Source organism: Hippoglossus hippoglossus, chromosome 21 (genome assembly GCF_009819705.1).
Source record: "Hippoglossus hippoglossus isolate fHipHip1 chromosome 21, fHipHip1.pri, whole genome shotgun sequence".
Classification (NCBI taxonomy): domain Eukaryota; kingdom Metazoa; phylum Chordata; class Actinopteri; order Pleuronectiformes; family Pleuronectidae; genus Hippoglossus; species Hippoglossus hippoglossus.
This window is the reverse complement of record NC_047171.1, coordinates 4377016-4444155: the sequence shown is the minus strand read 5'-3', so window position 1 is coordinate 4444155 and position 67140 is coordinate 4377016. Positions and strand designations below refer to the sequence as shown.

Here is a 67140-nt window from a genome sequence, read left to right as displayed (position 1 = left end):
GGTTGTTGTTCCTTGTAGTGAAGGGGATTTTGAAAACAGTGGAGGAGAACGGTGGATGAGACATGCAGCTAATGGCAGATTTCACACAGTCTACATTTGGTGAGCCAGATTAAGGCTGGATGAGCCGCAACTGCCATAAAACAGCCAAACCTCTGAATTGTTGATGGTCACGTTGCATTGTGGGTAATGTTGGTATTTTTTTAGCTGTCCATTTATACTCTGAATGTGTTTAAGTTACTTCCAGCTCCAATAGTCTCTGCTGATGAAGAACAACTCTCCTGAACACGTCAACATGGACATCTGTGAGCTTCAAGGCCAGTGATTAGGTCAAAATACACAAAATACCTACTTTTGTTAAATTCTTGTAAAATCTTTATACACATATTTGGCCATAACTTGAGCTTTCAAACACCCATTATGACAACATACATCTTTGACGGACATACATGTAAACTGCAACTTGACTGGTTGGAGGAGGCATTCAACCGTGTGGCTGTAATTCTTGTTCAAAATGAAATTACCAGCTAATCATAAATCCTTCGGCTGTAGGTTTAAAGTAAAGTGGATTTCAAAAGAGAACTGAATTGGGTCACCAGTCGTTGGCGATGGCTTCTGAAATCCCCTTAAATCTCTTCTTTAAAGTTAGGAGGCATTTTCAAGATAATACTTGATTAAGAAGATTAATCTGAATTATTCAAAGTTGCCCTAATTTGCTGGTTATTCTAAAAGTATATGCCCACCATAAGAGAGTGGTGGGCGTATCTTACCTTGAGCTCGTCATAGCGGATTTAAGCTCAAACATTCCTGTAGCTGCAGAGCATGCTGGGAAGCTGTCGTCACGTCACACCAGCGAAGTAACACAATGGGGATTTAATAATAATAATAATAAACTAAATTACAGCATTGAGCAGAATAATATGGTTGATTGGTGGAGCCAGCCCAACACAAGGTATAGTATTTAACACTGATTCAATTCAAATGTATTAGTTAAGATCAACTATTGTGAAGTAGACATTCACAGGTAGAGACGATGACTTTAAAAAGACAAGAACACATTTTGCAGCAATCAAATGCGTCCCCACACGCTCCAGGTTTGTCCACTCATCTCTGCAGGATCGCTTTCTGAAATTTGTAAAAATGTCATGGGCAACTAACAAGGTTTTTCCTGGCTCAGAAAACTGAGGTCCTGAGGCACAGCAACGTTTTCAGTGACAGGTGGAGGTTTGATTTTTCTCAAACTTCAGGGTTTTGGCCTCCGTGCACATACTTTGTGCTCGTTTGCAGTTCAACCAGAGTTCAACACGTTGGGACACGTTGCTTTCTTGACCACTTGGGTGAAGTAGAACCACGTTGTGAAAACATGTAGGTTTAGCTGATGTGACTAACTAACGATATATATAGATATTTGTATATTTAATTGGTTTTACTGCTTTATTGATTTGTTTGTTTAACAAGTTCTCATTTGTAATTTCAAAACAATGTCAAACTATGTTCATTCCTTTATTCGTGTATGTTTTAAAGTTAGAGTATTTTTCATAGAGGAAATGAAAACAGCTGTTAACAATGAAAGGAAGAGTTTTTTTTCTGTATCAAGTCTTTTGCCTTAAAGCAAGTGTAGCATGGGGAATATAAAGCAGGTGGATCAGTCTGGGAGACAATTTATAGATAATATTTTCTGCCAAAACATTCCCATGTACCTCAGGAATGTCTCCTCTGGCTGTTTGCCTGTCAGGTCACGATGAGGGTGAAGAAAACCCACAGGTAGATGGTCACATGTCATCGCTCATGAGCAAAATGGCGCCTGGTTTGAGGAAGGAGGAGGAAGGAGGAACAATTAGAGCTGGAAACACGAAGCTGAAGCAGGAGTCACACGGTCAAATGCTGTAGGATGAAGGTTAAACTCTTCAGTGGAGTTGATGAGACCAACAAGCAGCTTTAAGATGCAGAGACAATGTCCCACAGGTAAGTTTGTGGTGAGTGAACTGATTGAACAGAACCTGAGGACAGAGACAAATCATGTCTTTAACAATTTAGTTTGGCCTGCAAATTATTTCATGAAGATTGAAATGGCAGGTCAATCTACACAAGTAGATAAATGAACAGTGTAAATAGACAATTAAGAACAATGGAATGGAAATATATAGGACTTGGCATCAACCATACTAACCAAGCCTGACCAGCAGGGGTCACACTTTGTCAGAGCTCTTCATCAATACCTCCATTCAGGGCTGTGGCATCAAGGTATAATTGAAACAAGTTGACCATCTGGTAGTTTTATGCCTCTGACAACCCGTCAGTTTTCAGGAAATCTGGTCAAAGTGACCGATGGACTGATGTAATGATTCCTGGAGTTAACAGCTAGCATAGTGAGAAATGTACGCAATACCAATATTTGATATTTTCTTCTCTTACAAATATTCCGACAGATGAAGTGGAGGCAAGATACGAGACGAAAAGTCGTATTGCGTTGCCTCTGCTTGAGTTGTATTCTGTCGTACAACACCTCAGAGAGCAGCATCGATTTGAATTACCTCTAAACCAACTATGTGATTTAAAAAAAGATAATCTGCACCTAATCAGAATAAGCAGTTCCTCTTTTGAACTACTGCTGGTATCAATAAGTCTTGGTATCTTTAGATCCAGAGGCAAGTGATTGAGGTCACTAATCTTTACGCCTGCTCTAGATCTCCAGAGATCTAGGGTTCTCACTGTAGTCATCATTTTAGTATCCAATGTCGATGTTGACCATATTTTTTATTATTTACACATTAGTTTGTGTTGTGTGATCTACAAAACTTTATTTTTAAGATGCTTAGAGACTGTGAATATGCATCTAAATCTCTTATTGGTTTGCTTGTGAGCCCGTTCATGTTGATATCATTTATAATTTCATGGATTTGTGTGATAGACAAGCCTGTAATTGAATCCTATAGGACACTGTAGAAACTTTGCAGGGGTCAGTTTCTCTCCAGTTTGACATTTCAGTAAATTTATGCTCAAGTCTGTATTAAATACGTGACGCCTGAAGGCATCATCCTCTGTGGCACGTCAGCTGAGACGACGTGTCGCTGATAGGACGGCGGCCCAAAATTTATCCAGTCGCCAACCCCATAATAACAAAAATCAGCATTCCTAAAAGTAATCAGTACATACAGTCACTCCCCCCCCCCACTCAATTTCATCAAATCTGCCGCTTAAGCATCTCAACCCACTGAGCGCCCCTACGAGAGCTATAAGGCTTATAATAATTCCCCCGTTTGAAAGAAAATAAACTAGCATAATAACTCCTGTCCAATTCTTCACTGTCCCTGCTCGGGTAAATCTTCAGGAGAAAAAAAAAAAAAAAAACATAACTCACTGAGTGGCATATCATCCATTAAGTCTTGACTGACTGAGGTTAGAGTGGGTGGGGGGTTGTTGGGATGTAACAACCCACAGCTGGCTTTTGCTGCAAAGTGCTATCACACGGGCTGCCGGGGGGAAAGCTATATTTAGTGGGTGCTAAGTAATAACTAAGTACGATGGAACGATCCAGCGACAGTAATTATACAACAAGGTGACAAGCAGATATCTGGTGGGAGCAAAAAAGCTGCAGTTACCAGATCTCTGGACTGTGTTTATCCGGCGCCCGTGACTCATCGTCACATTAACCTCAATCTACAACTGCACTCGTGCTGCTGTTCCAGAGGAGGCTGCACAGTTTGTGACCTTCTCAAGGGTTTTTATCCGAGAGAGCAGATGCATTCATTTTACTGTGATATCAAACGTAAGCATTGGGTATCATAGGTTTGTTTTTTACAGACTTTATTTGAAAATAAAGTCTGTTCCACATTTACATAACTAAATCACACAATGCATAAAACCTAATCCAACTACAATAATTACGAAAACTAAATTTATAAAAAATATTATTTAAGTTTCAGTGCTTAATTCAGCAAAATACTCCAGCTTCAAAATCATCATCATGTTTCTACCCACCGCGTCGTAAGGTGCTTCATTAAGTTTGTCACCTTCCTCCTTTCCTCCTCCTCTTCCTCCTCAGACTTAACTGGCAGATGGAAAATAACAACATCTTACCACCACCAGCTCAACAAGCTGGAGCTCCAGGGACCCAGCAGCAGCAGCAGCAGCAGCAGCAAGGTCCAGGCACTCTGCTCCCTATCGGCTATTGCTCGGACATTTGCTGCACGTCCTGGTGTCGGAAACCTTCTGTGTGATGTGCAGCCACAGTTTCGACCCTTTAGTTCCAGACAACTCTAGTTTGAAAAGGCGATAACGTTACGTGCAGCCAGAGCCACGTAGAGATTGTGTTGTCACCAGCGTGTAATGTTATCTATGCACCTGTGGTGATAATTAAATTGCCTGTAAACAGGGAAATTATTTCCGTACACAGCTCACAGCCCCTGAAATGAGGAACTGAAATCAGCCTTGTGCTCCAGTCTGGTAGGTAACAGCAGTGTAGGATTTCCGTGCACAGCCACAGTGGATAAAGACCGCTGCCATTAATCATTACGAAACGTCTGCAAGTATCACCACATTAATGGATTCTGCCTCCGACTGGTCCAACGTGTTTCCCCCGTCAAGTGAACGGGTAATGAGGAGGCCTAAAGCAACATTTGTGTAGTGACTGAAGTGCTTAAGTCCTTCTGCAAGGCTTTCACTTTCCTCTGACATTTAGATAGATAATGAGTAACAATCCCCCAGTCTTTAAATCCCCCCGTGAATCTTCTGGCATTTAAGTCTATTTTTTTTTTTCCCTCCTGACTTTAAATATTTGATGAGGGAGGATGATGTTATCCAGAGTGGATATTCCTGGCATTGTGAAGATGGGCTTTGACCACACTGTCATACATCATCCTCTCTTTTCCTCTCATGCAGGTGGGTTCCATATACCTTTTGTCATTTGAAAAGAAGCTTCAAAGAATTCAAGTTAAAACTTAAAGCCAGTTTCTGTCACACTGCGAGGACAGGATGTTGTCTGAGGAAGTGAAAAGATCCTGATTTACTGTTCTGCCCAATCCTGACTTTCTCTGACTGATTGCGTTTGTAGTAATTGCTCAAATCAATTAATGCAATCTGTGCCCGTGCATTTACGTTAATGCATATTTTATGAATTTTCTTTTTCCCCCCTGCATGAAAATGTCACTTAGCACTGGGGGGATAAATAATTCTTCAGCTCCTGCCAAAAGTCTCAGCCAAGCCAAAGCAGCTCCTTGGCAACATGGTTAGTCTTTGTAACTGATCATCAAGGAGTGAATCAAACCAGAGCAAGTATTTCTAATTTCCTTTAACGATAAACCACAAAGTAACCACTTATATATTTTGTTTCCCACGAGACCTCTGCGACGGTGATATTTAGAATTCACCCAGGTCAGGTCCACAGCGCCACACGGCTACGTACCTCGCCAGCCTCTCACAGCTCAGTAGCCGCGGCCGTCAGTGCAGCTGGCTACATATTCGATATGACATCTCCTTCCATCTTCTAATGAATTTTTTATGTCCCTGCCTCTCCCACTCACACGCAGACGGGGCCTGTATCAGCCCCGTTGTGTAAAACTATGCTAGCGTAAATGACAGTGTTGCCTTCGCAGTCTGCGACCTTATGGCTATGGATTGCTCCACTGCAGCCTCCATACTGATTGGCTTTTTTTTTTTTTTGTTGCATGTTGTAATGCACAGTGTCTGCACATTCACAAATTGATTTACAGCCGTTGTGTTGTTAAGATGCAAACTCGTCTGTGGAGGGAAGTCACGTCAACAGTAAATATCCGTGTAATGATTTGTCTGATCTCAGATACCATTAAACAGGCAAAGACCCCGGTGTGGACCATTAGCTGGATATTTGCTCTGCAGCCTCTCCGGTGTAGAGGCACATTTCTGGATTTGACTCGATGCTAAACTGACGGTTTGTTGTGCATACCTGACCATGTTACAATGCAGTGAGGTATTGACGAGCTCATTGATTTGCAGAGCCCCTGCAAACCATCACTCAAAGCAGAGTCCTGCAGGCCCCACGAATGCAACAGTGCTGCCTGAGTGGAGGAAGAATATATTCCATCTGGTCGTCTTATCTCCAATCTCCTCTAAACTCCTCTAAGAGCTTTTAATAATTAAGTAGCATTATCAATATGATGCAGAATAGTCCGCAACAAACAGGACAAAGCACAGAATTAAGTGCTGTGTGGAGCTTTGTAATTCAATTAGAGCCAGAACACTCAGTCGATTGGTGGAAAAGTAGTTTTCAGTTGTTGTGATTGATTAATTGTGAATCGTTCAGTCCTTTCCCATGAAAGTACACGGCTTCTCGTACATGGAAGTGCACCAGGTTCACTTATATGATGTGTTTCAACCTCAAACAAAAACCATGTTAAAACCAGACCAGAGGAAATATTCTGGACATTTTAAAATGAAGACTCTTTAAAACCACATTCCAATTGTGGAAGGATGCGCCCCCCCCCCCCCCCCCCCCCCCCCCCCCCCCAACCCAACCCAACCCCTCACCATCCTGAACAGTTGTTGAGAAAATGGATGGATCCTTTTCTTTGGGGGACACTTTCCTTTCAAAGGGAAACAGAGTTGTCGTTAAACCAATGAACATTGTGAAGAAACCCTGAGTTTTCTCAGCAGTATTATTAAAACCCTGCATCCCCAACAGCTGGCGGCCCCTGAGATTTCCCTCAAGAAAAACCTGGCGTTCAGCAAGTGGCAGCTGAGAGACCGACTACAGAGCTCCTGCTTCTCCACTCTGTTCTTAATGTAACATTACAGGAGGGGGGGATTTCCTTCACTTTCCCCGAGCGGAGTCATGATGTGCTTTTCATTCCTCAACCTGACAGTTCACCATTGATCATGCGTTAAGCTGGGCGCATGCCAGAGCCATCGATTGTGTGTTTCTGTGTGTGTGTGTGTGTAGGACTTGCGGAAGTGAAGTGTGCTTCTTGGTGAACATGTGAGAAATAGCACCTGATGAAACTTCACACTTTGCTCCTATTATCCAGCTCCGAGTCGTTGATGAGGGCTGCAGGAGGTCGCTGAGTGTAAATCTGTTGCACGTGGCACGAGGGAATTGATAATGTGGGAGTTGATCTGAGTTCACGTGTGCATCTGTCATGTCTTTGCTTGTTTTGACCGTACAGGAGGAATCCTCTGTTTCCAGCTGACTGAGGGCTCCTCCTCTGTTTGGCTGCAGGTCTTTTACCAGGTCTGCAGAGAAGCATGCTGGGATATTGTGCTGGGTTAAGTGGCCCAGAATCTAATCACTCTAATGTCTGTGGCAGCACTGAATCACGCTCGCTGGCTGGAGAGCGACGCTTGGCCTGTCCTTCAACAAAAAAAAAAAAAGGGGGAAGCTTTTCCTTCCATGCTGTAATTATTCCAACTGGATATGAGCTATTGCACTTATTGGCTGGGGTAAGGCACCGGCTGCCTCCGCTGTCATTGGCTCATTGCCGTCCTCTCTGCAGCCTCCCATTGGCCGCCCCGGAGGAGAGTGGGAGGAGAGCTCACCCCATCCTCTCCCTGTGGCAGAGTGTGTAAATGTAAAGACTCTTTCTCTGCCTATTATCTGAGTGACTCCGGGTTTTGGTGTCTGCCTGCGAGCGCGTGTCAGAGTGTGTGTGTGTGTGTGTGGATGTCGGAGGGAGACCAGAGATAAAGAGAGAGAGAGAAAGGGAGGGAGAGGCGAGCGGCGTTTCTTCTCCCCCCCTCTAGCCTCCCCGTCTCCCTGCTCCCTGTCACTCCATCCTTCCTCCCCTTCTCCCGGACCACCCTCCAGCCCTGCTCCGAGCCGGACCGAGACCCCCCCCCCCCCCACCCCCCCCTCCTACCTACCACCCAGACCACCCCGGGACCCTTTGACTCTCCTCACTTCTCCGTCCCACCAACCACAACCTCTGAGCAGGTAAGACTCTGCTTATTTCAGCACATGCTGACTGCTTTAAAAGTAGTTCCTGCCTTCTCCTCCTCTCCTCCTCTCCTCCTCCTCCTCCCCCCCCCCCACCCCCTCACTCTGAAACTGCTGCTCTTGTTTGATCATGTCTTTCCTCTCACTTGTTTCGCTGCTCTATGGCCTCTCTGCTTTTCCTGTTTGCATATTTTATAAGTTTCCCCCCCCCCTGCAGCACTTCTGACCCTCTCCCTTAAAGATGCTATCAGCGAGGTCACTTGTATTTCTCCTTCTCCTCTGATATTCGACACTGATATCAACTTCCTCCTCCCTCCCTCCACAATCTCTTCATCTTCTCTCTGCAATCTCATCCCCTGTGGTGCAAATTCAGCCAGAAAGTGAAAGAAGTGTTTTTATTTCTAGTTGTGCCACGGGGCACAAGTTCGACACGGACACGGTGCTGTGTTTTGCCTGTGGAAAATGCATGTCTAATTGATTTTTTTTTTTTAGAAAGAAGTGTTTACGATTGTTGGTGACGGCTATTTATAGGCTCTGACGTGACAGGCACACGTGCTTCCGCTGTATCTGCTTCCCCGACGCCGGGACAGAACGCAGCACTGTCCACTGGCTCCAGAACGCATGACATTGCACAAAGTGTAATGACTTCACCAGGCAGTGACTGGCTTGACTGAACCGAGCCGTCTTTCCTGCAGGAGAACTTCAGTATTAACATGGCACATAAAGCATTCCTGGCAGTGGAGACAAAAAGAAAAAAAAAAACTGCTTAGTTCTCCATCCTGACATCCTGTACTTTACCAGGAAGGGGGAAGTGGATTGTGTGTGTGTGGTTGTGTGTGTGTTCATGCATGCGTGTATGTGTGAGGGAGACAGATACAACTTAAGTGCTTTAGACATCAATACTGCCAGCCTGCAGTTTTTTAAGCTGCTCTGTCATATCTGAAGAATTGGATCTTACAACACAATGTCAACAACTGAGGAAAATGCTTCTGGAGATGCTGTGTTTTGTTTTGCTAGAAGATAAAAGATGGATCAACATCCAAGTTTCTAGTCTCGTATATTGTTATGTGATCGTCATGTTTATATTTATGGAAGCCACCACAATCCCTTACATTGTGGATTTTAATGATCAAGTCTTATACCATCACATCGCAGGCGAGATCTCCTTCATTTTGTCAGTTTATATTTCTGCCCACATAGTTATTTTTTATTAAGTTTATCCTGTGACTTTAATCTTTATAAAAACTGTCTTTCTCCAGCAGGTACTTTGACCTTTCTGTCCGTTAACAACATTTTCTTAACTGTGAAAGAAAAAGCCTTTTGGGAATTGGGGGGGGGGGGGTCTTCCCGACAGGGTCACCTCGAGGGAGCTCTGCTTTCACTGAAAGGCTTTTATTCTGATAGTTTGTGCTGAAACACTGAATGAAGAAAACTGAAATCCCTGACTTCAGAATTTGACTGTGACCGTTTTGTCTTTTTTTTTTTATGAGCTTTTAGACCATAAACACGTCCAGGAGGCGGATATTTACGATGCTGTTGCCCTGCGTCACATATCATCACTCAGCTGTGGAGCAGTGGGTTTATTAGGAAGCGTACATTGAGTGTCTTTACTTCTGGAAGAAAAACATGCAGGTGTTTGTCTGCATTGTCCCTCAGATATCATCTGGCTTTGGGCTAAATGCAGACTCTGCTTTGCATTCTAATTTAAAATCTACAAAAGCTTGTTGATAAATTACATTTAAACTGTAGTAGACCCCAGAATGGATGGAATGATATCGCTCATTATAAAATAACCCAAATTAAAATGAAGGTGAAAAACACTCAGCATCGTTGTTGCATTTTGTGGAATTTGTTGCAATTGCAATTTTGTTGCTCTTTCACACTAATGCTTAAAAATGTATCCATAGTATCTTCATGTCACAAAACTGAACCCAACACAGACCAGGTGTATTTATGATTATTAATGTTTAAACCTCACTGAAACATCCATAGAGCTGTGAAATACAAAACTGTGAAATACAAAACTGTCCCCCCAGCCCCCCAGCCCCCCCCCCCCCCCCCCCCCCCCCTCCACATTAGCCTGGCAGCTCAGTTTGCAGCTATATTTAATGCACTTACCGCACACCAACTTTTCCGGTGTAAGCTCTCATAAGAATGCATACGTGAAATCCCTTGTAGAATGAGATATTTATGAGCCTCTGTGATGTGTTGGTGCACTCGCGTGCCTTCAAAAGCCGCTGCCTCCAGCCTGCGCTGAGCTGCAACGCGGCTAATGCAGACAATGAGTGTGGCTCAGCGTGTCACAGCGGTTTTTACACTTTCACGTCACATACAATGCCACAGATGTCAGTTCAGGGCTCGAGGTGTTGTGCCGGTGCAGAGAATTGATTTGACCAAACCACACAAACGAAGAGATGAAGTGGCAGCAAAAATGAAATGTGAGTCGACAGGGTTTTTGTCTTTTTTTTTACTTCTTAACAATGTCACTGAGAAACGATGGATTAAAGCTGGGGATGCATACGACTCACTGGTTGATCATGGGATAATTGCTCATAATTATTCCGGGTGAATCGTGAGTAATTACACACGTAAATAAATAAATAGTTAGTTTTCAATGTGTGCTTGTCTCACCCAGTAATCTTCCATTTGGAATAACCGCACTATAAAAGGAGGGATTGCATGTATCCAGTATATTCAGTAAGCCCCACTTCCTTCCATGTAAAGCCAGTGCTCTGCAAGCAGCTGGTCCCTTTGTGCCTTGGCTTGTTCGAGCCGTTCCGGATCTCCTGCTGGCCTGGCTCAGTCCCGGGTAGGGACTGGCACAGTGTGGAAAAGGCCACTGACACTGACTGGCTGCCGTCTTGGTAGCGGTCACACAGAGACCGAGGGCAAATGGTCACAAACAAAAGGGCTGTGGAGGAATTGCTGAGTTTGCTCGGTTGGTTGCTGCCTTTAGACTTAATATGGGAAATGAACTGTACTCTGGAGTCTGCACATTGTAGCATCAATTTATGATATTTAAATTAACGAAGGATTAATCTCCCCTGTCACATCTTTGTCACGATCATTTAATTGTTGTGATCAGGTTGTGATGCTGCAAAACAAGGACAATTACAAAGTAGTACTATAACGTATTGAACAAAGTCTGATGATACTATCAAGAATAATCTCTAATTACTTTTCTTTTAATCTTTGAAAATGCATACGTATAGAGAAAAAAAAAGCATAATTTATATCTTTAAGTTACCTTTTATATATAAAATGATTTCAAACATTGGGATTTGTTGTTTAAATGTTGAACCTCATTGTCTTTTTAACGATATTAAGGAACTTAACTAGACTCAGACTGAATTATTAATATATTGATATATTTTACGGGATTTATTTTTGTTTTAATCATCATCTAATCCTTCAATTTGCTCCTTTCTCCACATTTCTTTGACCCGTCCTCACTCATCTCATAAAGTCACATCAAAGCTCTGAAAGCCCAGAATCTGTGGGATCTGAACACTTATGCACATTTCTGTATCATCTAAAATACACCAGGTTATCCAGTAATGTTTGCCCCTTGGCTTGAAAATGAAAGAATTACCACTTACACAAAATCAGCGTATCTATTATTCCTTTTTTTTCTCCACCCACTTAATGTTTTGGACGTGGTACGATATTCTTTGAGCCTATGAAATGTAATGATCTGATTGATTCTATGAACCACAGCATATACAGACTGTCTAGTTTGTGGAACAGAAAGTAAGTTAAAGGGGTTTCACCATCTGGGGCCGTGGCTGGTTGAAGACCTCCATCGGGCCCCCTGGGGTTTTTAAGATAAAAGACATACCCACTTCAGACACACACACACACACACACACACACACACACACACACACACACACACACACACAAGCACACACACATAAATAAACATCCTGGGGCAGTAGCTTCACAAAATTAAACATAACGACAACAAGGCATCTCGAGGTCACCAATTACACAATAGCACCAATGGAGCAAATTATTTAATCAGAGAATCCATCAATTAGGCCAGAGGATAAAAATGTTATTACATTGGTATTTAATTGCATTTTGTTCTTGTCTTTAATCCACCACCATGACCTTTTTTTGCAGACGCTCCCAGCATATTCCTCTGGCTAACCTGTGTTTTACTATCCCGCTGCTTGTACTTGATGAAACTGTGCCGGTACGCTCCCACTGTCACTGTCCGTTAACTCCGTTCTTTTTGCCTCATGAAGTAGTTATTGCTGGAATGATAAATATACCAATTTGCTGTTGTCGCTTTACCCCCGTGTTTCACTTAACTTGTGAAATAGCGTTTAGGCCAGTCGTACACCTGTTCTTGGTCCTCGCTTGCACTCTTTAAAAGCTTGGATATGTGTGAGACACTTTCCCCCTGGGACGTAATGGTTCATTCCATCTTCTCCAGGGTTATTATTTGGACCCCACAGACAGTGAGTGGCCACATTACTCAGGGGATTGGTCCAAACTGTAGGCACCAGATCTTCAGTTGTCCAGTGTTGATGAAGTTCCCCTGAATGTTGACGATATTCTGTCTTGGCTGCGCTTGCTCTTTGTCATTGAGGCTTGCATTGTATCACCTGCTCAGGCTTTTGATAGGCTGCTCAAACACTGTTGGTATCGGGTCGACTCCGCTGCAAACATGTGAAACTCGAAACCTCCCATAACTATAGCCAAGCCTCCATGTTTACGTGTTCAAGTCAGTGACTGCATCTATGTTTGCGATTGGGTTTTAAGCAACTGTACATGTGTGTAATTGACAGAAAACTGTAGAAGCAATGCACTGGACATCCCTGCAGTCACTGTCCGTTTTCTCCTGCTTGCCTCCTCCTTCACACTCATTTGATTGGTAGGCAGCGTTCTGTCACTGAGCTGGGCTGTAAACTTAAAAAACAATCCATCCTGAGTCATAATTCCTATCAGAATGCGATGGGTGGGGGGGGGGGGTGAGGCATTTGCCAGAATCTGAAATTGAACATGGCACCTTTTTAGAAGTTGAAGCTATTAGAGAGAATTATGATCAGTGAAAACTGAGGGACCCTTTTTTTTGTGTCTCTGTGCAAAGCCATTGGCTGATGTAATTTAAGCTAGTGAAGGGTTGCAAGATCAATCAGAGAGGATGAAGTCTTTGGATGGGGGGGGGGGGATGGAAGAGGCTGAGCATTAAGGAGGGGAGAGGTGGAGCAGGAGCAGAGCGTTGGCCTTCCCCGCCGCTTTCCTAGCATCACTCTGGGGGGTCAAGGGTGGTCATAAATAGGCCCCTGTGCCGGTGCTATTTTTAAACCTGCTAATACAGGGGGGTTTGGTGAACCAGCTCCGGAGGTGGAGTGACAAGAACATGTTATTGTTGGCTTTGAATTAAGAGAGCTGCAGTGATCAAAGGACTATGCACATACCCGTGGAGGAGCTGCTGTGGCAGAATTAGCCTTGTGTTGTTGTTTTTTTATTAGACCAGAGCTTTAATGGGCTCATTTTGTGATTCCGGCTGAGGTCCCATCTGACACGTGTTGAAGCCCTGCGTTGTATCGGGTCCTTTTTTCAGATTGTGATGGTGTTTTGGATTAAGATTAAGCCAGAGGTCAAAAGTTCAACGACCTGTCTACAGAATGATGCAACGTTTAACTGCTTCCACGTTGTTTTGCTGCTAATACATATTCTATTTTTATATTATAAAGACTGTTTACTTGTTTGTGCTCATGGAAACAGACTGAAATTAACTGAGGTTGTCACATGCGAAGGATGCATCACAAAACCCAGACGGCAGTTTGATGTAGTACAGTGGATAGAACGGTTATTAAGAGTTCAGGTGATCAGCATTGACCACTGACAAAACGATCAACATTCAACCCACGAGATGAACTGCTCCTTACTGAGTTTATATGTTTTTTAAGTTTTAATGCTCAGAACCAGTGTTTATATTTGTTGCTGAGTGAGGATCTTTATTTTAGAATCTTCTCAAGTGATAAATTTAGACCAGGGTGTGATGCAGAATCATTATGTGCACCATATTTGGGTCTCGAACATGTGATTTGATTAAATATTTAGAGGGTTTTTTGTACATCCTGCACCCACCCACTGAGTCAGAATTTTCAACCACTCCCACCTTTCCCTGCAGAGGTTCCATCCTGTCGGACATATTGTCCTGCAGGCAAAACTAAGTGTGTCCCCAACCTCTAAATCCTTCCTCATATTTTCTCATTCATCTATCCATTAACTGCCATTGTTTTGTGGTCATAATGGTCTGAGGCAAATGATGAATGGGAATATTTTTGGCAACGTAATGTTGGCACGTTTTTAGCAAAGCACTTTTCAACTTTCTCTATGCTCAGACGTCCGTTTCTTCCTGCTGCAACACAGCGACGACTCTTCTGTTTCCATTGGTGCACATTGACAACATAGTATGAGGCAGCTCTGCACGGCTTCCCTCATGTGTTCGTGTTTTTAATAAGTTTGATTTAATCAGTTATTTTATGCCATAAAAATGGGGTGAAAGCCCAGACTCTGGCTACAAGGGGACAATATGGAAGCGTTTGTATCAGGGATATTTGTGTCTTAATTTCTGGATATTGGGAGGAAGTGGAGTTTTGTTGTCCATCTTTACAGTATATGATCTTTGTTTAGTATGTGAGCTTGTAAACGCCAATTAGTTCTACAAAGTATATAGGAGGATGATAAAATTCATTTTGCATGATCATTATCTGGTCAAAGTATTTGATTTAAACAAATGTGTCCTCCTTGTATCAGTAGATGAAGAGTCAGGGGAAGCTAACAGGATTTGTTTTACAAACACCGTGGATGTCTGTGCATTTCAACGCAATCTGGAGCTATTTCAGTTCAAATCGTGATGGAGACAGACCGAGAGTTCTGTCCCCAGAGAACTGCTACTGTGGCTAAGAATATTAGAGATTAAGTACTTGTTTCTCTAACAGTTTAAATCTCATCACACTTACAGAATAGAATAGAGTAGAACGTCCGACACGTTTAACAGCACTGAATTCATTCACAAGCTCTTTTTGTGATTAGAAAGTGATTTTGACAAACTATGACTGCACATGAACCATTTGGACAGACTCATAAACTCACTTATAATAGTTTCAATAGCACTTTCAAACAGACGTGTGAAAGGAGGACACGGTGGTAACAAAGATGTTAAAGGTTTAATCTAAGAACATTCTGCAAATGGAGAGAAGTCATTTTCCTTTTTATTCATCAAGCTAAGAAAAGCATAAACATCTCTGATCTTTGTTGTTCACATTGTGTCACAGCTAATTGTGTTTGTCACCTGACACCGTCTGTACAAATGTTAGTTCTGTGCAACTTCCCCTTTAACATTTACTCCTGCTACAACGTTTAATATTGTCACACAGACATTAACAACTCAAGGGTTACAATTTATTGAATAAATCTAATATACTATACAATATATACTATTATGTTTATTCTCTGGTCTACAAAAATGTAGACTTGTTCATTTGATTGTATATTTATAGTTGTAGAAACTAAGCAGCTAATGAACATCAACGGTTAAGAAGTAGATGTTTAGAAAAAAGTGTCAGCTGTCAATCAAGACGTTTCACTCTATAAAAATAAGTAGTTAAAACAAAACTTTGAAGTCTACGCTAACTTTTTATTTTTGATCCATGTCCCATACACCAACGTGGAGGGGCTTATGACCTATACTGAAGCCATTAGACTTTGGCTTCACCTTTTGAGAGCAGTCCTGTCGTCCATCTTTATATTCAGTCTATGCTAAGTACTCACAGGTAGTAGGTACAATAAGGGCAGAACAATGGGATTATGACAGTAGCAAATAATCTGAGAATTGACCTGGGGAACAGATGTGTTGGTGGGCTGGGTAAGATGAAATGAGCCGGTGGATACTGAGAAAGAAGGAAAGTCCTGGGACATGTGCTGGGCGGGTGGAGGCTCAGAGGGAACATGCAGGTTATGATGAGGGAACAAACGAGCCCAGAGACGAATTATGACATGTTCATACTAAACAATCCGACTGACAGCAGGGTCTCACATTGTGCAGTGGGTCACTAAGGACAGTGGTTTTACAAAACAACACATTTGTTCACACTGAACGTGGAAACATCAGAAAAGAATCGTGGAACTCTGAGGTGGTTTCATTCAACGTGGTGATTCACATGTAATAAAGATGTGAAGAAAACTCATTGTGTCCTTTTTAGAGTAAAAAAACACACATTTCTGCAGCTTACAGTCAAAATGCACGTCAGGTGATGTCAGGAGAAAGTGTAACAGATATTGTAAAGCTCATCTCTCAGCCTGGACTCTTGGCACTCACCACTGCCTCTCAGCGGTTTTCCTTGATTAAAAAGCACCCAGGAGTTTGTAAGCGCGTGGTAGGTGCGAGCGCACACCCCGGCAGCTTAACATACTGATTATTCAAGCCTCTTAGGCTAAGCCACGGCGCCCGAATGATGAACGTCAACTCCCCTCTCTCCCTCACACAGTCTCGATTTCTCCCCACTCTTTATTCTTCATTTGAAAGAGTGGAAAGCCAGTGACAGCTTGCAAACCTGTTGTCTGGGAGGCAGAGGGGATCAGAGACACAGTGATTCATACACCGCTTTATTTAGACATAATCCAGCCAGCATAGGGTCCTCGCTTGCAACGCTCACTACGGAACTGGGTAGCAGTAGCCAGGGTGTTGTCCTTCACTGTGGTTCATGGCAAAAGTCCCTCCAACCAGGTTTAATGCTTCAGTGGTTACATTTGCATCCTCCTTGGAAACTCTAGGAGAGCAGTGATATACACCAACACAGCAAATTACACCATCTGTATTGCTAGCATTTTGTACGAAATCCTCATGCTCAAGTCAACATGTCAACAAAAAGAAGAGGGAAGGGGGGAACACGACAAACTTAGGAAACATGGGAGACATTTGATAAGCAGAGGGCCCACACATGAGCCAGCAGTGTGAGCGTCCCTGACCACGGTGGTGGGGCGACCGTTGATGGAGAGTTTGGAGCTCGAGTATTTTGCTGAAATAAGCATTGAAACTGTTATTGTGTATTTTTGTATTTATTATGTGATTTTTATCATGTAAAGAGTTATTTATTTATTTATTTACTTATTTATATTTGTATATTTCAATTAAGTATAACTATATATCGATGAAGCACTGGTATTGGAAACAAAACCAAACGACACCCAACCATAGTATTGGCTGGTGACTGCAGGGTGTAGGATTCTACAACGTTATGCTCTGTGGAGGTGTTAGTGGCCACGTCGCTCTCTGCAATGAGGAAGCTTTGTTCTGACTTCACTTCATTCAGAACTGCAGAATATTCGTGTTTCCATTCAAATAACGTTCTAGACTGAGAAACATTTCGAATTTGTTACCAGTGAACGGCCACAGGGATATTTTGTGTCCGTGTTGCACTGCAGACTGAGCTGTCCTTGTATCTGGGCTGTGCCTGGAAGTCCTCTCAGCTCGCTGGTGAGAGCGTGGCTGCTACCGCCGAGCCACACCTGACCAACAGATTGGCCCCAGCTGGAGGCTGAGGCAGGAACTCAGACTCAGCGGACGCTCGCCCTCGTGATTCAGCTGATACCGTGGACATGTACAGTGAAAGAGCGCAGGTCGTTTACCAGATAGGATCTGATTTCCGGAAAACGGGAGTGAAAATACTGGTGCTTGTGGGAAACTATATTCAGCCTCAGACTCTGTGTACTAATGAGTACTTGTGTCTGCAGGAAGGTGTATGTGGGACTGACTGAATCTGCGAATCCCAACACGGAGGACAACAGCTAAACTTAGCAGCAAATGATTCAACCAGCTGTGGCATTGCAGGGACTCGGCTCGCTGCTGAATACAGACGTGGATTCTTCTAATTCTCTTTTTATAGAAGACTATGACTTCAATTGTACTGCAATGGACAGCAATGTTACAATATTAAGCATTCTACATGAAACTATGTCAGGGTGTTTTTTTTAAACTGGCAGAATAACGTTGGATGTAATGGCGTAGTGGACGTGTCAGGACGACGAGTCATAACCAGACTTTGCTCTGTAACATGTCAACTGGAATATGAATGGGATATTCAATTGTAAACACCATAATCTAAATAATGTCTTATTCTGAATCAGGTCAGCAGTGGTAACATCGGTGTCCATGTGAACGCAGTCTTTGACTTTTCAACACGGTCAAAGTCTGTTGAACCTGCTGTGAACTTTAAAGCCTGTGATTTCATCTCTTTCGTCTCATTCACCTATTTAAGGGGAGGAAGAATTCCGTGGCAGTGCGTTATTATATATATATATATATAAATATATATATAAATACATATATATATACACACACACATCTGCAGAAGAGGCTGCTAAGTCAGCGAGGACGCAGCCGACTGAGCTTAAGCAGATGTAGAAAATGAGACGTGCGCTTCAGGAGCTTGAGGAAATACTTCCCCTGGTTGCTGCTGCTGGCGTGTGCTCGACGTCTTAGGTCGGGGGTTTGACGGGGGGGAGGAGCGGGCGTGATGAAATGGGGGCAGGTCTGAAAAACCCAGGCTGTGATTTTGGGGGGAGGTTTTTTTTTTTTCTACCTCCCCATATGGACAGTCTAATTTATTAATCAGTGAAATTTTCAGACACCCCACCCAGGGGACATGTTTAAGAATTCCATTATGTACTATTAGGAGAAACATTCAGACGACTGGATATTATTTTCGTGTGTGCGAGGACTCCTGGTAAACTCCCTGCCACAGGAACGTCACCTTACACACATGCCTTGTCGCACGCTCTTATCTGTCTTCCCACATTAGGAGAAGCACTTACACCAGCCCTTCGTTCTCTATTATTCATTTTAGTGAGTACTGAAACTGTGTCAGTGCAAATACTCACAAACTGTAGCAGGCCCCGTGTTCAACCCTCGTTTTTTTTGCCTTGTAATTGTTCGCACGTTGTTTTGCACCGTGTCCTCTTATCTCTCTTCACGTCCTGTCTTGTCACCTGATGACATTAGAGAAGTGATGGGAGACACACACTGTCTGATTCAGATAAACAACGCTAAACAATAACAGCTAAAACTGAGCGTCGTCGTCTTGTCGGGTGCAAAGATTTGCTTTTTGGTGGTAAAAACATTGCTCCTCTGTTACATGTCTTCTATGACACAGTAAGAGTAAGATCACACTCTTGATTTTTTATTTTTTTGTTGTTGACATTTTGCACTTGCTCCTCATGAGCCGCAATCTGTTTCCCTGCAGGCGAGTGAAAAGTGGAAGCAGATTATTTAACCAGCATGGTGTGATCTCCGCACACACACACACACACACACACATTTGATGGAACTTGATCCATCGGCTAATTCGCTTTCGTCGTTCTGCAAGAGGGAGCTGTATGACATCATGATTACCCCCCACCCACCCATCCCCACCCCTCTCCCAAACTCTAGCAATCATTTTACCACACACGAGCAGATCGCTCCTGTCACATGCAAACCGTGTAACTCCAAACGTCTGGGGAATTTCATTGTGTTTATGGGTTAAAAGGATCTGTACATTCTTAGAGAAGCCCTTTGAATTATCAACAGGACAAATATAATATGCATGGATGTCAAGCTGGAAAAGCCCTATATACCCTATACATGTATATAGTGTGTTTGTGAGTGTGTGTTACAAAAATGATATTCAAATGTAGGAGGTTCTTCATTTTTTCCCTCCTCTTTGGGATTAAGTGGTTAAGGACTGCCACATCAAAGAGTTCCTGTGTTGTCTCCACGTTCAAGGAAAGGCTCCATACTGAAGGTGTGAAGTGGGGATTAATATTTTTTCCTGAAAATTGAACCTTTTTCTCTCGTGAGAATACCAGGAACATTCAAGTTGTTCGAGGTTATAACTTCAGATTCTGTCGAAAACAATAAATGCAAATCAGAAGAAATGTGCGTAACCTTTATAGACTCTAAAGGCACCAACCTGAGGATGAGGTGGAACAAATTCATTTTACAAATATGTGCAGCAGCTCAGTCGTGTTGTTATGGTCCAGCCAAAGGTAATAAAATGCAAACCAGAATTTAACGTCTACTGGAGCCTGGAGGACAATCAGTCCTACCTTGAATGTTATGGTTGTCTTCAGGGTTGTCCCTGGGAGAACTAATGGGAAAGTGTTTCCCACCTTTGACAAACTCGCCTGCTGGCAACAGAAAAGGAGTCAGTTGCCTTGTTTTAGTGGGGTTACCTCCATATAAAACACATTTTTGGCGTAAAAAGGTTTGAATTAGTCAAATTGTGTCCACTTGGTTGGATGAAGGTCAAGACCTAGGTTACGGAAATATGTATTTTAGTAGGGATAGGGATAAAATATATATTTTGTACGTGTCCACCTATTTGGTTTTTACTCTTAGAATGTAAACATTTTTAACTGACTAGTCTTCCATTGATATTAACCAAGAAATTAGAAATAGTTTGAAAGTGGATCCTGGGATTAAACACTAGTGTGAAGATGTCAAACCAATGCAGGATATTAAGCTTCTCCTGACAAGTACACAAAGGATTCAGACACACACATAATTGACATCTGGTCCACACTGACTTGTAAAGAAGTGCACATTAAGCAAGTGGACTATCACACAATGAGGTTTTCACAAACTGGGTGACTCCAGTATTTGTATCGGCACATTAACACTTTTAATATCTGGTCATTGGTTCAATTAGCAGCTTCTAAGCTTCTAGGGATTTGGACAATTTTACCTTTGATGTGAAGCTCCATTCATCTGCGTGTACATCCGAGTACCACTGCTGTCCAAAGGTCGTCTGAGCCACTGACCTCATTAATGTGGTTGGATCAAACAACTTCTGTTATCAGATGCTATCCACCAATCGGCTACGAGGGTCTCAACCACACGGTCAGAACCCCACAGTGGGTTGAAAGACACTTAAGTGTGCTTGGCATTTTTGGGGTGGAACCAAATTTGAAATGATTCCAATCAGATTTTTCTAATCTGTTTATTAATTAGTCTTATTTTTTACATTTTTAGAGGCAGTTCATTATCTGGATATTTATATAACCTGTTAACCTTTAACCCTGCAGATATATGGGTATGCAAAGCTGTGTCTGTGCATTAAAAGTAATTTTTTTAGTAGATCAACAGAGTAACACGTCAATACACCATCAAAGAATTTAAGAATTATTCTCTATTACACAATTTGTCCACTAGAGAGCACTAACAGGAACTGTTCAATGTACATAGGTTGGTCTTAATTCTTCAAAAACTACAATTTCTTCAGGATGTCTGCAAAAAATGTGGTCACAGTTTCTGTTCTGACCCTGCAAAATCAATTATAGAAGAATATTTATAGAATTTGCTATATACAAGGGAAAGTCCCTGTATCTTTGGATCTCAGTTACTGGGTTTTGAAACCTGCAATCATAGATATTAAAGTACGATCATGTGCATCTGCCATGATTTAGGGAAAGCAAGTGGAAAAACTGTGTCTAACATGAGAAAGAGTGAGAAGCTGAATTAGTTAAACATCATGAATTCTGCAGCTCTCCACCTCGGGGAGCAATCAAGCTCCATTTGCAATACGTCTTCATAGAAAAGGAGAAAATCAGGTAATGCACCCTATTAGAAAAAAAATTGACTGGTCAACAGTTTGCATCTGGTAATTTATCAGGTTTATTAGAGCTGGCACTTTTTGTCTGCAGAAAAATTGTATCAGTAAGGGGAAAACCAGCTGTGCAATTTCCACGCACATAAGGGTCCATGTCTCATGATGCATGGAAAGTATTTTTGGCTGACTGTGGTATTTATATAGAATTGGGGCACACTGGACAGATTAATAAGGCACATTGTAGAAATTCACTTTTCAATTTAATCAGAGATATATAAAACTGTATTATTTCTTAAGCTAGCAGTTGGGGGATGTCATCAACCAATTAATCAAACTTTATTTATATAGCACCTTTCAAACAATTGCAGTTTGTCAAAATGTTAAAGAAGAATTAACAAAAAATATCTATATTTACGCTCCTCTCAGATCAGTAAGGCTGTTCCACCGACTCTGAGCGTAAAGGCTGATTACGCAGAATCACCAAATCTTTTCGTTCAGATTTGCCGAACAGCTGAAAGAGAAGAACCAGAGGATCTGAGTGGCCTCACTGGTTTAGAAACCAAGAAGCATCTCTGACAGGTAGTCTGGTGCAGGGCCACGTTAGTGCTTTATAAACCAATAAAAGGATTTTCAAAATCAATATGAAAAAGAAGAGGCAACCAGAGTAGGGACTTTAGAATACTCTAATGCATTCTCTCTCTTTTCGGTCCTAGTCAGCGTTCGTACACTTGAGTGTTGCTGATTTATTGTGTTTTTTGGGTTGAACAGAAAAGGAGAGCATTGCACTAGTCTAGTCTGCTGGTTATGAAACGCAAAAGCATGAGGAAATATGAAAATTACCTTACTAACCATAAAATGTTATGTCCATGGCATTTCTTTGTTTCTTAAAACGTCAACAGACATTTTGTGGCATGAGGTTGTGAGCATTGCAACCCCGGTGCACTTAAGGAGAGATCTTGATATGAGAGGACGTGTTGTTGAATGTCTGGTGTAACTCATAAACACTGTGTGGTCAGTCGCTTCATATCTTTCTGGGTTTTCTTGACTAGTTTCTGCGGATTGATGTCCAGTGGTTAATATCTTTCTCTGGCGCAGCCTGTGCGAGGCTGATTCTGTGAGAGGAGCTGAGCCTCCCAACCAGCTTTTCTTCTTCTTCATCATCTTCTCCTCTTGGCAACACGGAGCCATTAAACACTCTGAGCCGGGCTCACTGATTTAAGATTTCACAAGAATTGTATTTCCCCTTATGTGACCCTATTTAAAAAGTAGAATTCAGCAACACATCCTTGGGCTATGGGAATGTTTCAGTGGATTTTTTTCAAGCCTTGCCCACTTTGGTGATTGTGGCTTCCATAGACTGTGTGTATATATATATATATATATATATATATATATATATATATATATATACAAGTTTAGCTTGGTATAGTCAGGTCTGCAGACTGACATTTGTACCGTGCATTACACTGGATAGTTGTAGTATCATAATGGTGGAATCTCATTTATATTCTGGATTTGTAAACTTTGTTGACCATGTTTTTGCAACACATAATGCTCAATGATAGTAATGTTATATTTTGTATTAATGATCCATTTGTCGTGCACTATAGCTCAGTGACTGAATTGCATGTGCAGGACTCACAGTGCATGCAGTTTACAGAGGGCACATGCACATGGGTCTGGTCTTATCAACACATGCACAGAGCCCCAGCAGATCCTACACACACTTCACTGCCTGACAGTGGCTGTGATGAGCAGGCAGGAAGCCGAGCCTCTCTGGGCATAAATATGTCCTGCATCAAGATATACAACCGGCAATTCCATTTAGCTGAAGCCTCCGCGATTGCCTTTTTGCCCCCACCCTGCAACCCGTGCAGTGCACACAGACAAATGCGTGGCCTCGCACACGTGCGTGCACATCATGCACACACAGTAAAGGGGTCAAAGAAAGGATATCTAACAAAATGAAAATAACCTCTCAGGTTATATGAGGATCGTGCAAACGCCATCAATCATACACGGAGGCTTTGTGCAGTGGAGCAGGAGACAACAACCGAGGAAGCAGTTTGCCTCATAACCCTCAGTGTGTGTGTGTGGGGGGGCATTTACACTTTGAACAGACATACTGTGCATGAGAAAGTTTGTCAATCAAAGTAACCATGGAAATGATTGTTTCCTTTTTTAACCTTTCTGTTACTAGGTAGGTTTTACTAAATCATCTTTCACGATAGACCAAAACAGATGTGAAGCATAACGGACATATTTGATTACCTCTCTATTTGTTAGGATGTGGTACCATTTATTTACTTATCAAGATTACGTCCACAATAACCAAGAATTGTTATAATGGCAAAAATGCTTGATATCAGCTGAGACACACACAAGCCCACAGTGTCCCTGAAGACATGTTCATGGTTATAGATAATGAATAAGAGGTCAACATGTCCAGCACTGTTTTCAGGTTTTATTAAGTAAATTTGAAAAAAGGACAGGATAGAAAGTTTTAGCTTTGAATCCTGAACTGCGTCAGAACTAACAGCGCTCCTCATATCAAAAACAAAAAAACCTATACAACAACAAAATGCATAAAAGAACAAACTTAATCAACTTAACAACCTTGAAACCTAAAATGTAAATCATCCAATCAAATTCATCCAGATTTCAATGAGCTGATTGACATCTCAAAATCTAAAATACTCAATACTTGCATTACTCAATCCATTCACCAAAACTGTAAAACAGCATCACACCCAAATATACAATACAATACCACAGCTACCTAATAAAAAATGTTTCACACTTTAAATAAAGATTAATATTGTTAGAAGTTCACAGCTGACGAGACTCTGAATGTCTCTTTTTGCTTTAAAGTCTCCAAACGCACGATAATGCTGCACAGCCGGCGCACATCAAAGTTCCAGAGGCTCCAACTATCTATTGTGGAATAGATGTGGACTCTGCTGGATGTGGAAGTCGTTCACATGTTGTTCTCTCGCAGTGTCAGTATTCGGCAAAAAAAAAAAAAAAACACCTCTGAAGCAAACAAAATCCCTTAAAACGCGGCAGTGGAGAAGGCAGATGCTCACTCCGCAATAAACATAGCATGACTAATCCCTCCTCACAAATGACAAGGCCTAGTCGTCTTACACACAAAGACTTCAAAGGGAACCGTTTGCCACAACTTTGGACTTGAGTGATGGAGCTACGTTTCTCTCAGCGGCGCACAGGGTTAACTAAGCGAGCAATTTCAGCACGCAGGCATTTGCTAAAAAAGCTTGATGGGGCCAAGCTAAGCTCCTGTGATTGGCCTTTGTGTGTGAGAGTGACCACTTAAGTGCAGCGCAGCTCCTCCTGAGCGCGTTTAGAGGCATAAGCATTTCCTCCGACTTCTTTTCGCCTGCTCCCACTCTGCGTGTTAGTGTGTGTGTGTGCGTTTGTGTTGCCTTTGAGAATGCATTGGTGTGTGCTTATATGCTCACTGGTGCGTTTGTGTTTGTTTTGCTGTGTGTGCATGTGTGTGACAGAGTGTGTCTGTGTTTTCCATCTATATATGATGGTGCTATATGTTTGCATCATCATTAAAGCAGCTTTCAAGAGCATATTGATAGATTCACTAAAAGTATTGTGACTAAAATATGTCCATTGGCAAAATATTAGTCATCTCAACTTAAAGTGATGTGTTGTCTCAATTTTTAAGATTTATTTTTAGGTAACGAACCCAAACAACATCACTTGTATCTACCTTTTAATTCTAGAAGCATCTGTATGTCTGTCGGAATGTGGAACGCATATCTCGCAAACTGTTTAACTAGTCGACTTCTTGATTTGGACACACGGTACGTTCAGTAATAATAATAATAGAAAGAAATATGAAAAACATTGACTGCAGATGAACCAGGTAGGATGAACACAGAGTTTTCTAACTTCACTTTGCACCATTTATAAAAAGCTCTGCACACAGCGTCCAGCACACAACCAAATAAAGAGTGACAGTACATTGTAGAGCAGTTTGAGGACGACTCACTAATGACAAGAAGGAATTCTGAAGTCGCTCCAGAGCATCAACACAGGAGAACAGAACATGCCACACAGGCAGGTTTAGAACGGACACTGCACTAGTCCAAGATTCAGGTGGAAAAAATAATATCTTCCAAAGTTTTTGTTCTACTCCAGCATATTTCTGATTGGTTATGAGACTTTCAGCTGTAAAGGTATTTCTGTATGTTTACATCCATACGAGCTGAACAGTGTCGGACTGGTTGCCGACTGGTTTATAACGTTTTATAAAACACAGCGGCACATTCTCCACAAATAAACACGGCACAGCAGGAGTTTTTTACAGCCCCATAGGGGGAGTGTTTCCACCTGCTCTGCACTCATGTGACCTCACTCTGACTAGTTATGTGTTTAACTTTAACCTGTTTAATTTTTCATAAGAAGGGGGGGTAATGGCTGTAGGACTGACCTGACAGAGCGATACCAGAGATGACACCAAGGATTAGCTGCTGCCTTCGGGTCAGAGACCTTTACCAGTAATTGACTGAAAAGCACAATGATGTGTTTACCTCTCTGCACAGAAAGAGCCAGATTCCTGCAGTGTTCAGAAGTCTGCTAGAGACTTTTCATCTGGCACCATCATCAGGCCAGAGTTTGAATTTGTCCGAGACTTAGTTTTATGACACGCAAACACAGGATGGTCACCATGGTGATAATAAAACCTGCTCATCATCTGCTTTTCAGCATTTGAGCTTTATTTACAGTCAAAATTACAGCCATTACCAGTCTCCATGTGGAGGAGCATTCTGGTAAATTACAACCCAGGTCATGTATTTGTAACTGTGGTCATTGTTATATCTGTTGTGATAAAAAGGTAATTGCAGGAGTTTGCGGCTTCTAGACCCTATGATGTCACCCTGTTCTAAACTCAGAACAGGGTGACATCGTGCATTGCTGAGCTGCATTGTGGCTCCATTGCGTTGTGTTTCCTTTGCTGATCTCTGTGTCAACACGACTATAATGATGAGCCAAAGTTGAACTGTGATATAAGCCTGTAAGTTTCTAGAGTGGACCTTTCTATAACCTTGTAACTTGTTCAGTTGTGTACGTGGCAAATGTGTGTGTATGACAAAGTGAGTCTCCTGTCGACAAACAACTTTTTAATCGATTCCATGACAACACAAGTTATAGTAATCAGCAAAAATGACTGAAACACAGAAAAGCCTGCATTTGATACGCAATGACTAACCATGGGAATGGTCCATTGATATTTAATATAAGGAGTTTGTTCCTTTTATAATGGAAAAATAATTTAAACAAAAAGGCCTCATTTTGCTGTTTTACTCTGGAGTCACACACAGATCAGAGTCACATGTTAAATGCTGTTTATTTTCAATGCAAAACTGTGTGTCGTGTAAAATATGACATAATCTTTCCCAAGTTTTTAATGTATCCTATTTTACATAGTTTCTATAACAGAACTTCCACATGCTGACTCGATTTAGATTTTTGTAAATTTTGAATCGACATGGAATCATAAAAATCTGATTGATTGTTCATAACCCTAACCCTCACAATCATTTCTCCCAAACTGTCTGAATGCTTCATTTTCTGTTTCTTATGCCGGTCCACATTTTTTTCTTTCGTCAATCTAAATCTGTTCTGTGATGAACCAAGTCGACTTTTGATATCACCTCTATATATATAATCATATGCATATTGTGACATGGGACATTAGCTTCCTGCAGCAAATGACTGTGGCCTTCAGGAACGACCTTAGACTGACATGAAGAAGGCCTTGTTAGGCACTGGGTATCACTGGGAATTGCCTCCACACCCTTCACTGTGTCCATCTCCTTTCCATAGTGTCCTTGTGGGTTCTGCCTGCACACATGCATCACACATGTTCTGTGGCTGACCTTGTATCTCCAGACTATGTGAATGTTCATCATTGCCGGTCTATATATATATATTCATGTCTCCCCCCTGTTGTTGTATTGAAAGTCTGTCAGGTAGTTCTTCACCTGCAGTTACACCTGAACAGGCCTCGTTCACATATTTGAGGATTTGAAAATATATACGTCGCTGCTTTTACTTTGATCAAATGTACGTTTACGAGCTGCCTCCGACAAACGTGTGTGTGTGTGTGTGTGTGTGTGTGTGTGTGTGTGTGTGTGTGTGTGTGTGTGTGTGTGTGTGTGTGTGTGTGTGTGTGTGTGTGTGTGTGTGTGTGTAAGTGTGTAAGTGTGTAAGAGAGAGAGAGAGAGAGAGAGAGCTGCTTTTACCATCGGTGAAAGGCGAGTCCTTCAGCAGATGGGGTCAGTGCTCTAATCTGAGGAGGTGACGATATTGTGAGGATATTTAATGAGAGTATAAGAGCTAAAGCGAACCGGGGGGGGGGGGAGTATTAGCCTTTTTAGATATCATTAAACATTAATACCATCGGGGGACTGGAACACACTGGGGTCCTTTTTCATTGACTTTCATGCTGCTCGCTAATCGAGTTTCACCTCCGGGGACCTCCACACCCCCACCCACCACCCGGTGCAGCACTAAAGCTGGGGAAAGATCAGATTGCCACCCCGCTTCTGAGGATGAGATTAGTGTGTGTGTGTGTGTGTGTGTGTGTGTGTGTGTGTGTGTGTGTGTGTGTGTGTGTGTGTGTGTGTGTGTGTGTGTGTGTGTGTGTGTGTGTGTGTGTGTGTGTGTGTGTGTGTTAATTGTAGATTATGTGAGGTTATGCACTCTCTGCTGCTCCCTCTCTGTCCTTGGCTCATGGTGTATGATTCATGCAAAATATAACTGTTCTAAAACTATTAAAATCCCTTTGGGGTTTCGCATATATTAACCCAACACTTAATCCTGAGAAGCTTCTTTCAAATATCTTCCTGCATGATGTTATTTTTGTGTGTTTTTTACATTATAATTCTTTTGAGCGTCTGTAAATTTCTTTTACAGTTTTAAACTAAAAATTATGAACTTTTCAGACACAGTCTTTCTCATGCTAGTTGTGTAATAGTTAATCGTTTGCTAATTTGTCTGATTTGTGTTGATTGGTCAAAGCTTGTAGTCATTAGTTTGAAGCCAAGAAATACATAAAACACACAAATATATATTAAACGTATATAAAATATATCATATGTCAGTTATATAGAACTATTTGATGCTCTTGATTTTGTGTTCATTATATGTTAAGTGATGATTAAAAAAATTGGATAGTAATGCTGTTAGGGTTACACATACATACACGTATAACCTTATTTTATCAATATAATAGTATTTTATAGTCAGTCAACTAATCAATTTAATCTTTACAGGCTGATAATTTGCAGTTGCACATCTAATATAGGACATTTGTTGTCCAAACTTGTCCACATTACCATACTTTGCTATATATAAATATACACTACCTATTTCCTAAATTAACTGTAAAGACAAAGCACGACAGCAGCAACTTACTCAGTCAGATGTGCTTCGAAGTTGAGCACCAATAGAGGGCAGCACTCCCCTTCTAAAGAAATCAGCTGTGTGTGTTTAATGTGCGTGCTCTGCAGGGAATGAATGAGCTACTGTACAAAGCTTGTGTTACAATGAATGACACCAACATTAATGAGTTCATGTCATTCACAGGGATTCCTCACCTGCCTCCCCCCCCCCCTTCATCCCCAGGAGTGCTGCCTGTGAAAACATCTGCACAGTGTAAGAAACATCAGCTCAACACTGATGAGTCAATTAGGTCCAATTCAAAACAACATAACAATTCACTCGCATGGGTGTTTTTAAATATTCAATCCTGCATTAAAGCAGCATTTTCCTTTTCTCTGACAGATCCACGAAATACACGTTCCACAATTGATTTGATCCAAGTTCCCCTCTGCTGGTGAGGCGCAGCCAAGTAAGTGGTCGTTTTGAATTGAATTCTTATGAACACATACAGTAGATGGTTCAGCTGCATCATCAGTTAGAAGTTTTCCTTTCACAAAGATACAAGTATATTCATTTAGTATACAGAGGTTAAGTAAACTTCAGCCACAGATTTCCACCAGCTAATTATACACTACAGTTATAGTCATGTAGAGTCTATAAACTGTTATGAGTTATCTATCATCTTGTGCTAAATATTAATATCAAAAACGTTGGGTTCAAAATATATATTTTTCTTGCAGTAAAAGGGGAATACAAAATTATTGTTTTCAGTTTGGAAAACGTCTCTAAAATGTGCTGACTGAGTAAAGTCGAGCACATGTAACTTTAATGAACGCATTACGATCGTTTTCATGATTATTACAGTGGCAGCAGAAGTGTAGTAGTAAAAGTTCTGGCATGAAAAGCGAAAGCAGTGAATCAGCGTTATTAATCATTAATGGATTCATACATAGAGGTTTTTGCTAAGGTTCCCATCAGGATATAAAGTAGTGAAAGTCAGCAGCCACACTAAACACATGTGTAAACCTATATGCACTTTTCTACTTTCGTACTTTTATTCCACCTGTACTATTAAATATTCATATTTTATCTATCCCTGAATGAAGAACAATGTCAATCATGTTGCTGATATTCCTGACAGCCACTTCTCAGTTAACTTTTTGGGTTTTATAACCCGTACATTCTCTTATATGTTGAGCCTGCAACTCTTTTCAAAAAAGTTCTGATCCTTCCAATACCAAGCAGATGGCCAACAAAATAAGAGACCAGTAAATCAAGAAAGGCACCAGGATAAACCATGACATTTATCTATGTATTGATTTATTGACAGATTTGTCAGATGAGCAGGAACACCACTATAACTCAATGTTCATGCAGCACTCACTGGGTTTGCTGGATGTGCAAGTAGGTCACTGGGCATCGTGAATCAGCCAGTGGACGATCAGAATATCTCTTACACAACCATCTAGGCTCCTGTGACTCAGCCTCCAAACACCAAACTGTGAAATGACGTTTGACCCTGATTTCCTGTCCTGACCCCGGGATGTGTTCAGGTGCATCGGCCGGACATCCCCCCCCCCCCGTTCTGCTGGAAGGCTGCCCGCCACAGGTCACATGACCTGGAAGAAAAAACCTAGGAGACTTTTGGGATCCCTCTTCGGTCAGAACCACTTTCCTGTTGATGAATGATGAGTTGCTCTGTTCAGATTGAACCCTGGTGGAGGGGGTTTGATTCAAAACGTATTGATGCAGCTCAGAAACACAGTCTATACAAATAACAGTCCATGTATTAATAAGTTTTGAAGAAGATTGCTGATACAAAGTAGATGACGTGAAAACTGTCCTGCAGACAAAACTAAATGTAAACATGCATTCAAACACAGTAAAATGTCAATTTTCTCTTATAAATAAATACATATATATATATATATCAGAAGTATTTTTAACTCAACACATACAGTAATTCAATCATAACATATGACAACTTTGATAATATAACTGTTATTACCGGGAGAAGATGCTACATCAGTCATTTTGTTTTATATGAAATTGTTTTTTATGCATACGATTAATGTTATTTAAAATTTGAGATGTTACCTTCACTTTAACTACAATATAAAAGATGTATAACACACACAGAAATGACTGTTGAATGAAAATTGGCTCCATCTAGTGGTGTGGAGGGGAAATATAGGGCATCAAAGCTGATGGGAGTATTTCTTATTCTCTGTTTTAACTTCTCTCTTTGTGTCGTCTGTTATTTCTCTGGGCGTTAGCATGGGCCGGCTCTCTACCTGAGGGGAAGTCCAAAGGCTGATGAACTGACCTGTGTCTGTGTGAGACCACACTGCTCTGCTGCCCTTTATGCCCTGGGCACACAACATCCAGCACAGATCTGGTGAGTACCAGCGCTGATGTGATGGAAGGCACCTCTTTACATTACAGAGGAGGCGATGCCAGCAGGCGTCCGAGCTTTGAAGCTTTCATGATGGTGAGGATGATGGCCGGTGACGGTTGTGCCGCCGGCAATGAATCTAATCATCTAATTTAGTTTGGTTGCAACACTTCCCTCTGTTTGCTTCAGTCCATCTCCGGACCTTTTGGATAAAGTAACACACCACTGTCAGTCCACCTTTCTTTTATACTTCCCTCTCTGCTGTTTGACTGTGCCATTATTCAGCTTTAGAGCTACACTCACAAACGATTATTACAAATTATGGTCTAAAAGTATTCTCACAGGGCTCTCGGATGTTTACCTCCCCGACACTGAAACAACACTTTCAGAGACCTGGTGGGTGAACCCTGGGCACCACCCACTAATCATTGTTATGCTCCTACAGTTTGTATCTTTAGCTCGTTAACTTGTCAGGTCCTGACGATTTGTTGGGTCATGCTTTATTTCTTCGTCTTTTGTTAAAGACACTGAGCATTATTAGTAGTTGTACAGAACCAACCAGGTACTAAACTGAATCCCAACACTGATTTCTGTAGTGAAATAGCTCTCCTGCTTACAGGCAACATAAACATCTCTGCGTGTGTCTAGTTAACATAACACTAACTACATATCTCTGGCATCATGCAACACTAAATGTAAATAGTCTGTTTTGTAGAGAGTGTTTCTAGTCTTGATGACCTGGCTCTGCTTCCATCTCTGTTAGTTTAGTGGTTCAGTCATTTCAAGACACGTTTCAGTCTGTTGAGTTCACATCCTTCCACATTGTTGCTCTGTGCACTGAGCGGCAGGTGCCAAAAAAAACTAGAATAGCAATAAGTAGAGACGCTCTGCCAAAGCCCGACAGTCGCAACTTAAAATTCAATCAAGCTGCACCAAACTTCACACACTCATAGATATCGGTCCCCTTAATTTAAAAAAAATCAAGATCCATGAATAACTGTCAGGGAAATTAATTAAAAATGTTGAAAAAAAACCTTAATTTTAGATAAAGTAATAACATTTTTGGGATCTACCCAATTGTCCAGGTCCGCATCAAAGTGTAGATGTTTCTGTCTCGGCCCATGTTCCTTCAATCATGTTTGGTGGAAATCCGTGTATCCGTGAGCAAGTGGGGGGGGGGGGGGTAGATGACTTTTCTAACAAGCGAAAACCCAAAATAATACAAATATCTCCGTGGTGCCATACATGTAGAAGACGCAGGCGAAGATATCGAGAGAGTTTGCTGTGATAAGAGCAACCCCCGGTATCAATGTGCTGTAAAACAAAAAAGCACGTGATCTCTGCAGCAGAGTGAATACTGTACTTTCTGCCTCTGCCTGCTTGTGTATGTGTGAAAGTCAAACTCTGGAGAAATCCACGTCCAAATTCTGCCGAGCTCCTCCAGAGGTCTTATCTGCGAACAGCTTTAGTTATCCCGTCATTTTTACATAATCTTGCTGACGCACAAACAGACAGGGGGGAAACATCACCTGCCTGGAGGAGGTAAAAATACACTAAGTCGACTATGGGGGACTTTTTGACTGATGCATCTACTTGTCGACTTTGCACTCTCTCTATCAACAAGGGCGGAGGAGAACAACTTCCTCCGGGCAGAGTTTCCCCTTTGTCAGTGTGACAAGCTTCTGCCTTCTTTGCAGTTACCAAGAAAAGGCAAGACAGACAAAAATATCACATCAATGTCAAGTTTTAATAAACACATAAACCTTAAGGGAACAAGTTACATATAATAGCTTGTGTAAGTTAATAGATAAACTGTTGTCCTGCCTGCTCTTTAGGAAAATGTTCGGAAAGTATCAGGGATATCTCAGGATGAAAAGACGTAGAAGACAAGAATGTCAACTTTCGGTGATAAGGGCAGACGCCAGTGTTGATGTGCTGTAAACCAGGGACATTTCCTGAAGGCCGGATGTGAAAATGGCTGTTGTGTCATCGTTCTTGCACAGTCTTTTGCATCACTGCCACCTGGTGGATTGGAGTGGAACCACTTGCTATAGCCATATTTTGTCCATACGTCAGCAGGAAAGTTTTAGTTGCTTGACAAAGGTTCCTGGGACTGAAAGTTCCAAGGACTTCCAGGTTAATACCACGTCATTCCCCTTCGGTCTTATCCTACTGTCCCCTACTATTTCCCCCCCACTTTCTCTACTGTCCCCCGCTGTCTTCACCAGCCATATCCATTAGAGGCACGAACACACCCACAAAGCAACTTGAAAGAGATCAAAACGAAAATGTCCCAGCTGACATTGGGCTCCCACGGTCCAAAGACATGCAGGTTATGTTAATTAGAGACTCTGAATTGCCCGTAGGTGGGAATGTGAGTGTGAATGTCTACGTGTCAGTCCTTTGATGGACGGCCCGACATGTCCAGGGTGAACACTGCCTTTCATCCAATGTCAGCTGGGATTGTCTCCACCCCCAAAGGTTAAGTGGTAAAGATAATGAAAGGATGGATGAAAACTAAACATGCATTTGTGCTGCTCTTGTCTTTTTTCAATTCAAACTTTTGAAATCAAACCAGTGTTAGAAATATTAACCCTGAGGCTTTGTTACTTATTTGTTGGTTGGTTTGTTTGTAAGAAACTTTTCGGCAAAAGCAACTGGACAGATTACGACAAAACTCAGCAAAGAACTCAGGGGGTAAATCCAGGAGTATGTTTTTAACCACTTTCTTGCCAGATATGGTGTTTTTTGATAGTTTCACTAACTCCCCAGGAAATATATATTTAATAGATCTAGATAAAAAAAAAGTCAGGCATGTTTACGGGAGTGGAATTTGTCGCAGCGTGATTGAATTGGAGGTGAATGTTTGGCCCTGGCGCAGGTCTGTGCTCTACTGAGTGAGATTCTGGTTTTCAACATGCGATGGATAAATATTGTACCAATGAAACAGTGGAATGGGGAAAAGGAAAACTGGAGAAAGAACACCTGACTCCAACGTTCAGTGTGGACTGAGAGATTCTGTTAGAACAGTGTCGGACATATTTGAGCACAACAAGGCAGAGGAGGCATTTGGAGCAGCCTTCGGGACACGACAGCCTGTAATGACGTATTGAGCCTTGAAATGTGCACTTTCACAAAAGTCAGCCCCTGAACCGGAAAACAGTTTGACCACTTGTCAAAGACTCAAATGTCAAAGAACTCTGCAGGGACATGAGAGAAATCATCATCAGTATGTGGAGAGACCTCCTCAGATACATTTATAACAATGTACAGATCCGAGAGTGTCGAGTCCACGGAGCAGAAAACGTGTTATTCCCTCGGCTCTCACTGCGCTTAGACATCTGACTCATACTTCAGAATAAAAGCTGCTCTGCTGTGTTGTAGACGCATGCACTTTATTTCATTCAAGCTTGGTATAGTGTGTGTGTGTGTGTGTGTGTGTGTGTGTGTGTGTGTGTGTGTGTGTGTGTGTGTGTGTGTGTGTGTGTGTGTGTGTGTGTGTGTGTGTGTGTGTGTGTGTGTGTGTGTGTGTGTGTGTGTGTGTGTCTTCTGTAGTCTATTTGACTTCAGTGCATCTCCACAGAGCCTTAGTGCTCCTAGTGCTGAACTTAATAGGAAAATATAGGAAGTAATTTAGGTTATATTTAGGTTTTTAGTCGTTAAAAAAGTTGTGCAAGAACATTATCTGCTAACACAGTGGATTCATTTGGCCTTGAGATCTCCCTGTGTGTGTGTGTGTGTGTGTGTGTGTGTGTGTGTGTGTGTGTGTGTGTGTGTGTGTGTGTGTGTGTGTGTGTGTGTGTGTGTGTGTGTGTGTGTGTGTGTGTGTGTGTGTGTGTGTGTGGAATAACTTGTCAAAACATTAAAAGATTTAAAGGTCAATTTAAAAATAACACATTTTCCACAAATAGCTGGAGAGATCCAAAGCCTGATTAAATCACAAAATGATTTTCCATTAGAATTCATGATTAGTAACATCATGATCTTAAAAAAGCCATGATATACACAGCTCAATTAAATGTGGCTCAGGAGACAGAGAGGGTTGTCCACTAACCAGAAGGTCGGTTGTTTGATCCCCGGCTCCTCCAGTCTGGTCACAACTCTGTCTTCCAGTAGAATAATCGTTGAATGTCGTTGTTACTCATGAGCAAAGCGAAGTTCTCTGCTGTTTCCACCAATATTCAGCCAATCGGCAAAATAACAAATGGAATTTTGTGCAGCAGATATGAAATATTCTCGGCCACCAGCTAAACACAGCAGGCTACAATGTCCCGGTCAGATTACAGCGGAGCCCCGTGTGTTACGTGTTTTTCTGCATTTGGCTGATATCACCTACAGTAGCTTCAGCTCTTTTTTCAGTCCACTGTCAATGCTTCGATTTATAGAGAAAAGAAAATCCCATCATGACAGTGAGGGAGAGGGAAATAAATAAATGTGCACAAGTCTCCTGTTGAGTTTTTCTGCATGAATATATTGGTCTGTCCATATCTGCCTGTTTGCTTCAAATCTTTTAACCGGATGCTTTGAGCATGTTTGTACGTGCCTGCGCATACATGCATGTGTGTATTGACTGTTAATACATGCAGCAAAGCTTCATAGATTGATCCTGTGGGGGAAACAGACACTGCTCTCTACTGATCCGACTGAGTCAGCAGATACTGGCTTCCTTTCACAGTCTTATTGGCAAAAAAACACTGTGGCTCCACTTACCTCTGGTCCTAATATTGAGTCTGTAGCATATGGCATCCAGGCAAATTAGCTGGACACAAAAAACATCCTATATTTCACACACACATGCACAAATGCCTCAGTTAACTTCCTTCGCAAAGCACTGTGTTAAATTCTAATGGCTGAATAATAACATAAAATCCTAAGTAATTGAACGGCGGAATAAAACTAGATTCATTATTCATTCGTTAATCACCGCACCATCTGGAGTGATTAGGTTAACTCCACATATTAAAGCTTTATTTACATCGATCGAAAGGCGCTCTTGAGTTTTCATGGATTCACTAACATCAGCTGATGCAGAGAGCAGCTTGTTTCTCTAATCGACCACCGAGCAGTGTAATCACCACTTATTTTATCTTTGTCTTGCTATTTGTTCCTTTAATATTCTGACACGGTTTGCTAATAAAACATCCCAGGCAGGGAGGGGGGAGGGAGGGAGGCAGGGGGGGAGGGAGGGAGGGAGGGAGCCAGATGCAGGCAGAGTCAGTGGAGATACCTCTAATGGAAGATAAACACGCTCACGGGCAGGCGGGTGGATAATCAGGCAGGAAAAGAGATTCGACACACAAACACAGGTATCAGATTCACTAGAGAGCATAAACAGATGAACCGACAAGGAGCTGGTGACGACGGCGGGTTTAGAGAAGAGACTTATGTGATGAGGGAACTGGGATCGGGTGTGTGAGTGATACCTGTGACCAAGGACCATGGACTGTAAATAAAGATGGATGACATGACACCTCCTAAAAGGGAAGATTCATGGTGATGGCCCCCTGGTGGCTGGCTGCAGTACCGGTTATAAACCCTGCCTCCTCCAAGTGAGTGGATAAGACATGGGCCCAAACTAAAAAGTGAAATTTCATGTTACAGCTGCAGTTAATAGGCCTGAAACAGATAACATGCATCAAAGCTACACCCCAGAAACACAGGAACGTGCACTGAGTGACAACTGCTAGAAGATTGTTTCAACTTAGGTTTGTGATGCTATAAAAAACGGGCTAGAACGTCGTGATACTGACACGCGATTGGTCGAGAGAGTGTATCAGTGGGACCTTGATACCGCACAGTGTTATATTTATATAATAGTAATATGACAGACAGTACCACCACATTGAGCACACAGCCATCTCTGCTGAGACTGAAAAATAAATAAGAAGGTTTTCAATGAGTGCAGTAAAAGTTCAGAACAGTTTGTCCAACTTAAACGTGGAGGTGTGTGCTGAGTCTTACATAACAACTAAAACCCCTCGCCCACCTTTATTCTCAAGTGGTTCCACTGGGAATATGAGCTCATTCTCAGCAATTTCACACCTCACTTTGATATCCTGCAGTTGCTGATATTATAACTTAACCGTGGTCACCAAGCAGCTCCGAGGGAACCACTGGGGAATAGATGGCGTAGACAGTGGTATAGAGGAAGACAGATCCTGTTGATGGAAGGGAGGTTTGTCTTTTCCTTTATAGACTTTTTCTACCTGATATGCACAGGATACACACACACGCACACACACACACACACACACACACACACACACGCACACACACACACACAACTAAAAGCTCAAACTTCAGCTCGTTAAGTTCAGCACTCTCTAGCACACTGTCCCTTAACTAAAGCACTTGAGCTCTGTAGAAATGCACTGAAGTCTAATAATAATTGAGCTGGTCCAAATCTACTTTTGTCACCTGATCCTGGAGACTCGGCACACGACGGAAACCACAGGTCAGTTATGTCACAAATTAGTTTTGCTTCTGCTTTGGAAAGTTGAACATTGGCATTAAACCACTGATTCACTGTTAATCAAGTGGAGAAAACTTAATACACTTCCGTGATATTTTAAAATGACGATTTAGCTTTTTTTTTATTGAAAATCTCTTCATTTTGAATATTATAGAGATTTGATTCTTTCTGCTAATGTCTCTCATCAGCAGCGTGCGTCACTTGACTCAACTATAGAAGCTGGGATGAACCCATTCTGAGGGTGAATGGATAGAATTGCAGCTTTTCTACCCAGTTGACAGACGTGATTGCAGGTTGACAGGCGTCAGGATGCAGCCTGTGTGGGCGTCCATTGAAAAGCAAGGGATGTTTTGACTGATGTCATACACTGGTGTGTGTCGTCAGTCCACGCTGTGCAGGTTTTGTGTGTAGTTGCATCTCAGCTCAAGAATTTAACTACATCTTATGACTCATTGCTGAAGCAGCAACCTTTAGATTAACTTTGTTACAACAACGACCCAAAGGATTCCTTCTATTACAGCACAGACAGATAAACAATGCTCAGCGTCACATACAAATACTTTTAAAGACTTCCCTGTTCTTCAGGCTCTGAGCTCCAGCACATTTAATTTGAAATAAAATAACAAATACTGCATTACGACAAATGTATGCACACCTGCTGCAAAGTGGAACCAAGACTTTGCCAGTTTCACACCGACACACTCGTCATCGTCCCGACCCGGCGCCCCCACATTGTTTTAAAAAAGAGTGACTCATACTTTCTCCAAGGTCCAACAGTCTCCCTGAGTTCAAACAAGCTGCAACAACTTCCACACACTCAGAAGAAGCCCTCCCTTACGTGTGACTGATTATTTTCATCAAAATCCACGAATTGTTCCCTGTCAAACAAATGATGTGTCAACGCAACGTTAAATCAAGTGAAAGAATATCCTGGATCTGCTCCCTGATCTGTGTCTGAACCTAAATGTAATGGTTTCCTTCCCGGACGTACACCACATCCATCCATCAGGTTTTTGTGGAAGTCTGTTCAGTTGTTTTTGTGTAATCTTGCTCACTAACAAACAAACTGACAGGGGTGAAAGCGTATCCTCCTTGGCAGAGGAAATAAAACAATCCCATAGAGCACCCATGGGTGTAGGTCTTAGAATGAGTTGTTTTTGGGGGCATTGTTATTGCTATCTAAACAAAATGGTCTGAAGTCAGTGATGCAGTATTACGCTGTTACTTTACGTGCACATTAACCACCTTCACAAACTCCATAAGACGTGTGGGTGACCAGGTCATTTGCTCTTTTCTAATCTTCCTGTACACACTTTCTTTTTTTTTGATATTTAGAAAAGCACCTTGGAACTCCCCCTCTGATCCACATCTGAGCTCTTCTGTGCATGAAGTCATTATACAAGATTCATTGAGCAGCAAAGTGAGCCCTTACTTAATATCACTTGCAGTTTGAGCACTTTGTGTTAAAAGGTCCACATCTCACACACACAGTTCTTTCAAAGGTTATGCTAAGTTATTCAAATAAATCTGAGACACGGCAAAGTATCATCGATTGTAGCATTTCAATTTGAATGTGTGGAAGCTGCTTCTTTTGTTCTGACAAATTATATTTTCAAGCTCGACTGACAAAAATAGTGCAGCTGTCACTCTGAGCAGAATAAATGTTGCCGATTTGTCCGCGAGCTGTTTCTTTATCGTCGCTTGTTTGTTTCCGCCCCCTTTCTGTCTTAAACTGTGACTGTCAGAGCTCAGCTGACACACAGAGAGACACTGAATGAATGTTTCCACACAACATCCAACAATAGCTGATGACAGTTCAAGTACAGGCTGCTGCTCACAGGCTTCAGTCAGATAAACAGCTGTGGACTACAACACAGTGTCTGTCTCTCTGCCTGCCTGTCTGCCTGTCTGCCTGTCCGCCTGTCTGCCTGTCCGCCTGTCTGCCTGTCTGCCTGTCCGCCTGTCCGCCTGTCCGCCTGTCCGCCTGTCCGCCTGTCCGCCTGTCTGCCTGTGGAACGCATATCTGGCGAACCGTTCACTTCACTTTTCTCCATTCACAGTTTTGCAGCTACGTGACACATGTTTGACTCACTGATACTTAATAGTTTTCAATAGAAAGGATTACGCAATAACTACACAATCACTGCAATTAAAACCTGGCAGCGGGTATGTACAAAAGCCAGAAGTGATGGATTTAAAAATTAATTATTTAAATACAAAGTGTTTTCTCCTGCCAGGAAATGCAGCATCCAGACAAGGCTACACCTTTTTTTTCTACTTCCTCCTTTCATGTGAAGCATCAGAGACCAGCGGGGATGACAAACACGATTTGGAACGACTCTGGGGTTTGAAGTGAAAAATATATCTACCTGATACCAGGAGCCGCCAGGACAACTTCAAATGCTGTCATTTACTTTACTATTTAAATACCCTTATCAGCAAAAGCAGCATTTTTTTGTGTATTATTAGAAAGGAAAAAAACATGACGGCAGCAACTACAGAAAGAAAACACTAATACATTTCCCCTGCAAATACACCACCACACATTTCCTTGTAGTAACTGTCATTAGAGTTTACTCAGGTGATGTGAGTTAATACTGAAAACAGCTACAGAATGAGATGTTGCGAATCAGCATTCCCTTCAATATCCACATGTAGACATAACGATGATGGTGATGTGAATATTATATCTATGTTTAAGACCAGTGGTTGTGAAAATTGATGGTTATCCTGCCGTGTTGTCCAATAAACTAGTTAATGAATCAGTCAATAGGGAAAGGTTGTGATTATCAATTCAATATATTTGAAAGGCACACGGCCGGCATTGAGAAACGTGCCTTTAAATGTGCAGTTACCACTTTTCCACCAAGGCAGGTCCATAGTAGTGTGTGTGTGTGTGTGTGTGTGTGTGTGTGTGTGTGTGTGTGTGTGTGTGTGTGTGTGTGTGTGTGTGTGTGTGTGTGTGTGTGTGTGTGTGTGTGTGTGTGTGTGTGTGTGTGTGTGTGTGTGTGTGTGTGTGAGAGAGAGAGAGAGTGTGTGTGTCTTATGTCAGCGGTTGTGAGAGAGAGAGAGTGAACAGAGTCAGGAGGGGCTCAATAAAAGAGTGAATGCTACGATGAACTGATTTTATTCATTAAAGACAAGTATGGATCATTATGTGTTTATAAGTTTTGATGATCTGTGGTTTTCCATCCACCTAAAGGTTTGACTTGATTTGTATTGAGCCCTTTCTCTGCTCACCATATTTGTAAAGACATTTTTTTTTCTCCATTCTAACATTATCATTACCTGAAGCTGCTGACGTCTATCTTCTGTTTTTATTGAATTGCGTTGCCGTCACATGATTAAGGGAATTCTAAGCATTTGAAGAAGTGTTTATAATGAAGTGCTTATTGAATGGAAATCCATTATACTGAACCAAAGTTTAGTTACTATGGAGACCACGCAACTATAAAGCTATTAAGACTTTGCTTCAGTCTTGCAGGTGATATATGATGCATTTTAATCAAATTTAATTAATGGCAATTAAAGGAAAAAACGTGTATATTAATTAATAAACAATGCAAGATCAATACTTCATTGGAGAGACACACACACACACACACACACACACACACACACACACACACACACAGCGTCTTCATTAAAATGGTCATATCTTTGACTTACAGACATTGGCAGCAGCATGCGCTATCAGACCTGATCACGAATTAACAAAACAAACATAAAAGCAGCAGGACTAAGATAAATTTGCAGGTGTCGTTATTGACCTGGAAAAGTAATTGCAAATGTGTTATCGTCCAATCAAAAATAATCCCACCCGCAGAACGTCTGGGACAGAGAAATGGAATCGTTCAATTTCGGAGTTGATTAGCCCTCAATCTGTCCGCTCGTCGAAACACAGTGGCGTAAAATCCCAGCTGTGTGGTCATTTGTATGTAGCAGGAAATAAAATAGAGGGGGCAGCATGATTTTACTGTACTGAACTCCGCAGTGAGGCAAAGGTCTGTGGGATGATGTTGTCAGGTTTGTGAGGAATGAAGCCCAAGGCAGGGAATCGGTGGAATGGGTGAAGGGAAACTTGAAGGTCAATGATGATGTTTATTCATTATGTCAATGTTGCAATACGCAAAACCAGCGGGGCGGTAGAGAACCTGATTCTAGCAGCAAGCAGACATTAGCATCAAGCTAGCATGTTCGATTGCTTTGCCGACTTGTCACTCAGAAAATCAAGGCACCCATTTCATTTGTTTGCCATCTCTAACACACCCCCCCCCCCCCCCCCCCCCCCCCCGCTCCCCTTGGACCCTGAGGGGCACCCTAATCTGGGGCACCCATCACGTCTTCTGCCCGTGTAGATCAGAACTCTTTCCCATTCGGCGGTCGAAGCCCGATGAAGCTCCGGCATTCGTCCGAACTCGGAAGTATTTTTCCGGTTGCACGACCAAATGTTGACGTCACAAACTGTGACGCATCGCCCGTGTGACTCCCGTGTCTTGGCCAATGGCGTGCCAGCTTTGCATCTTGTCTTAGCGACAGGGGATGTAATACTTTGATTCCATTTTGCCAACCTTTTGTCAACAGCTGAAAGGGGGCGGTCAACTGTTTGGAACCGTGAAAGGTAAAAACTGTGTAAATAATTACAGATGGGGCCAAAAATGTGTTTTAAATTGTGTGGTCAGAGGTTTATGATTGTCAGTCAACGGTAAACGTAGAAATATCTTTTTGCAGGACCTGACTGCTCGTCAATGATTTATGTGTGCATGTAGGGTGACATCATTAGGGGGAAAAAAGTTATCAGAGCAGACAACAAGTTTCACGGTGAATCTTCGTGATTTAGATGAGAAGTTAAAGTCATGTCATGTTTCTTATAGAACTATGGATTCATGATTAGTAACAGAAATCAGAGGCTTTGTTGTTGCGCTGTTGTCCATCTGTGTCTTGATTGTACATTATCTCGGCTGTTTTGCTGCTATTACATCCTTGAGTTTTCAAGTGTTGGGGTGTGTGCATGCGAATCTGAAGCATTTCTATTTATACGATAACAGAGAAAACCCCTTCACCCGTACGCTTTGTCTCAATCATGATCTAACGAGTTGGACGGATGGATGGTTAGTTCAACATTAAGCATTACAATTAAGAACGGCATGTAGGAAAATGAGCGTCGTCTTTTCAACGAGTCAGACTGAAGACAAAGGGGAACTGTCAGCTGGCATGACTTATTAGCGCTCGCACACACGAGCAAATATATTATGTTAGCTCTCTAAGCTAATGCTAGTTGGCAGAGGAACAATGCAAAGGGGTCGTCAGCTTGGGATTCAACCAGGCCGACTGATCGGAGATGACATGTCTGCAGCTCGCTTCAGGGGCGGATCCGGCAGGGCGGCGGTGGCTGCTCGCAGGCAGAGCTGCGGTTGACAAAGAACCCCTCTGCGTGTTTATCTATGGATATATTCACCCTTCCCTCTGTCTACAACAACCCATTTCCACCAAATGAATGTTATCAGCTGGGAGACCATTTTGAAACGCTGGAAAATGTTGACAGCGCTAATAGGCCACGCCGGCTTGGAGGTGACGATTAACCCAAACAGAGGGATGACTCCTTGTTCATGGTTATTATCTCAAAGATGTTCTCGGCAAAGTAAATTCACTTAATTGGTCCTTGGTGCTATATTTAGAAACACAGCATCCAATTAGGTGCTCGCCAAAATTGTCTGTGTCACTTATCATCTGCGGAAATAAAAAAAAAGGCTTCAGGAGATAAGATTCTCAGAGGATTGTGTGATTTGAGACAACATCCAAGAAGAGGCACTTTGCTCTGAGTGCATAGAAAGTCTTTCTCACGAGTAGAGGTATCAGTTTGTTTCAGGATAAAATGGAGGCCGTCGTCAGTTCTTTTTTATAAACTGTGAATAATCTATTCACTTATGTCTATGTGACAGACATGGCGTCATCACTAAGACAACATTCAATTTACTTCTTGGAATTGTTCCGATTACTGTGGAACATCCAGTTAGCTGTATGCTGCTGTATGCTGCTGCTGCTGCTGCACCTTCATGTCGAAGGATAATTGCATCCCTAAAGCACTGGTTGTCCTTGGAAACACCATGAATGGATACTGGGAGTGATGAATTAGACATTCAGTAGTGCCTCTTAACATTATATATGTAAATATGGATATGTGTATATAAGGTTTACCTTTCAAATGATATTCACAGCGACTCATTAAAGGTGATTTGTTATGGAAATTGCAAAAGAAAGAAGGTCGACCTTGACATATAAATGTAACACAAATCATTTAAATAAATGAAAAAGGGTCAGTGAAGGTGAGGAGGCTGGTTGCATGCAGAGATTCATCATAACATTAATGATCTTTTCCAAACAAATAATTTTATCTTGTTATCGCACCTCCACCCGCTCAATACTCCTAATGCAGTGAGATTTGCTCTCCGCCGTGATTCACCCCGGTTCTGTGGTTTAAAAATAAGCAAAAACGAGAAACTCTGCAACATTAATTAGGGAGAATCACTGTTTTCCTGATGATCCTCTGTGGAAAGTGCCAGTTGTCTGACAGCTGTCAAACCCCAAAAAGCACCTGCTTCACATGACAAATTGAGATAATGACACAGACATTCAGTGACATTTACTCGTTAAAGCTTTAGATAACAAATTAACTACAAATGGGAAGCCAGTGCCTGGTCCATCAGTAGCATTAGAGCACTAAGTGTGACAGTTTTACACAATGTGTTAGATATCTTTATTCTCAAAGTCTAATTCTAATTCTAATTTGTCTGTCTTACAACGTATTGTTTGTGCGTACTGAGTCGAGCTTCACTGAACTTTGAATAAACAGGTGAACAGCTCTCTGTGCAGCAGCGGTGGTGCAGCTTCAGGGTTCTGTGGACTGAGAGAATACGGCAACCTGGCTTCACCACATGCCGAGCAAACAGCCCATTCCCAACAGGCAGGTTTAGACCAGGCACGGCACTCGTTCAATATAGAGTGAAAGTCTGCTGCAGTTAGCCTAGCTTAGCATAAAGAGCAGAAACACAGGCTTTGTCTAATGGAAACAACGCATCTGCCAGCATCTCAAAAGCTGCACTAATCAACACTGTATCTCGGCTGTTTAATTGTTACAAAATGTCAAAATGCCTGGTTGTAGTTTAACAGGGGAAAATGGGCCAGACTGTCTCTTGTTGTTGTCACTGAGGCTGCCAGGCAACCAGTGGAGATGCCAGGAAGCTACCTGCTCTCCCAAAAATGATGAACTACAATAATGCGCAAAGGTTTCCGGCAGTTTACATTCATATTCATTATGAAGCACATCAGGGCTGCTTCTGATCAGTCCCAGATTCATTATGTAGCTGGATAACAAGCCTGATCACACAGAAGAACAAGGAGTCGCAGTGTGTGGTCCCAACAGAGACCTGATGTAATCATCATGGAGTCGGTCTGGGATCATAGAAAGACACAGAGGACGCCATATTGAAAGGAATGAAGAACAGAAAGGTCCAACCCCCCCGAATCAGCAGCAGACGACAACAAACATAACAATAAACTACAATTTATAATACAATCAGATGAAAGAAACAAAGTTCTAAACAAAATTTGTCTCAGTTGTACGACCGAGATGATTGATGATTTTCCCCAGTGGGAGAAGAGCTGTTTTCAGGAAAGTCTGCTGCAGCAAAAAATATAGTGAACACAGATTTCTTGTCTGCACTAAATATGTTTTCTAAATAAAACAAAGACATTAGTGTAAAAAAGGAGGATAAACTTAATTTTTTGTGTTTTTTATTTAAAGCATAGGTTTGAGCTGAATAGGTGTGAAAAAATCCCATTTTAAATCTGGATCCATAAATGTTACTCCCAGAGCCCTCTCCCACTACACCATGGTAAGATGAAGAATAGGTTATATAGCTTATTTCTCCTCTGAGAGATTTGGCTAAAAGAATGTCATCATGACAGTTGCAAGCCGACCCTGTTCTTCTTAAAAGAGACTTGAGTGACAATTGTGGATATAGTTTGTGACGTGACCTACAGGCCTGTAAGATCTGAGATGCCCTCAGAAGTTCAGTCCATCAAACCAGGCACTCCTAATCTGGTTTGAGTTCACTGTCCAGGAGAACAAACAGAAGTCATATAAGGAATATTTTTAAATATGTCCTTGCATCCCTCCGAAACCTGCTGTGCATTCTAATGCTCTCTGGGCCTTTTTTCTGATGAAAGGTTTAGGAGATAAGGTGTCCACGTAAAGTGGGTTTAGTCATATCCTGGATCATAGCAGGAGTCACATCCTGGATCATAGCAGGAGTCATATCCTGGATCATAGCAGGAGACACTGGGGAAGTTTTATCATCCATCCAAAGTTGTGACGGCGCAGAAGGAGTCAATGCTAAAAATGTGATGTGTTGATGTATATATAATAGTGTATGAATGAGGTTGTGAGTAGAACGCACCGTCTATCAGGCCATGATTTAAGAGTCAGTGTCTATTGACCCAGCGTCGGTGTAAAAGCTGTTTCAAACAGTAGATGACCTTGGATATGATGTGCTTGCAGAGGAGGACTGATCCACATGAGACCATTAAAATCACCAGACAGGAATACCAAGCTCCAGCAGTAGTGATTAAACATTAAAACTGTTTGTGATATTACGAGAGATGAGTCATGCACTTCAGGAATATGTTGTTTAAGCATCGATCCTTTTTTGTCATGTTAGAAACAAAAAGGATTAGCTACAGCTCTTTAATTCTGCGAACGGGAAGAGAAAAACATTCTCATTCTACTATTTAATGCATTTTGCCGCTTAGAGTGGAACTGATGAATAAAAGCTATTCACGGCATAATTTTTTAATCGTCCTCATTTTACTTTTAGAGCTGAAAGTGATTGTGCAGAACAAAGCTTTATGAGCTGGGGCTAACTAACCATGTGACGGTGAAGAGGCACATGTGTGGGGTTTGTTTGAATTTGAGAATCCTAAAAGATAAAACATAGTGGGAAGGAATAAGCTCAGCGTAACAGTACAGAACCCGAAAGTAGAACTCAAAGTCGTAAATGTTGCCGTAGTGAGAGGTACACAGGTATAGCTGCGGGCCAGGGTGAACAATGGGGTGAAGCAAGCAGTGGGCAGATTGTTCAGCAACAACAGGAAAAGAACTGAGCACTGTAGGCAAACCAGGAAGTCAGAGATCGAGTCGTAAATCATTGGACTAGCCAGTGCCAGGACACTGAGTTCAATTTAATGTGGTGACGGGCAGCAGGCGAACTGTGAATACTTTGCTTTTCTTGACAGTCGCCGTGATGCTTGTTAGTTATGACATGTGACGACTACCTGTGTGTTTCGACATTTTAGTCCACGATTTTATTTAATTTCCCCTTTATTTCCCCAAATAATAATTCCTTTTATTAGAAGGTTTTGTATCTGACGTTTTATTTGTTTAGGGATTGTCTCTTGGGTTAAATGTGGCCTGGAGATTGTAGGTTCTCTCCTCCCCTGGTTCATTTAACATTGAATCCTTTGTTCAGGGACAGAATTTGTGAGGCTTTAATTTTGTTTCGCCTTGAATGGGCACAAAACAATAACAGCCTCTGGTTTCATCTGGCTGATAATTAGAATCTGGCTCATACGGATGTGGACCTGGTCGTGAAATCAGTGACTTAGATGATAACAACAGTCAACAGGGTAGGGGAGGACAGCAGGTTCCATATGTGACTTCAAATTACCAGTTTGAATAGCCACAGAGTTAGAGAACAACTCTTCTGACCAAGGGAAAGATGTTCAAACCAGTGAGGATATTTAACAAAGGGCCAATCAGTTCCTGGCCCAATTTAAAGTTAAATTCACGTGAATAAAGTTTCAGTCCTAACTCAGCAACCATGCAGAAACTTCTCTGTTCAGTCTTACATGATGTATCTGTTCTATACATAGTGTAGACTTCGTAAGATACAGGCACATAAATGGGTCTTTTCTAATAACTGTTTTCCCATAAAAAGTAACTTTCACTTTCCGGCGCTGCCATCAGTGCACACAGAGCTGCCTTGCTCACCTCGGTGGCAAAGGGGAGGAAAGTAATTAGATTTCATTGTAATGGGGGGGCACTGGAGGAAAACTCGTCTGACTCGTAGAAAAGAGCCCCATACAGTTGAGGACTTTCCCGGTGATTGTTCCCCAGGGCATCGTGCTGCACCGTCACGTGAAGATGATAAGAATTCATGAGAGATTCATGTTCAGGAGTTTAGGCAATGCATTCATTTAGTTAAATCTCTAATGCACTCCTTTGTGGCAAATGGGGTGCACAGCTCAAGCGTGGCAAATTTCTTACACTCTTCATATCAGAGGCTGGCAGCTTTGCTCCTTGAAAAGCAAAACAATTGGTTGACTTTAAAAACACCCTAGGGAGCTGAATCTAATTACACTTGGGTATCTTCAGATCTTCTCTGCACATTTATGCATCATTCATGGGGCAAATATTATGTGGGGACCTCGTAAAAGTGATGCCCTCCTGAGTCGTAAGCCAGTGTTTTAGTTTTGCCCAAATGTTTGTCTGGAGTATCGTCTGCAGCACGAGACACGGAGGCCTGTAAGGCTCCTAAAATAAGTTTTTTTTGGAATGTAATCATTTCTCCAAGAGTTAATGAACAATAGGCCCCAATTAAAGACCCAGCACTCGAAATCCTCATTTGGTGTAAAAGTAATGTGAAGTAAAATGAGAAACTAACCAGTTTGTGTGTCTCACAGTTTTAATATGACCACGTGATCCCCTCAATTATTGATACAAATTTAATAAACAGGAAACCAGTGGTCTGTAGTGGGGGCGGGGGAGTGTGCCTTCAGTTTGCGGACAGAGTTGAACACGTCTGCTTCTAGGTCTGTAGAAGTAAATCATCCAAACTTTTATATGAGCCACATGTGAAGAGTAATAAAGCAAATTCAGTTTCATTTTATGAAAAAGACATTCACTGTAACATGTTCATTGTAGATAAACCAGGTAGGAGGAACACAAAGTTTTCTAACTTCACTCTGCACCATAGACTGTTTATAAAAAGCTCTGCACACAAACAATAAGAGGTGTCTGTATTGTTGTAGAACTGTTTGAGGACGACTCACATGGAATAATTCTGAAGTGACTCCGCAGCATTAACACAGACGAAGAGAACCGCCCGTTCCAAACAGGCAGGTTTGTCAATATATGTAAACCAAATAGTGTAAAAGGTGTTTTCCTTGTGTTTGGCAGGTGACCGGCTGGCTGGAACACCACCCTCCTCCTTCTCCTTCTGAGGACATCCCATTCCAGGACCCCGTCACACGTCCCCCCAGCATGGAGCCCACCAAAGTCCAGTCCGAGGGTGGCCTCAATGTCACCCTCACCATCCGCCTCCTCATGCACGGAAAAGTAAGCAGGCACCGAGTGTTCCACTGGCTGTGGGGAAGGATGAGAAATAGCATATCGCAGGTTTCTTTAAGTTATTTATGATATTGGGAACGACAAGTTGGACTTGCAGGGAATAAAACATGACACCTTTGGTGTTCAGGATGAAGGTGCTGGCTCAGCTGCTTCCAGTGAAGTTTACAGCTTCGTAGGTCTTTATACTGTACAGGTTGTGTGCAGTTTTACAGAGTTGGCACATCTGTATTTAACTTTATTCTGCCACATTCCAGCTCTCTGGTTCCATCGGCTGCTGAAAAGCCTTTGGAAATATAAACTCCACTTCAGGACTTTAAGAGTGACGAGCTTTTACCGCTGTGTTTCTCCTCTTTCGACTGCTCAGTATGTTCCTGTCAGCCTTTAGTGGTTTTTTCCCACATTTCCCAGGGTGTAGGTTGTAAACCCTAAGTGGGCACCGACATCTTGTTTGTGTGTTTTTTTCTTTCCAGGCAGTTATGAGTAGCAGGCTCTCTCCCTCCCCTAAACCCCCGAACCCTTTAAGAGGTGGTCACAGTTGGTGTGTGAGTGTTGGCCTGTTTGTGTAAGTTCAGTCATGCTTGGTTAATGTGGCTCTTGCTTTCTTGCTCCGATTACAGTCAGGTGCTAAAACTGCAGTGCGCAATTTTTTACAACAACTGTAAGCTACAGGCAACTATCATCAGAGCAAGTCTGTGGAGTATTTTAAATGGCAAAGTGCTGTATGTGTGTAATATACTGAGGGTTGAAGGTCTCCTGGCGCTTAGACAGTTGGAAAACCAACACTAACACATCTCCACTGAGTAGGACATATTGGTGGGGGGTGTGCCACATCATCCCCCGTTTTATGTGCCAGGCATTCTGCAGCTCAGTGATTCAACTACTGCATGGCTGCTCGTGCAGAAACTCCAGACTCTGGTGACCAGGTGATAGTTTGAATAACCCTGGAGCCGGACAAGCCCACACAGACGCCAGAAGCAGCCAGGAGGTGGCGTGCGACTGCCACAGGGGGGAGGACTTTGGCAGCAAGACCCACATCTGTCTTCCACGGATGTAGAAGGGCCATTCCCCCCCACTTAGTGGCAATTGGCTGGGCTGGGTTAGGTATTGGAGCATTTTCAGCAAGGTCTGTTGAGTGCAGGTTCTCTGCCAGCACCATTCCTTCACCCATCACCACACTGATCCAAATGAACCGTAGACTGCTCCACAAACATGTTTTCACCAGATTCACCCAATGTGCACTTTCCATTCCTCCACACTTAAGTTTTGTTGTCAAGGACGTCTGAATGACTTTGTGTTGAATTCAGTCGTGTCTCCTTGAAGGTGGCGTATGTGGTTTGATGGATGTTTCTCCACTGCCCTGAATTTATATGAGCAGATTAGCACAGGACATTCTGTATAGACACCTGGAGGGTTTTCAGTTATTTACAGTTATTATTATTGTATATTTTTACCGTTGTTCTACTATTTTAAAATGTAGGGGATTTGATCTTATGTATATTATAGTATATTAATATTTTTGCACAGCCCTATAAGAGCACAACTTGCTATTTACACAAGCCTGCATTGGAAAAACAGACAGATAAGTGCTTCTGCCTTGGCCCGTTCCTGCATGAAAACAACCCTTGCGTCGTCCAAGAACAGAAAATGGCACTAAACTGCAAGATTAGACGTTGCATGAATACCGGCAGCTTATCCATTTGTCACATGAAACCAAATAATATTGTTTGGATGAGATGAAGGTCCAGAATGTGTGTTGAGGATCTGGCCAGGACCATCAGAGTGACTGCCGAGTGCCAACAGTTAACCATAGAGGTGGAGGAGGGGTGGATGATATGGGGTGGAGGGTAGAACACATTTTGTTTGCCCGAGTCCTGATTTTAAAAAGATGGTTCCCAGTCTCAAGGCGATTGGCACGAGAGGGAGTTTCCGACATGACAATGATCCAAGACACACCAGAGTTTGTAAAGAGGAAAACCATGATCTGTACCAGTGTGACTCCTGACTTCAATGAATCCAAAGGAGCACCTTTGTATTTTTAAAGTAGAAGATAGATCAGTAAAACCCCCCCAGCACGAAGAAGTGTATCGTGAAGCAAAGCATCTCTCCGGTGTCATTTATGCCCAGGAGGATCAAATCTGTCGCCCAGTATGGAATCACGGATTCTCCCTAATGAAAGGTGCACTGGCTTTGGTTGCAGCTGGTTGTTAAATGTCCGTCTTACTGGTTCACTGTAGCGCTGACTGTGTTGTTTTCCCAGGGGCGAGTTTAGAGCATTACTTTAGCAGTAGGTTGTGCATGTGATTGATGGTGTACTTGTCAGATGTGAGAGACGCCTCATTGTTTAAGAGCTGGAGTAGCTGTTGTAATAAAGTTGCTGAATGCACAGAAAGAGACAGCGTGTAATTCGTGAGTGACTGACTTCCACAGTCGCTGGCTGTAATAGAATAAAATAAATCGCGGCAGATTAAATGGCTGAAGACAGCAGATGTTGAGTCAGTTCAAAATCCCAAAGGCAATTTGATTAAATTACAATTTGAAATAACTCTTAAAACACATCTGAGGACATCAACAGAGTATTTCTACTGTCTGACTTTTACGCAGTGCTTAATAGATACAGATGGATGGAGGCTCTGCACAACAAGCATTCTGCAGCTTAAACATCACACTGGTGCAACCTTCACAGTCACTGAGGAGACGTCTGGAAGTTTTGACGTCGGCAGCCAGCAGCGCCTGCCCCTCTGCTCTCTGCCCACTGTGCCACACCAGCCTCATGAAGAGCGATTACATGCATATGAAAAGTGCAGCCCCCTGGACGCCCCCCCCCAGTGTAGCCGCGTGTCCTCTGCACCACCCTGCACTCTGACACCTTGTCCATGGGAAAACAACAGCAAGCAGCGCTAATACTGCACATTTATCCAGAGGATTCTCTGCTGACTCACGATTGTTTTCTCTTTTCTGTGTTTTATTGCAGGAGGTGGGAAGTATAATAGGAAAGGTATGTATTTTTTATTAGACGTGTTTATGCCAGTATTCTTTCTCAAAGTGCGGTCACACCAAACGCGAAGTAAATTGTTTTTGACAATGAGATTGCACGCATTTTGTTTTGGGGCCCGGTCACACATTCACAGACAATTATTCTCAGCAGGTTGTGTTTACTCGCTTTGCTCCAAATAATCCTGCAGAACTTCAGCGATTAATGCAATTTGAAAATTCCATTCACGTTTGGTGTGAACGCAGCTTCAGGAAAACAGCAGCACATGTCATAGAATGCTTGTCTCTTTTTTTTTTCCAGAAAGGGGAAACAGTGAAAAAGATGCGAGAAGAGGTGAGAAGCATCATTTTAATAATCAGCCAACACAAATATCTTGAAATAAATGAGAATCTCATGTAGATTTGTTATTCATGTGGCTTTCGCTTAATTAGAAATGAATAAACAATACAAAATTTGGACAAGATACATTCCGGGGTTAAGATCTCACGTCGACTTCTGTATATTTGCTCCATACTTTTTTTCCAGAGCGGAGCACGGATCAATATTTCCGAGGGCAACTGTCCAGAGAGGATTGTCACCATCACTGGACCAACAGACACCATCTTCAAGGCTTTTGCCATGATTGCCTACAAATTTGAGGAGGTTTGATACGACACGTTTTGTATATCGTGTAAAATATGCAGTCTTGTGCGTTTACTCTGACAAATTGACGTTTTGAGCTCATTCGGCGGATGAAGTCCAACAGGAGCTCAAATCCCTTTTGCCCTCTTTATGTACATACTCTGCCTGCCCGGCTCCATTTGTGTTCATTTGTCTTTATTTTCCCGCAGGCTTTGCTGTCTCAATTTAAAACAGCAGACACAAAGATCCGTCTGTGTACTTTCAGACCACCTCAGCTTGTATACATTTTCCATTCTACACATGTAAAGTAAATCCTCCTGCTTGTGCCAGATTTTTCTCTTTTGTTATTGTGTCATGCACATTACGTGCCGAGCCTAAAACAGGCAAACAAGAGGCCATTGTTTAAAATAAGAAAACTTACATATATAGAAAGAAATAAACCAGAATAGCATCATCAATTGAATTTTTTTATAAAACAATTAAACCATCCTGATGATTTAGAAGGATTGGTAACCAACTTATAACATTTCTGCATTTTAAACATTACATTTCATATAAAATAGTCTCAACTCATAACAAGAGCAAAACAGAAGAGAATGTGATTCATTCTAAAACTCCCAACTTCAAGGCGCCAGTGAGAGGATTCCTGTTCTCTGCTGTGCAATTACAGACTTTGGAATCACTTGCTTGTAATAAACGTGAAATCGTCTCCTTCCAGCCATCTCCTCCTCTGATCCTGTCTCCTCTAATTGACGTACTCGGCCACTGAGGCTGGAACTTAGAGAAGAGACCCAGCGCTCTGTCCTCTGCGACCTGTGGGAAATCTGCTCTGCCCGAACCAAGCCGCTCGCTGCTTTCACAGAAACCTTGATGCTCATTTCAGGCACAGTGAGAGAAAATATTACCCTTGTAAAATAATAAAAAATATATGTTCTCGTTTTCTAGGACATAATCAATTCCATGAGCAACAGCCCAGCAACCAGCAAGCCCCCCGTCACCTTAAGGCTTGTTGTGCCAGCCAGCCAGTGTGGCTCCCTCATAGGGAAAGGAGGCTCCAAAATAAAAGAAATGAGAGAGGTATGATATGGATTTATTGTTTTTTCATGGATAACCTCAACATTTGTGCTGATATTGTGGCGGTCATTTCATACAAATCTTAATTTAAAGTGTAGCAGGTCAGAGACGTCAGCTGAGTCGGTGTCAGCGAGAGAGAGCGAGAGAGCGAGCGAGAGAGAGAGATGAGTCTGTGTGTGTGTGTGTGTGTGTGTGTGTGTGTGTGTGTGTAGGTGTGTAGGTGTGTACGCGAGTGCACAATATTACCTTTCCCTCAATTTCTGTGACTATAATACAGAAGCTACGCAATTTGTCTATAGTAATCAACCTTTTTGTAATCAACTTTACTGTATTTGATTTTAATTGGTTCATGCAGTATCTTTTAATTTGACAAAGTCATATCTACGGTAATTTATAGCTTTGTTTATTGCGCCCGTTCAACTCTGGGTGACACCACTTTTCTCTCTATAGCACATGTCAAGTTTTTAACTGTGGTAGATGATTTGGGGCTAAAAGCAGAGGCGTTTTTCCCGCTGCTCCTACAGGCAGCAGTTTATGCTCCCAGGTGCACCATCACTCACGGGTTATTTATTGTGGTGCTCTTTCAAGGGTGTTGATAAAGGGGTACAGTTTTTCATCCGGCCTGCACCAGGAAGAGATGGTCAAACGAGGCTTGATTGGCACATGGAGAACTTTTTGGAATTTCAGTGTGTGGAAGTGGGTGCCTGTTGAAGGGCACTTCTGAGCCTTCAGAGCACTGCAGTGTATGAACTAAAAATTAAAATCCTGTCAAGTTTCTCAAAGTGCCTTCATCTACTCCAGTCCACAGGGGCCCAGGTCCAGGTGGCAGGGGACATGCTGCCCAACTCCACAGAACGTGCTGTGACAATCTCCGGGACCCCAGAAGCCATCATCCAGTGTGTCAAACAAATCTGTGTGGTGATGCTGGAGGTATGTTTGACTTTTAGTGCTAATGATACAAAGAAGGAAGTTCTGTTATTCTTATAGACCTTAACAAATCTGAAGTAACTCATTTTCTATCTGGGTTCTGCTGCATTTTTGGCAATTAACTTATTCACCGATTCCATGCACTACTTGTGGCCTTATAAATATATATTCTAAGGTTTTTGAATTGGCTTCCACAAGAATAAAGAAAGTTAGGCATGTCTATGACCCTGTTCAGACCTGTTATTAACACCCATCAGTGGATCTCTAATGAATGTGTGAACACACCCAAGACACATTTAGGACTCATTTAAGATCTGCTCATTCAGACAGAGGTGATCGAGATGGATGTTAACATTAGATCTGATCAGGGCCAAGGCCAGATATCACCTGTTGTCCATAGATGTCAACTCAACAAATTTCTACTTATGTAATAGAGGCATTTTGGACAGTTACTGGAAAGCAACTCAAATCAGTAGAGGAAGTAATTGATAACACATTTGGCAATTACGTGTATGACTATTCAACAGAACTGTGAGGAAAACCAGAGCCTTGTTTGTGTCGCATGAATATCTGTCTCCTCATATTGTATTTGAAACACATACTGCACATAAGTGGCTACTCCTCCCACGACAGGACAGCAGCTGTGGAGGAAATCTGATTAAGCCCTCTCCACTGTCTTGAGCATGAATCAATAACTCTGTGTCATTATAGTAAGCCTGCACACAGGAAACTCCTCGGCTTCCTCACTGAAAACCACCTCCCTGCTGTCTGAGAGTAACAAGCGGATTCATTTGCAAACAAAATAGGGACATGGAGATGCATTTAATCTGTGAATCATGTTTCACTCATGCTAACCCGTTTTCTTTTCTATTCTCCACGACTAGAAGTGAAACAGTATTTCTAAGGAATAGTTTGACACTTTGGGGAAATGGCTAATTAGAGATCGAAAGCTCTAAATATGAAGCTAAAGCCAATAGATGGCTATCTTTGCTTAGCTTAGCATAAAGGCCAGAAACAGAGTGAACCTGTCAGCAACAAACTCCTGCTCCTACCTGCACCTCTCAACTTCAGTGATCAGCAAAGTATTTCTCCTTTGTTTAATACAAAAGTGAACTTAACCCTTGACCCCTCAGTCAGTCCGTCGGTAAAAACCTCTTTTACACCATAATTAGCAGGTATTCGCAGGTTTGTGTGTTTTGTTTCCTCCGGTTGACGTCACAAACCCACTAAAAGCTGTGGCGCTCTCTCACCTTGCTGTCTTGCCAATTAGCAAATTCATGTGGGTGTTTTGTTTTCTTCACTACCGATGGGAGCTGGAGGGGATTAAAACCCCGGAGTGACCGATTGACCTTGAAGGGAATGCAGAGTGAATCAATTCCCATTGGAGTTAAAAGCCGGATATTAGTGGGTTTTTTTGACCAGTAGGAAAGGGGCTCGGATTAAGACACTAATAGGCTCACAACCCCTCCCCTAATAAAGACAGGACCCATGACCATGGGAGAGACAGAGTTTCTTTCCGATTCCAGCCCTTCATAATAGGCGGATTGATCTGGGACAGGCAGTGAAATTTAACTAATCGTCTCATTCCCTTTCCTACTGGCAGAAGCGACAGGAATTGAGAGTGTTATCAATCTCTTCATCAAGCAGAATCTGTTACCATAAGGCTAGCTGTATCCCCCTCCTTCTTTATGCTAAGCTAAGCTAACATGTTTAGTGTACATATATCAGAAAAGCATTTGTATTTCTTAAAATACTCTACTTCTTCCTTCTCTTCTCTTTTTCCTAGTCCCCACCAAAAGGTGCCACCATCCCGTATCGCCCAAAGCCGGCCTCCACCCCAGTCATTTTTTCCGGTGGTCAGGTAAGAGCTGAGTTAGCTTTAGCTCATTAGTTTGTGCCTTCAGCCAACCTGAGACTTTTACTGCAGCATCAGCCGCTGACTGCTTCTGTAAATCTGTTGACTTTCATATACACACGTTTATACTGCCACAGCCCTTTTTACAAGTAAGGCTGGGGAAACTAATGGGGGGGCAGAGAGCTCTGTACCTGTAAGCACCATAAAATGGCAAGAACATTCGTCATTAGTTCTCATTATGGTTCCTTTTGAAACAGCAGTTTGTTTGTATAATGTCAAACTCCAGTCATTTGAAAGTGAGGCAATACACAAATTGTTGTGTAACTTCACTTTACACACTAACATCTAACATCTATACTTGGATTGTAAACTTCCGTCTTATTTATCGACTTGAATTCATGAATAAAAGATTAAACAGAAGATGAAGCTGTAAATTGCCAAGTAGCAGTGGAGGCACTTAATATACATTTTGAGTGATGGGTGGTAATATAATGTAAGAACATACACTCACTGAGCATTTTATTAGAAACACTATATAAATACAGTTTAGTGCCTCGTGCATCTCTCAAAACAGCCCCAGGCGTTTGTGGCAGTGATTCTACAGGATGTTGGACACATTCTGCTCCATGTTGACGTTATTGTTTCACATCATTTTCTGCTGATGTGTCAGCTGCACATTCCTGCTGCCAAGAAAACATTCCTATCATTACACCAGCAGCAGCAGCAGCCTGGACTCTTGACATAAGGTAGGTTGGGTCCATGGTTAGATGCCGTTGACCTGCTGCTGATGCCAGATTCTGACTCCACCATCTGCAGCCTCAGCAGAAATCCTGATCGATCAAACCCGGCTTAATGTATGTAGTCGTCAACTGTCCAGTTGTGATGAGTCTGTGTCCACTGCCGCCTCAGAGGTCTGCAGCTGTTGTAGAACATCCACCTCAAAGTTGAACGTGGTCTTCTTTCTGAGATGGTTCTCTGCTCAGCATAGTTGTGAGTAGTTGTTCTCTGGGTTAGCAAAGCTTTGCTGTCCTGTTTTCTGCAGAAGTGCTGGTAACTTCAGGTTTTTCTATTCGGTTCTCTCTGAATATGCTCTATCATGCCACGGTTGATGCCACATGATTGACTGACCAAATACTTGCATGAATAAGCAGGTGTACAGGTGTTCATATTAAAGTGCTCAGTGAGTGAACAGTAATCTTGCTTGCCAGTCATTAAAGTTGTCATTTCTAAGACTTGAATGTACATGGTATTACTACACTTGACATTTGTTGACAAGTCCCAAGCTGTTCTACACTTTGGCACTTCTGTGAATATGGTAATGATAAGTAGACCTATGATTAAGTAGAGACCCTGAGCTCTGATGGGATGAATGCTCAGAGAATAAAGTGAAAACACTTTGTATATACACTGTATAGAACTTCATCATTCAGGTCTCTTTGATGCTTCAAGCACATGAGCACACTTTTAGCTGGTTGGAGCAATGTGCTTTCTGCAATTGTTATTTAAGTGTAAATGGGGTTTATATAAAACTGTACAAATTAACGATTACATGCTGATTTATTCTACATTTGATGTTATTTTCCTTTTAATTGGTGTAATATGCTAAAAATGTGTCATTTCTTATATTTTTCATATTTCCAGGCCTACACAATTCAGGGACAGTACGCCATACCACACCCAGATGTGAGTTCTATAGTCTCTTCTTAATTTGTTCAAATGATTATATCTGTATTGAAGAGTTTTGTCAGTGGAATCGAGTTTGGCTGTTTACAATATTTTGAAAGGGGTTTGCAGAAAATGTCAGGGTGACATCACTGTTCACATAATCTAGTAAATAAACCAAGCTATACCTCCAAGCTAATGTGTGATGGAGAGATCCTAAACCTTTGGATGCTGCAATTGAAGACGGATCATGTCCCAGAGGCGCGACTAGACTGTCCCAATTCGAAGGCTCATCCAAATGTGGTCGACAAATGTGTCCAGCTTCCAAACCCAACATATCCCATGATTCATTGCACTTCTGTGACAAAACCGTTTTCCAAAAAAGGTAATAGCGTCAGGAAGAGAGGCGAGAACGTATAACAATTTTTAAAAATCATCTTTTCAGCGCTTTTGATCAACCAAAGATCTTTTCTCTGTTGCTAGGCAATGGCTTTAAGGGCAGGACAAGCTGGTGATGCAATAGGAAGACTAGACCACCTAATTCTGCTTTGGCCGACGCATCATTAAGTGTCTCTCAGACTGAGTCCAAGTCTACTGCTTGTACGCCTCAAGTGGACTGAGCGACTTGACTCAACTTGAAGAGTTTCAGTCCAATGAGGGACAGGTCTTAAACTACTGAGATATAAAATAAAAATAGTAGTTAGCATTTGAATACATGGACACACCATGTTTTTTTTAAAGGCAAGTCATAAATCATGACTTCTAAAATTGCCGTCCATGTAAGTTGGAGGTTGTTCTGCAGCTCAGCCACTGGACAGAGCTCCCACCAGACCTGGTTGATAGCAAACAGTAACTTCTGGTAACAATTATAAAGCCAAAGTCACTAATGGGAGTTTTGATGACAACACTCCTTTAATTCCAGTGGACCTTATACTCTCCATTAATAATCTGCCTTCATCTGTCCTTGTCGTGGGAGCTCTCAGGAGCTATCTTGTGTCAGATCCACTAATACAGCGCCGGGCAGTGATTGATACCGGTGCAGGTGGTGGTTGACGGTACGATCGCTCAAGTACAGACTTGACAGTCTCTTCCACCCTCATTAAAACTCCTCTTAAAAAGGAGAAGAAGACTCGGAACGCATCCGTCTTCCCACATTCCTGATGGAAATGATACACAGCGGGGGGGATGGACAGTGCGTGACCGTTTCAGGGGGGTAAGCGGCTGCCCTGACCTGATATGAGTTTTGACTGCCAACTAGAGGCAGATCGTAATCAAGTGGGCAAATTGGAATGAAATCCTGCATTTGGTTAATGAGAAGATGTCTCTCTCCATTTTGTGAAATGAAAAATGACATCAGAGCCTGAGACAGTGACCTAGGGAGATAGGTAAAAAACTAAAATGAGAGAATCAAAATTGCCTCCCACTTTGCAACTCCATTACAGACAATCTCCCTCCGTCCGTATCTCTTTTTCTCTTCCGTTTTTTGTCCCCCACCACCTCCCCGTTCCATGGCCTCCTTCTCCTCACCATGTCTTCACCTCTGGTTTTTGTTTGGCTCCATTTCTCGGTGTGACCTGTGTATCAGTAACCTCTTAGTTCTACTTTCCCTCCAAACCCTTCAGCAGTTGACCAAGCTCCACCAGTTGGCTATGCAGCAAACCCCCTTTACCCCCCTCGGACAGACCACCCCTGCTTTCCCTGGTACGTACCCACAAGGCCCTTTAGATACTTCCTTCTCTTTGCATCCAGAGAAACATTTTTCTTTCCCCCCTACCTTGCACCTTATCTCTCTTTTGGCACAGCATGACATGCTCCCTGTGGATTTTCTCCTTCTTTGATTTTTTTCCTCATGTGTATTTTCTCTTGGCTCTGTCTGATAAAATGCCGGTGAAAGGCAAAAACAAAAGTGACACTGGGTTTCACTATAAAACAGCGTATTAAAAATTGCATCATCAGTTTACATCATTTGCTGTATCATGTCCTGCGTGTGTATTTGTACGACTAATGGAGGTTCTCATGAATAAACACAGTAATGTTTAATTCTTCTTTCACCACTTTCAGGCGAAGTTCAACATATACACGCATATTACATTTCTGTGTTGAAATCCTTGCTGGGTTCAGATTTATGGGAGTGGCTTCAAAATCCTCGATTCTCTAACAAGTGCACAAACATATTTCCCCAAATGACAAAATATAATTTTTAAAGTTACTATTTAAATTCTTCTTCTTTCTTTTTTTATTCCATTGCTCCTCCACTCAGGTTTGGATGCCAGTCCACCGGCCAGCACCCATGAACTCACCATTCCTAATGATGTGAGTAATGCTAGAAAGGTTATGGCTTATCATATAAATGCAAATTTTATTGAGAAGGGTAAATAGCAATTAACAGATAAGAAAAACATTTGCAAATAGTAGTTTGCATAATGTATAATCCTGTTCTTCCAAACGTATTAACAAAAGATATATAGCACCAACAGTGATCTTTAATTATTCCTCATCTTTAGGATTTAATCTAAACCTAAACCATTTCATGACCCATCAAATGTATTATAAATGTGTGAAACATAAATGTATAATGTGAATCATGTAAATGTCCCTGTATGTAAGATAACATGGAGGTGTCCATGCTTCCTGATCGAAGACCTTCTGTTTATCTTGTTTGTGTGTGTGCAGCTAATAGGCTGCATTATTGGACGCCAGGGAACCAAAATAAATGAGATTCGACAGATGTCTGGGGCGCAGATCAAAATTGCAAACGCCATGGAGGGCTCATCTGAGCGCCAGATCACCATCACAGGGACGCCCGCTAACATCAGCCTGGCCCAGTATCTCATCAATGCAAGGTAACCTTTTAAGACTTAATTGCTGGAGTCTGACTCCGTATAAAACATAAAAAGCAGCACCTGAATAAATGGGCTCAAGCAGACTGCTTTCTGTGAAAGGAGAAAATCTTTAGTTTCTGTTTTTGACAACCTCGACACGGAGTCGCCAGAAAATGGTCAATATCTGTCAAGTTGTGACAAGCCACAGAAAAGCCTATGAATTATGTATTTTCTTTCCTTGGTTGTTCTTTATCGCTTTCGTCCCTTATTTCCAACCAAGTGTTGACATGAAAATGCATTAAGGTTTCTGCAAGCACACTCCTTCCACATAAGTGGCTCATGGGAGCAATGCCAACTAGTCAGAGCAGTCAGCTGTGTGTTTGAGCGGAACCTGCAGATTAGTTTATTTGGATGATCACTGACTGAATCATCAAAGGTTCGATGCTTTAACGCAGTTTGTGGACAAATCGCTCATAATGTAATGAATTCGTAAAACACAAAATATTATAGGGCCTCGGCAGATGTAGCTAAGATCCCACAGTTATTTTTCCACATAAGAACTTTGTCTTATAAGATAATTGCATGTTCCCAGATTAATGAATTAAAATGTGCTTATTCTATATTATCTGTATACCAGTAATATTCAGAGGGATAGTTTCCATGAAAAAATATTTTTGCTGTGCTTCACTATCCCCACTCCCCCCCTGAAACCTCTTATACATCACCTGCAAAGAAAAATGAATATGTTATCCACAGTTCTGAGAAAACTGAAGCCCACTGATGTCCACAGGCAACCTGTGCCTCAAAGTCAAATGTTATTTGCAAGACCGCAGGGGGAAGCCACATGCTCACCAACGGGACTTTCATGTCTTTCACCTCTTCAGGGGGATTTCACAAAGCGGTCCGCAGGAAAACTAATGGCTATTGCTTTCCCCACAATTCCGATGGCAGGTTCAGGGACGTGGCTGCCATGTGGAATGACCCCTCGTCCATGACAACATCCTGAAGTCACCCCCCCCCCCCCCCCACATAAATCTGCTTCTCTTTTCAGAAGCTAACACCAAAAACTGCAGCGTCAAAAATTAACCACAATGTGTTATCCCATAGAACTTCCCCCCATGTAGCCCCTTGGTTGTTTGTAACACGTTAGCATCAGTCAATGGAAGATCTGTAGTAACAGTCAGATTAACATGTGGCATTTGTTGAAAATCGATGTAGCCAGTGTTTGGTTAAGAACCAGTTTGACATAATGGGAAATATGGTTATTTGCTTTTTTTTAAACCAATGCATAAAGTTAGGTCCGGGAGATGGTTAGCTTAGATTAGTTTAGCATATTTAGAAGTAGGAAACGGGCAATTTGACAAAACTCCTGTCAGAGGTTTGGCGCAAAACCCCAAGTGAAACTGGAAGTTGTTGTTTTTGCACTTAAGCTTTTATGTGAATTTAACAAACAAGCTTTAATACGCCTATAAATGAGTTTTGAAGATGCTTGAGGGCAGATTTAATTACCCTTAGACGGCTAGCTGTTTCCCCTAGTTTCCAGTCTTTGTGCTAAGCTAAGCTAAGCTAACCATACCCTTGCTTTATTGTACAGACATACGAGTGGTGTTGATGTTTGAAAGAAAGCTAATAAGGGAACTTCCCAAAATGTCCAACTGTTCCTTTTTAAGTATTTATTTAGCATGCTTACTTCCGAGAACAATATGGTATTTATTTCTCTGTCATTGCTATATTAGAAACATTTACCTATCAAGTCATATTGTGTCATTGTATAGAAAATGAATTAGGAAAAAAAAAAATCGGAAATTACAACCAAAAAAAGAAAAGCAAAGAAAAAAGACGCAACGCGAACACGACTGCCACAAAGCGACGCTCTCAGGAGGAGGAGGAGTGAAATGACGCCTTTTGTCAGGGACGCAAACCGTTTCTACACTTTCAGGAGATTCCACGACACTTTCACGTGTTGGTTGTTGGTTTTTTTTTATGTTCAGTTCACTGCATGGCTTCCAGGGGGCGCTCGGCTCTGCATGGTTATTTCACCCACTCTTCTAGACACCGAGATGTTCTCTGTGAACGAGTATGATGAAAAGTATGCTGTCAAAGGAAAAGGTGCCGCCGCAGCATAACTTTCACTTTGGAGCGAAAGTTCCTCTTTCACACTTGTTTTACTTTCTCTGTCTTACCCCTCCCTCCCCCCCATCCCCCCCATCTCCCTCTGAACTGTTCTAGGCTGACGTCTGAAGTCACTGGAATGGGCACACTCTAATTTCTACCCACACCCCCCCCACACACACACCCCCAGTGCATCACATGACCCCTGAGCTTATGGCACAGCTGTGCCTGGTTTCTTTACTTCTCCCCCCCGATATTTAAGTGACTTTTGAAATCGTATAGTTTCCAGTATTTACCTGTAAAGACGTGTATCTGCACTGTTCCACCTGCTGTATCTGTTTCTGAAAGGCCACTTTGATTTCTCACATGCCGCACCGCTTTGTTCCACCTCATGTTTTTACATCACATCACGTTTTTTCGCTCTGCCCTGCAGGCGCCTGAGAGGATATGCAAAGAGCGGTGTAACATTTGAAACCGAGGTTTTCCCTCCTCCATCTCACTCTGACACGTTTTTTTTAGACCAGTACAGAGATTCAACACAAATGGTCAACAAGCCACGATCAACCAGATATTTTGTATTTCACACTGATTTCACGAGTGATGAAATGGGTGTTTTACCGTGTGCCTGTAGACGTTTGCCTGTTTGACTCTTGTGCTGTATCTGCACCGTAGATTGATCTGCATGATGTATTTCACATTCACTTTAATATTAAATGTGTAGAAAACGGAGAGTGAGGGATATGGAACAAGCCATGAACAGTCTGCATATGACCTGGACTGGTCCGGTGTGATATTACCATACCTCCTGGGTAAAGGCCAGTAAACATCCACTCTAATGCACAAATATCATTCTTTCCGAGTTTCACGACACAAAGATTAGATGAAAAAAAAAACGACTGCAGCAAAGAGTGAAATTCAATTGCATGTTAGTGATTTTGCCGCATTTTTATTCACCTGTATTCCACACACGTACTGGTTTGTTACTTATTTATCTCTTAGCGACTAAGTATCAGATGCACGGTCTGGGAATCATCCATGGAATATATTTGCACTCATATTTAGCGAGTGCGGTTCCCATAGTGCGTCCAAAGGGCTTAAGAGCTCCTGGGCAGCAAGACTCTCATTAGTCAATCACATCTATTTTTCAGCTCCTTCCTCGAAGAAGCTCATTACAGTTTGGAAGTCATCAAATCCCTGCAGGTACTGGAGAGGTTGTGGGTTTTCTGTTTGGCATGTAGAAAACATACCTGCACTCGTTCTTGGCTTTGCAGGTATTCTCTACATATATATATATATATATGTACGACGCTCTGCATTGGCCATCCACTGTAAAGCCCGGGCCATGCTGGGTGCGTGAGTGGAACGTCTTCTCATTTCCGCGCCCATGTTATCGGGTTACAGAGGCCACACCCCCTGCGTGAGCCGCTCTTCTAGAGAGTCGGGGTCTCGGTTGTTTTCTCTGTGGGTCACAGCCGAATGGACAGTGATGAAGGATGTTTCACCACAGTCTACATGTCACGAACATAAGCAGCTCTACAGGCGCCCTGTCGCACTTCTGCATGGTCAGATGCCGACTCAAGATCCAGTTCAACCTAAAGCTGAATGTATTTTAAAATGTATTTTATCCACCAACATTTACACACCGGATTAAAAACATCAGGTACTTACCGTCGAATATGATACTGGTGGTGATTTTATCTAAATGTGTTGAATGTCATGAGGTTGGGCAGCTTAGTACTTTTAGTACACTAGATACATACGGTGTTATGTAACCTGTAACATTTTAAATATGAAGCATAAACTTACAGCAAGAGTTTCCTGTGTTTCAGGCTATAAGATGAAATAGAAATACAGTATATCTCCACTAACACTTCACAGTAAAACTCGACACGGCTGGGATTTACTGATTGCAGGTATAACAGATATTTTTACTCCACATTACCTTAACACACTTATGCATTTTGCTCCCCCCCCCCAGCCTGGCTCATTATAACTCCAGCTCTAATTATAGAAAACAACATCTGGGCATCGCTGTTTGTGTCATTGCGGTTTTACGCTCAGATACTTGGCTTGTGATTAGGTTTGATTACACATGATGACTCTGTAATGTGTCGTCGTTAAAACGAGGCTGCTTGTGCGACAGCGATACGCTCACACATCGCTCCACCTATACATTCACATCACACACGTACCAAGTCGATACGTGAGCACACATCTGGCTGCATCCAGATGTGCTTCAGTTGAACAAACGGAGGAATGGCTGATTGAGGGTGCAAAGATTTTTAATAAAAAGGAAAAACTTCCCGTTATCTACAGAGTCTGATCATTAAATTAGTTTGCAGGTTCGAGGCGTCGGCCAGTTAAGGGATCGTGACCCATTTGCAAACATCTCAGTTGCCTTTTTTGTTTTTTTAATTTGTCATACTTCGATCTTTCACGTTCATCTCATCGTTCATTTCCATCCACCTCTCTTGTGTTGCTTCTGTAATTTTAAGTGCTACATTAAACCTTTTTTTTTTGTTACTGTGCTTTTAGAGCAGCAAAAAATGTAAAGTTAGCACCGAGGTGATATAAATAATGCTGTTTGAAGAAATGTGTCAGATCATGTTTACGCTTGATCATTTGCTTCATGGAGATCTGTATTGGATTTATTATTTATCGAGGTTGACTCTGAAATGTTTTGTAAAAAGGAGAGAATAAAGTTTGTGTTTCTTTTCCCTTGACTTCCTGAAGTTTTGTCTTCTTGTTTATTTTGCTGAAGACGTGTCTAAATTATTACAAAAACTACAACATCTTGAATATTTATTTGGCTAAAGTATTTCATTACCTCCCTGACTCATTGCTTTTGCGGATTGTCCAGAGAAAACTGCAAATTAATTCTGTTCAAGGATTTTTACATTAATTGTTGATAAAATCATGAAAACAGTTGATTTGATATCATTCAGGTCTTTTCCAACTACACCATTCTAAAAACAATTATATATATTTACCCAGAAACCCACAGAACTCTTGTGTGTTGCTCAAGAGCACTTTAGTCAAGTGTGAACCAATAGTTATTCACCAAGGGTCTGTTTTAAAACCAGGTTTTTCCAATGGGTCCCACCACGTCCTTACTGAACTGACTATAACTCACTGTAGGACCAGAATAACCCTGAGGTCAGTTAGTCAACACTTCTACTCAACTCAATGACCGTAAAGTGGAGAAACTAGCTCCAGTAAATCTCTGAAATCTACATTCGAGACAGGTTTTATGGAAATTAAGACACTAACTGATTTTGTTAGGTTCATTTCCCCTTGAATAAGCTGTGATTGACTCATGCACACACAGGTGCTGATGCTGGAAAGGCAGTTTTCTTGTAATCCTAAAAGGCCTTTCACATATTATTATTGTCAGGCTTTTAAAAGTTTTGGTTTATTTAACACTATATCTGGCTCAGTGAGGGGTTGATTCAGCCACATGATGCTCATATTCAGGTTCATCATTTTAATTGGTGTTATTACTTGAGAAGGTTCATATTCTCTTACAGCTTCCAATGCCTGTAAGAAATGTCGGCCTCCGCTTTCGATCTTCCTGGCGTTGTTAGGGGGCGTGTCAGGCTAGCTGCTACGTTTGCATTATGCAAATGTGGAGGACGTGACATCACGATGCCCCTGAAGGATCAGCTGGACGACTGACGAGGCGTTTCAGGAGCTTAACGAGGAGAACCGCCCTTTATCGTTGACTTTGGGCTTTTTAACATTGCAGATATTTTACATACATAAAAACCCCACTTGAGAATGGAACATTTGAAAAATATATAAACTATATAATATCTCCCCTTTGATGCCATATCGCAGTTAACTGTCAATAGTCCTTGTGTCTGCTT

General features: G+C 42.0%; 1 protein-coding gene across 5 annotated transcripts; it reads left to right on the top strand.

Annotated features, from left to right (window-relative positions):
• Positions 1 to 7537: 7537 nt before the first annotated feature.
• pcbp3 (poly(rC) binding protein 3) lies at positions 7538 to 63752 on the top strand. 5 transcript variants are annotated; one of them, XM_034573649.1, is made up of 18 exons: positions 7538 to 7900; positions 29140 to 29208; positions 29338 to 29404; positions 30489 to 30595; positions 31212 to 31333; positions 49039 to 49197; positions 52181 to 52204; positions 52502 to 52534; positions 52727 to 52843; positions 53768 to 53899; positions 54698 to 54826; positions 56610 to 56684; positions 58320 to 58361; positions 59966 to 60041; positions 60601 to 60653; positions 61014 to 61183; positions 63392 to 63475; positions 63514 to 63752. In XM_034573649.1, the coding sequence occupies exons 6-17, from the start codon at positions 49123 to 49125 to the stop codon at positions 63426 to 63428; spliced, it is 963 nt and encodes a 320-aa protein (XP_034429540.1). In that variant the 5' UTR covers positions 7538 to 7900; positions 29140 to 29208; positions 29338 to 29404; positions 30489 to 30595; positions 31212 to 31333; positions 49039 to 49122; the 3' UTR covers positions 63429 to 63475; positions 63514 to 63752. The 5 variants fall into 5 exon arrangements, with proteins under 5 accessions (XP_034429540.1, XP_034429538.1, XP_034429539.1 ...); XM_034573648.1 differs by having other exon boundaries at positions 7539 to 7900; positions 59963 to 60041; XM_034573647.1 differs by lacking the exons at positions 63392 to 63475; positions 63514 to 63752 and adding an exon at positions 62114 to 62961.
• Positions 63753 to 67140: the final 3388 nt, after the last annotated feature.

Excerpts from the sequence above, each read along its gene's own strand:
- pcbp3 (XM_034573646.1), top strand. The coding sequence starts at position 49,123 with ATGGAGCCCACCAAAGTCCAGTCCGAGGGTGGCCTCAATGTCACCCTC. Across the intron at positions 52,535-52,726 it reads TGAAAAAGATGCGAGAAGAG|AGCGGAGCACGGATCAATAT; the intron begins GTGAGAAGCATC and ends CTTTTTTTCCAG. Across the intron at positions 60,654-61,013 it reads AACTCACCATTCCTAATGAT|CTAATAGGCTGCATTATTGG; the intron begins GTGAGTAATGCT and ends GTGTGTGTGCAG.